At 40.5% G+C, this 52,500-nt stretch overlaps 2 protein-coding genes across 3 annotated transcripts; one reads left to right on the top strand and one right to left on the bottom strand.

The window, feature by feature from the left end:
• Window positions 1–5,095: 5,095 nt before the first annotated feature.
• On the bottom strand, window positions 5,096–31,983 carry OGFOD1 (2-oxoglutarate and iron dependent oxygenase domain containing 1). 2 transcript variants are annotated; one of them, XM_007993348.3, is made up of 13 exons: window positions 31,761–31,983; window positions 30,110–30,255; window positions 24,545–24,591; window positions 20,176–20,276; window positions 16,498–16,614; window positions 15,787–15,878; window positions 15,460–15,588; window positions 14,076–14,189; window positions 11,996–12,075; window positions 11,287–11,591; window positions 6,954–7,076; window positions 6,335–6,393; window positions 5,096–5,854 (listed from the first exon to the last, which is right to left on the bottom strand). In XM_007993348.3, the coding sequence occupies exons 1-13, from the start codon at window positions 31,912–31,914 to the stop codon at window positions 5,693–5,695; spliced, it is 1,629 nt and encodes a 542-aa protein (XP_007991539.1). In that variant the 5' UTR covers window positions 31,915–31,983; the 3' UTR covers window positions 5,096–5,692. The 2 variants fall into 2 exon arrangements, with proteins under 2 accessions (XP_007991539.1, XP_007991540.1); XM_007993349.3 differs by lacking the exon at window positions 31,761–31,983 and adding an exon at window positions 30,979–31,086.
• Window positions 31,984–32,125: 142 nt separating this feature from the next.
• Window positions 32,126–52,266, top strand: NUDT21 (nudix hydrolase 21). The gene is made up of 7 exons (XM_007993347.3): window positions 32,126–32,408; window positions 35,493–35,693; window positions 36,794–36,857; window positions 43,841–43,930; window positions 48,801–48,876; window positions 49,189–49,303; window positions 51,211–52,266. Exons 1-7 carry the CDS (start codon window positions 32,293–32,295, stop codon window positions 51,230–51,232), a joined length of 684 nt encoding a protein of 227 aa, XP_007991538.1. The 5' UTR covers window positions 32,126–32,292; the 3' UTR covers window positions 51,233–52,266.
• Window positions 52,267–52,500: the final 234 nt, after the last annotated feature.

Raw genomic sequence — 52,500 nt, 5'->3', positions numbered from 1 at the left:
CTGAATACTTCTAGAAGCTACGGCGAAGTGGTATTTCACTGCTGAATTATATTGAAGCTTTAAGTGAGCACTGAGCTGTCATTTAAAGCTGACTTTGAGGATTTTGATATCTGAGAGAAAGCTTTCAGTACCATAATTCAGGTTCTGAGGATTTTTAAGAGTATAATTTTTATTATTTCCCACCATGACTGCCTATCCAGTACCTCAAGGCCCCACTCAAATGCTCTCTCCTTAGGTGACCTTTCCTCTCCCATGTCTACTCCTTAACCCTTATTAAATTCTTTACCTAAATCTTAATCCCCTATTAAGCAAGAATGGTGTCTGCATCTTAACCAGCATCACCCTGGCCCCAGTGCTGAGCCAATGCCTTGAGCATAGAATAGCATCTGCCGCTCTGCTTGGGATTATCTGTCCTCAATACGCCTGTCAGCAGCTTCAGAAATCAAAGAACTAGGAACTTTAAAACTATTATGCAACCCTAGAAGTGTTTTACAGGAATGATTTTCAACATTGTTATTAATGTTTCAAATTTTATAATTAGCAGTTACAGATCTGCCAATGCACAGTCCTGTCATTATAGAACTAAATTACCTCCAATTTCATTTGGAAACTCAAGTACAGTAAGACACCCATTACAGCCTGGTGTTTCGCATTTTGCCTCTTTTCCATCTGGCCCCTGCCCACACTCTATGCTCTAGCTCTGGAGTCATCTTGTAATCTGTACAGTACAGAATCTGCTTTTCCTAAAAGTGATGTCACATGGACATTTCCCAAGTCGTTTTTAAATTGTCTTTGTGGACTGATTTTGCATCAGAGAGAGAATCATCAGGACACCCGGTTCCATGCAGGCTGGAGAGCTCTCCTCTGGCATCATTTCACTAGATCTCCTCGACCCAGGACCTTTTCAACAGGGTTTGCGCTTCCTCCTTGTTTAGTAGTGGTAAGTATGTCACGGTGTTGACGAGATAATGCACCCCAAAACTTCTTATTCAAGAAATAACTGCCAGAACTTTGGGAGGCTGAGGCGGGTGGGTCACTTGAGGTCAGGGGTTTGAGACCAGCCTGGCCAACATAGTGAAATCCCATCTCTACTAAAAATACAAAAATTAGTGTGGTGTTAGGCACCTGTAATCCGAGAATTGCTTGAACCTGGGAGGCAGAGGTTACAGTGAGTTCAGATCACACCACTGCACTCCAGCCTGGGTGACAGAGGGAGACTCGATCTCATAATAATAATCATAATAAAGAAAAAAAAAAATACTGGTCTAGGAGAGGTAACCCAAGCTGTGATTTTTTTTTTTTTTTTTTTTTTTTTTTTTGGGTGAGGGGTGTTCTGTGGGGAAGAAACCCACACTTTGGTGGAATTTTGAGAGGCAATCTTTAAACAGTAGACAAGCCTAGTTCAAAACTAACAGATTATTTCTCTTGGAACCTTCATTTTCCACATTCTTAAAATTAAGGACTAATGTTATTTGTAGGGTACTTCCTTAGACGTTTTATTTTTCTTCTTATTCAAAGATGCAAATATGTTCACAAGTTTTGTGAAAATGTTCCTCATTTCCAGTATGGTTAACATAAAAAGAAGAAGTAGTGAAGTAGTCTCTGTAAGGCTCTTCTCTTCCTGTCCAGTGCTGGAGCTTGAAGCCCAGAGGGCAGGTAGTCAGAAAAGATGTGGAGTTGGGGAGAACAAACTGCAACCCACAGGCATGGGCTAGAGCCCATGAGGATGCTAAAATCTGTCCATTTTTGTTGCTTCTGACCTTGATGGTGTGGGCATTCTGCTGAAACAGACCCTTTGCAGAGGAGCTGAAGATCCATCCAGGGGAAGGTGGAGTGGTTGCAGGCCCAGGCACAGGTGTGGTTCACACCAGCAAGGTGTGCCAGCTACTCAAGGGCTGCTGCTGCATTGGACCCTGCAGATCTGGCATAGGAATTTGTGGCTCATCCTAACCTGAGACATAGGGAAGAGAGTTGGGAAATGTAGTTCAGTCTAGCCAAGTTGAAAAATGACAAAGCTACCAGTGGCTGTCATAGGATGGTGGGATTTCAGGTGATCTTTAGATTATTACATGTTATTACCTCACAATGAGCATGTTTTATTTATATAGTCTGAAAAAACAGCTATTTTTTTTGAGATGGATTCTCGTATATAGTCTGAAAAAACAGCTATTTTTTTTGAGATGGATTCTCGTTCTGTTGCCCAGGCTGGAGGGCAGTGGTGCGATCTCGGCTCACTGCAACTTCTGCCTACTTGATTCAAGCGATTCTCCTGCCTCAGCCTCCCAAGTACCTAGGATTACAGGCATGCACCAGCATACCCAGCTAATTTTTGTATTTTTAGTAGAGATAGGGTTTCACCATGTTGGCCAGGCTGGCCTCCCAACTCCTGACTTCAGGTAATCTGCCAGCCTTGGGGCCCCCCAAAGTGCTGGGATTACAGGTGTGAGCCACTGTGCCGGGCCCATAGAGCTATTTTCTTTGGGGATAAAAATGGGAGTTATAAGAACTGGAGACTCACTATTAAGAATAAAGAGAGAAACCATATATTTTATAGGTGAATATCATAGCTTTTATCTGAAAGAGGTATAAACAAAGATGCCCATGTTCTAATTCTTCTTTTGCTACCTAACAGTTGTTGACATTGGCCCCAGGCCCTAAAAAGTAATCAAGATGCAAAATGAAGTACTATAAGGAAAACAAGCTTCACTATCACTGTGTGTCTTCAGTGCAGAAACACAATCTGTAAGTTACACCATCCTTCACAGTCTAAGAGGTGCTGCTGTAGATGATGTAACTGACAGCAACATCAGAGTTGGGCTCTTAGGGATTCTCTCCCCTCAGACACCCGAGTCCCTTTTTGTAGTGTATAAAAGATGGTGTGTTGACAGATTATAAACACACTGAGATAAAGGAGACACTAACAAGCACATTTTTAACATTTGTGAGGTATTCTAAGATTTAGATTTGGCTTTCCATAATTGGAAAATTGGCCTTGGATGGTACCTATAGCCATGAGTCTCAAACTATTTTCCAAGGTTGGCATACATGACAGTGCCACCTACCTAAGCACTTTTCCCTGGCTCTTCCTGGAGTTATGCCACTGACACCCTTTCTCCTCACTCATGAAAACACAACAGAAGGCAAGTGAGATGACCTTCAGTCAGCTGGAACATAGAAAAGGCAAGCTGTGACATAAACCATTAGTAACAAAGTATTCGTAGTCCCACTTGAGTGCTGCTACACTGTGGTTAAAAAATTGTGGTCTCCAGCCTGGCCAACAGGGTGAAACCCAGTCTCTACTAAAAATTTTAAAAAATTAGCTGGGTGTGGAGGCGGGTGCCTGTAATCCCAGCTACTCAGGAGGCTGAGGCAGAATTGCTTGAACCCAGGAGGCAGAGGTCACAGTGAGCCGAGATCATGCCACTGTACTCCACTCTGTCTCAAACACGCACACACAAAATTGTGGTCTCCAAAATGGTATGGTGTAAAATGGTTTGTTACCATATGCATAAGGGAAGACAATGTTAGAACTAGTTCTAGATATTTCTTTTTATCTCATCATTTAAAAATTAGTGTTTTATAACTACTAATATTAGTACTAATAGAACTAATATTGCATGCGTTAACTAATATTACTACATGCGTAAAATATATAAATATAAATATTTACATAAATATAAAAATAAAAAATATATATAAATAAATAAATATCCATATCAAGGGCATACCTGCTAAAACATTTCTTAACTGGCTGGGGTACAGAATTAAACCTTTTTGAAACTAAACCTAAAAGACAAAGCGAAACTCATTTTCATTTAAATGCAAACTTCAGGAAAGAATGAATATTCAAAGTTTTAGGAGATGAAAGAGAAGAGTGGTTAAGAAGTTTAAAGGCCCAGTGCTTTTTCTATTAATTAGTAAAACCCACACTAAATGCTACTGAAAAAGCTAAAAATAAATGTAAAAAAGAGAAAGGAAGAAGGAGACTGTTGGGATGGAATGAGAACAGCATCTTTCATCCACCCATGCATACCCACACATAGGTAATTATGATATAACTCCCTGGAACAGTTCAAGAAAAAAATTAACAAGATACACAGCCTCTTGGCATTCTGATGTGGCTTTTTAGCATTCCATCTCTTAAAATAAAAAGCAGGCCGGGCGCGGTGGTTCACGCCTGTAATCCCAGCACTTTGGGAGGCTGAGGCGGGTGGATCACGAGGTGAGGAGATGGAGACCATTCTGGCGAACACGGTGAAACCCCGTCTCTACTAAAAATACAAAAAAATTAGCCGGGCATGGTGGCGGGCGCCTGTAGTCCCAGCTTCTAGGGAGACTGCGGCAGGAGAATGGCGTGAACCCAGGAGGCGGCGGAGCTTGCAGTGAGCGGAGATCGCGCCACTGCACTCCAGCCTGGGCGACAGAGCAAAACTCCAGGATAGAAAGGCAGTGGGCACTTGGAAGTGACTACACATGGCAATAAGCAGCCTATCTTCTTTACCAACCAGAAGTTTCTTGGGGCATGTGATGGTAGGCCAGACCCTTTCCAAAGGAGTAATACTACACATTGTCTAAGCCTACACTGTCCTGCGAGAGTCATGGTGGAACAAGGCCACAGGCAGTGTGAGGAAATGTGATGACTCACTGTGTCAGAATTCTAAGGCCCAGCATGATCAGGATGTAAGGCTCTGTAATTTTCTAAACCAGCATGATTGAGAAGAACAAAATCTGCAATCATTTTTTTTTTTCCCCTTCTTTTTTTTGAGACAGAGTTTCACTCTTGTTGCCCAGGCTGGAGTGCAATGGCACAATCTTGGCTCACTGCAACCTCTGCCTCCTGGGTTCAAGCAATTCTCCTGCCCCAGTCTTCTGAGTCGCTGGGATTACAGGAATGTGCCACTAACCCCAGCTAATTTTGTATTTTTAGTAGAGACAGGATTTCTCCATGTTGGTCAGGCTGGTCTTGAACTCCCGACCTCAGGTGATCCGCCTGCCTTGGCCTCCCAAAGTGCTGGGATTACAGGCGTGAGCCACCATGCCCGGCTGCAATAACTTACAAGTTTTTCTGAAAAAACCGAAACGCTGGAAACATGGATGAATCATAAAGACTTTATGCTAAGTGAAACCAGTTACAAAAGGACAAATACTGAATGATTCTACTCATATGAGAAATATGAGTAGTGAAGTTGACGACAGAGACAAAAAGTATGGCTGTTGCTAGGGGAAGGGGGGTGGGGAGTTATTGTTCAATGGGCACAGAATTTGGGAAGATGGAAAAGTTCTGGTGATGGATGATGGTGATGGCTGGACAAGGGGAATGTACTTAATCCACTGAATTGCATATTTAAAAATGGGTAAGCTGGTCAATTTTATGTTATAAATATTTTACCTCAATAAAAAAAATGATTGAAGTTAAAAATTCACTGAAGAAGCCAATATGGAAAAAGAAGGACTCAATGTTTAAAAAAAGCCAACTTTTTTTTTTTTTTTTTTAATCAAGAGATAAGTATGTAGCTCCAAGCTCAAGGTCTTGGTTGAGGACAATCATTATGAGTCCTAGTAAAAGACAACCAGTTTTAAGAACACTGTCAGGCAAGCTACCATGTAGCTCTCCTTGACTCCATGCTTAGCTCTTCCAGACTTCCCAGTACTGACGAAGGGTCACGTTTTTGTTCAGCTTTGTCCAGTGCTGTCATTCATAATATATGAATGAAAAGTCCCAGAAACCTGTTCTGTTTGGGAAGGTTTTCTTTTGTTCCAGGCTTCGGTGGTTAATATGCTTGACAAATTTCAGAGTCTCTCTATCTCTATAGACCAATGCCAAAGAATTGTTTTCTGGATTCACTGTTAGCAGCTGAAAAAGAAAAATACAGTGACACATCAGAACACAGAACTTATTCTCAACTCTTGGATGATTAACCATGGAACAGATGGTTTCCATACCAAGCACTTAATCTGGGGATAGAGGGGTCCTCTGAATGAACCTTTACTAGGGGTGGCTGTCAAGCCATTTTCCAACAAGCCCTATTCCAGCATATACCTAGAAAGGTACTTACCTATTACATTTATTTCTTATACATTGTAAGATTTGTGGCAATGCACAAGGCTCTTAATTTGGAATTTCTCAGGAGGGTAAAATAAATGCTTACTGAGTATCCTTTAGCATCTTTATTCCATGTTGAGTATTTTCTACTAGAAATTAGAACCATTGCCTGGCAGACCAACAGATTTATTAGCTAAAGATATTGGTAAAAGCTCATAAAAATTGGGTCTTTGAAAAATGAGAGCATTCTCAATAACTAAAAAGGATAGTTTGCTATCAGAAGAAACTTACCTCTTCATCTTCACCTTTGGCAATGTAAGAAGTAAAACCACCATATTCTGGCTCCCAGCCTTACAAGAGAAAAACAAATAGCATTCAGAAAGCCCTCATTGCAAGAGTTGCATCATCTGTTTAAATCACTGATCCCATGCTGCTTAACAGTGGGCGATCTGGGAGTTCAGCAGTAACTGGTTCTATGACTTATGAGCTTGAACTTATTATCATCTAGTTTGTCATGGATTCCCTTCCCCTAAATGCCTAATTTCCTGAGACAGTTGAACTGAAATGCAGACTTATTTCAAAAAACTTTGAATAAGAAAATTAAGAGAGAATTAAATGCTAAATATTTTCCCAGAAAGGCAATTACATAAAATCTATAGATCTGGGAGCACACTTAGGGAAAATTATGGCATGGTCCATCTCCCCATTCCCTAGTCACAGATATAAATCCTATTTTGAACTGGGAGACTGGAACTCATGACCCCTAAAATCCCTTCGACTTTGAGATCCTGTGATCTGAGATTCTGAACTAGGCAAATTACTTATGAATTGGTTCAGCTGGAAAGGGTCCCTCAGAAGAGACTGACCCTCCTATGGGGAATAATTCACTGCTTGCTTTCCACTCTCTTACCTTCACAGCCACAGTAGAGAATTAAGTCTAGGGCAAATTCAGCCTTGCTATGGTCATGAATTAAAGTGTAGTGACCGGTCTTCCAACGCCTCAGTTCCCCTTGGCATGTGGGGACACTTGATTCTAAGAAGGAAAAAAAAAGAAGGATGAGCAACTTTAAAAAATAACCTTGATAGAACTGTTAGATTGTAAGGGAATGATAATTAGGAATGATACAGCAATACAGGGAAACCATTCCTTTCAAACCTTTGATTGAAGTGCTATTCTACCAATCCAGCCTTATAAAAGATTGTCAGAAATTACCAGCTCTATTTTGGGGTAAAAAAGTTGAATTTTGGGCTGGGCATGGTGGCTTATGCCTGTAATCCCAGCACTTTGGGAGGCCGAGGCAGGCGGATCACCTGAAGTCAGAAGTTCGAGACCAGCCTGACCAACATGGAGAAAACCCATCTCTACTACAAATATAAAATTAGCCAGGCGTGGTGGTGCATGCCTGTAATCCCAGCTAGCAGGGAGGCTAAGGCAGGAGGATTGCTTGAACCCAGGAGGCAGAGGTGGTGGTGAGCTGAAATTGTGCCATTGCACTCCAGCCTGGGCAACAAGAGCAAAACTCCATCTCACACACACACACACAAAATGTTAAATTTTGATTTCTCTCTATAATAATAAATTTCAGATGGAAAAGAAGTCTAGTTGCAAAAAATATATATTAAAAAAAAACCATGATTATTATTTTATCTAACCTTAGAGATTTCTCAGCATGTTATTACCTAAAGTAAAAACCAGGAAAGGCAAAGATAGACCTGATTACTAAAATATTTTATAAAATTTAAACCATGCTGAACAAAATTAAAAAATAAACTATTACAACCTGTTAAACAGAAGGTTAATACTCCTCTGAGGCAGGCAGATCACCTGAGGTCAGGAGTTCAAGACCAGCCTGGCCAATATGGCAAAACCCTGTTTCTACTAAAAAATATGAAAATAGTAGCTGGGCATGGTGGCGTGTGCCTGTAATCCCAGCTACTTAGGAGGCTGAGGCATAAGAATCGCTTGAACCTGGGAAGCAGAGGTTGCAGTGAGCTGGTATCACGCCACTGTACTCCAGCCTGGGTGACAGAGCAAGATTCTACCTCAGAAAAAAAAAAAAAGGTTAATACTCCTATATGTAACTTTTTTTTTTTTTTTTTTAATAACTGATAAAATGACAAAAATCCCAAAGGAAAATACACTGAGGTAATGACAGGCAACTCATGAAAAAAAATCAAGTAACCAGTAGGGAAAAATATACAACCATGCACCATTAGTCAATGATAGGCAAATGCCATTTTCACCTAAAGAATAAGCAAGTTGGAAAAGAAAATACAAATTTGCTAGGAAGAATGAAAATATCATCATGTACAATGCTGGTGAGAGTACAGACTGACACAAGTTTTGGGGAGGGCAATTTGGCAACTGCCTTAAAATTTTGAGCAGTCTTTGATGTATTACCATACTTCTGAGAAGCATTCTGAAGACACAATGGTTGCATCGTTTGTTATGACAGTAAAGAACTGGAAAAAATCTAAATGCTCAACACAGGACTGGTTAAGGTCATCTGATCCAAAAGATTGCAGGCATTAGAAATTATACTAGAGAACAGTGTTTTTCAAAACTTTTAGTTGTGGCATACATTCTTGAAATAAAATCTAGAAATGCTATGTTGGAAAGCAGATACATGTAAAACTGCTTTGGTGGGCAGGGCGTGGTGACTCACTCCTGTAATCCCAGCACTTTGGGAGGCCAGGGTGGGCGGATCATGAGGTCAGGAGATTGAGACCATTCTGGTTAACATGGTGAAACCCCACCTCTACTAAAAATACAAAAAATCAGCTGGGCATGGTGGCACACACCTGTAGTCCCAGCTACTCAGGAGGCTGAGGCAGAATCGCTTAAACCTGGAAGGCGGAGGTTGCAGTGAGCCGAGATCACACCACTGCACTCCAGCCTGGCAACAGAGCAAGACTCCATCTCAAACAAACAAACACACAAAAATCCAAAAAACTGCTTTGGTGGAAGGGTTTCCTAAGTGAGGAGGGTGTATAAACCTGTTCTATCGTTATAAAGGATGTAAAAGGATGAGAAAGAGGTTTATGAACTATTATGTGGAAAAAAGATTACAGAACTATATGTTCTGTTTATTATCATTAAAATCATATCATCATTAATCAATATCATTATATCAATAATCATTATTATCATTAAAAACACGTGTAAAAATATGCCCCCATATGTGCATACATGTATATGTCTACATAGCAAAAAAAAAAAAAAAAAAAAAAAAACAGTGGAAGGATACATTCCAAATGCTAATATAGTCACTTATAGATGATTATTTTCCTTTTGCTTGTTTTCTAAACATTCTGAAATTGACGTGTTAGTTTTTGAAAAACATCTTAAAGTTATCAGGTCTGTAATGTTATCTCACTAGATGTGCCCCATCTATGCCAGTGTTTAGCACTGCTATCATATGCCCAGCAATTTGATAGTTTTTGCCAAGATTTATAGCTTCATGGTAAACTTTGTAATCAGTGACGTTTCTCATTCACTTTTGTATTCCCTACTCTGCTTTGGCCCAGGGCCTCTTGTATACAGTAGATGCTCAACAATGGAATAAAGCATCTTTTGGCTGCCCATATAGATTTTATCCTAAGTTGCAGGTTCCCATAAAAATGAAACCAAAAAAGGAATAGAGCTGGACAAGTTTTGTCCAGGTGTGATGGCTCACGCTCGTAATCCCTGCACTTTGGCAGGACAAGATGGGAGGATTACTTGAGTCTAGGGGTTCGAGACCAGTCTGGGCAACATGGCAAGATCCCATCTTTACAAAAAAAAAAAAAAATCAAGAAAATTAGCTGGGTGTGGTGGCACATGCCTGTGATCCCAGCTACCTGGGATTACTGAGGCAGGAGGATCGCTTGAGCCCAGGTCAAGGCTGCAGTGAGCTGTGACTGTGCCACTGCACTCCAGCCTGGGTGACGGTGCAAGACCCTGTCTCAAAAAAACAAAACAAAATCAAACAGAAGTGGATAAGGTTTTTAAAAAATCCCTTTGAGACTGAGACTCCATGGATACAGAGTCTGGTTCCTCTTAGGGTCTGGGCATAAATGCCAGTATCAATTAACACGGAAAACTAATCTTTCGAAGAAAGGCTACCCTGTGTATTAAAATAGCACAGAAAAAGCCACCGGGTCTGGTTTTTCTAAATATCTGCAGTGGCCAAAGTGACTGGTCAGTCGGTTTTGGAAGGCCACAGAATGAGTTATGTTGCTTTCAGTTAGCATCTCAAACCACTGATTTTGTTTCCACAAGTATCCACCCCTTGTCTTTGCTCTCCTAACTGCACAGGGTTTTCAAGAAATCTGAGTGGAAGCAGGGAATGATAAACTGGGTGACAGATATTCTCATCTGACATAGTAATAAGTGCTGAAACATTTAAGCTGAATTTGTCGCTACTTGGTTAATGGTGCCAGTATTTTCACAGGAGTGTTACCTCTTAAATTTCTTGTATTTCTCTCTTCTCCATATTGGTTGCAGATGATTAAACTTCTACTTGTAATAATTTCCTTCTACTTGTTTGTCCAAATTCAAGCAAGTTTTCTTAGGCTGTTACATTCAGATCTGAGTTTAAATGGCACTCCTCAGAGAGGCTTTTCTAGATCACCTATTTAAGAGGCTACTCAGTCATTTCTTTTTCTTTTGTTCTTTTTTTTTTTTTTTTTTGAGTTGTCTCTCTCTGTTGCTCAGGCTGGAGTGCAATGGTGCAATCTCGACTCACTGCAATCTCCTCCTCCTCCCTGGTTCAAGTGATTCTTCCACCTCAGCCTCCTGAGTAGCATGGATTACAGGCGTTCACCACCATGCCTGGCTAATTTTTTTTTTTTTTTTGTATTTTTAGTAGAGACGGGGTTTCACCATGTTGGTCAGGCTGGTCTCGAACTCCTGGCCTCAGGTGATCCGCCTGCCTCGGCCTCCTAAAGTGCTGGGATTATAGGCGTGAGCCACGGTGCCCGGCCTACTCAGTCATTTCTTGTCATATAACCCTATTACAATGTTTTGCATAGCACTTATCATTACTTGACGTTTTCTTGTTGTTTGTATATATATTTAATCTCTGTCTTCTTCTACTAGAATGTAAGCTCCCAAAGACCACAGACGTTGTCTGTTTTGTTCTTCAGCTCCCGAAATAGGGCTTAGGGCACAGTAGATGCTCAGTAAATGTTTGTTGAATGAATACATGTTTGAATGGTGAATGGTTAATGGTAAGTAAGGACAAATCCTAACAACAGCTTACCTTTCTTTGTTTCATTTTCCTCTGGCTCTGGGTCTATCTGGTCATTGTTCTGTTGGCTGTTGTTGCTGATGGCTGTCTGATTATTCTCTGGCTCAGGAGGACTATGGCTAGTCCCTTCTTCAGTGCTATCAGCGGCTTCTTCCTCTTTTTTGTCATTCATCTCTTCTTCTTCCGAAGGGGCCAAGAAATGAAGCTTCAGGCCTGTGAAGTTGGAGAGCAGCAAGAATAGTGCCTCAGAGCGAAATAACTTCATGCACTCCTTCAATATCTCAGGAAGCTTACTCTCCTCAGCTTTCTCATAAAACCTGAAAAACAGCAATGTCAAGTTGTTCAGCAAAGCCACAGATGTAAAATGACTCATGGGATAAAAGCTGATCATTAGCTTTGTACCTCTCTTCCTAAATCTTGGCACAGCTTACTAAAGCACAAGTTATTACAATAGTGAGATTTTCTTAGGATTTGGTTAGGACATCCTGCTACTGGATGTCCCTGAGAACAAAACATCATTAGGGCAAGTGTCCTATTATTGGGTGTGAGCTTTGGTGCATGATTGTATATTTTTTCCTGTTGGTTATTTGACTTTCTTTCATGAATTGCCTGTCATCACCTCAGTGTATTTTTCCTTTAGGCTTTTTGTCATTTTACTAGTTATAAAAAAAAGTTATAGGTGCTGAATGTAGAAGCAAATATCTCTGATGACGGGTTCTACCTTTTGTTAGGGGGACCTCGGCTACTCCATTCCACATCTCCATGCTCCAAGGCCTCACAGACTTTTGCGAATTTCTCAGGCTAGAAAATGAGCAGATAAAGCAGTAGTCAGCAGATTTCCCTATTACCCCACACTGGTTTGGCAGGTACAGCAGCTCTGCCAAACATCAATCTGGCTAATTCCTAAAAGGTGCAGTTGATTGTCATTCCTTTCTTTGCTTTGCTTTTTTTTTTTGAGACAGAGTTTCGCTCTTGTTGCCCAGGCTGGAGTGCAATGGTGTGATCTCGGCCCACCACAACCTCTACCTCCTGGGTTCAAGCGATTCTCCTGCCTCAGCCTCCCAAGTAGCTGGATTTACAGGCATGCACCACCATGCCTGGCTAATTTTATATTTTTAGTAGAGATGGGGTTTCTCCATGTTGGTCAGGCTGGTCTCGAACTCCCGACCCTCAGGTGATCCATCCGCCTTTGGATTCCCAAAGTGTTGGGAGTCGGCCAGAGCCACCACGCCTGGCCGACTCTCACTCCTTTCATACAAGATCCCCTACTCCTGCTGTGGTAAAGCCAGGGTGAAGACCAGACTACATCATCGGCTTGCTTTAGTCAAGAGATCTGAGTGCCACTGTGGCTCATTCTCTTAAGTAGTTATATACCTTACGTCAATCTGCTCAACCTCTCAAACTGCTGCATTTATAAAATGAGGATCATAATACAGACCATAATACAATTCACAAGATGTTGTGAGGATAAAAAAATTAAACTGCATTACAATCAAGGTCATTACCATGACAATCTCTGTATAACAATTCAGATTCTCTAGGCCCCTAATTTAATAACCATTTTAAATTCAAAAAGTTAAGTACGACACAAGGAAGCTGGTTAATCTATTAAAATATTCTCCACAAGAGGCTTTCCATTTATTTGTTTAATGCAGTTTCCCAAGCAGTCCTATCAGTTATAAATGTGTGAAAAAGGAAAGATCCCATAGCATGGTTTAGGTAAACTCAATTGAATAGGGTATTCAGTTTATTTACTATAATACTTCTCAAAATCTTAATATGCTAATGTCAGCTATAAAATTCCTAGAGACAGACAGGATGTAGAGTCTCTCAACCTTTTTTCTTGGAGGAATAGCTCTTGGGACCATGGTTCCATGGGACCCACAGTCAACTGTAAAGTGCCATGCCAGCAAAAGTTATCTTATTGGCCCTCACAACAACTCTGTGAGAAAGACAAGGCAGGTATGAATCCTAGTTTAACTGAAGACAAAATAAATACCCAGAGTGATTTAGTGATCTGCCCTGGTTAGTAAAACCAGAGCCAGGGCATGAGAATAGGTCTTCTGATTTCTTTTTTTTTTTTTTCTTTTGAGACAGAGTCTTGCTCCATCACCCAGGCTGGAGTGCAATGGCACAATCTCAGCTCACTGCAACCTCTGCCTCCTAGGTTCAAGTGATTCTTCTGTCTCAGCGTTCTGAGTAGCCGGGATTACAGGTACATGCCACCATGCCTGGCTAATTTTTGTATTTTTTTTTTTTTTTTAGTAGAGATGGGGTATCACAATGTTGGCCAGGCTGGTCTTGAACTCCTGACCTCAGATGATCTGCCCACCTCGGGTTTACAGCGTGAGTCACTGCGCCCAGCCAGTCTTCTGATTTCTAATCTCTTTCTACTATAACAAGCTGCCTCATCACTGTCAAACGTTCATCAACAGATATTGTTCTATTAGTAATCTATTTTAAAAGTAATAAGAAGCACCATATTAGATGAATAGAAAGGTAACTACACACAACTCCTTCTCAGGGTGGAAGCTTGTGTGTGTGTGTGTGTGTGTGTGTGTGTGTGTGTTTAAGACTCTAGAGAACTGAGGAATACCCAAGGGATTCTTAACCCACTAAGCACACCGCTGATACTGTTAGTGTTATCATCATTTCTGTATTTCATTTGAAGAAGGGAATGACGTAAACATTCTAATCAGGAACAAAACAAAAACTCCCCAGTGATGCCTATGCACCCATTCAGGAAGCAAAACTGCATGCCAAACAAAATATTCAGAACAACATACGCTAAGCCTACCTACCTTAAGAAACTCCTTCAGGAGAATTTCAGAACTTTCTTCAAACTCTTCTTGAATTTGAACTTGGTAATCCATGTCCAGATAAGTAGGGTTGATCCAATCATATAAAATCTCATGCTTATGAAGAGGCAGCAGATGCAAAATGTGAGTTAATAATTCCTATTGCTTTTGCTCTTACATCATTTCACACTAATAAAATACATGCAAATCCTCACTTCATAAGTTTCTCCTATTAAAGTACTGGAAAACTCTGCTTGAGAAAGACACTATCAGGCCGGGCGCGGCGGCTCAAGCCTGGAATCCCAGCACTTTGGGAGGCCGAGACAGGGCGGATCACGAGGTCAGGAGATCGAGACCATCCCAGCTAACACGGTGAAATCCCGTCTCTACTAAAAAATACAAAAAACTAGCCGGGCGAAGTGGCGGGTGCCTGTAGTCCCAGCTGCTCGGGAGGCTGAGGCAGGAGAATGGCGTAAACCCGGGAGGCGGAGCTTGCAGTGAGATGAGATCCGGCCACTGCACTCCAGCCTGGGTGACAGAGCAAGACTCCGTCTCAAAAAAAAAAAAAAAAAAAAAAAAAAAAAAGACATGGCCAGGCGCGGTGGCTCAAGCCTGTAATCCCAGCACTTTGGGAGGCCGAGACGGGCAGATCACGAGGTCAGGAGATCGAGACCATCCCAACATGGGCTAACATGGTGAAATCCCGTCTCCACTAAAAAATACAAAAAACTAGCCAGGCGAGGTGGCGGGCGCCCATAGTCCCAGCTGCTCGGGAGGCTGAGGCAGGAGAATGGCATAAACCCGGGAGGCGGAGCTTGCAGTGAGCTGAGATCCGGCCACTGCACTCCAGCCTGGGCAACAGAGTGAGACTCCGTCTCAAAAAAAAAAAAAAAAAAAAAAAAAGAAAGACACTATCAAAAGTTTACTTAAGAAAAGTAGAGGCCCGGTGCGGTGGCTCACACCTGTAATCCCAGCACCTTGGGAGGCCAAGGTGGGTGGATCATTTGAGGTCAGGAGTTCGAGATCAGCCCGGCCAACATGGTGAAACCCTGTTTCTACTAAAAATACGAGAATTAGCCAGGCATGGTGGTGGGCACCTGTAATCCCAGCTACTCAGGAGGTTAAGGCAGGAGAATCGCTTGAACCTAGGAGGTGGAGGTTATAGTGAGCCAAGATTGCACCACTGTACTCCAGCCTGGCAATGAAGCAAGACTCTGTCTCAAAAAGAAAAAAAAAAAAAAAAAAAAAGGAAGAAAAAAAGAGAAGTGGAAAGGGGCGGGGCAAGCTCAAGGTACAGTTTCATTAAAAGGAACAGCTAATTCTAAAATCGGAGAAACAAATGATATGCTATAACTCCTAAGATAAGGATATCAGCAATTCTTCTTACATCTTGTGGGATATGAGGGCTCCGAGGTATGGGGGGTTCAAAGTAGTTGGGAGGCCTAGTCAACGATGGACCATGAAACCAGCCACTTATAGACAAACGTGACTTTTCTTCAGACAGAACTTCAGACACCTGAAAGGACAAGCCCAGGAGCACATCAACACGAAGAATAAAGGGGATTACTGCCAATGCACATTAATTTCAGGGTCCTCCATGTTAAGCATTAAAACAACATCGGATAACAAGTCTAACAAGAAGCTGTCATGTTTGGATAATGGGTGATTAAAAAGCATAATCCTTGGTACTCTATTTGTGGCTTACAATCTTTACCTGGTGAAAGGACACAGGAGATACTTCAAAGAAAACCAGTTTGTTCCATGAAGGGATAAGAGACTTGACAATCTGCTTCGGCTGAAAGTGTTCTGCACCAGGAGAGAACACATCCATAAATGTGGTTCATTACCATTAACCACCTCCAGGCTGCCTCATTTTACTCTTGACAATTTCCAAACTTCTGAGGGCATCTCGATGTGCCCTTCAGACCCTGAAATATTGCCCTTTCCATCTGTTTCACTCATACTTGCAAGTCTGACTACGTGGCATCTGTTCTTACTACACCATCCATCTATTATTGAGAAGGGCTGGAATAAGGTCTCAAAGTTTCCTGGAGTCAACTTCTGGTGCTAGACATTCAAAAAAACCTTGACTTTCTGTCAAATGGACTGGTCCTGGCAGATTCATAGCCACAGGCAGCTTTATATGTACTCTACCCTTCCACAATCAGTATTCAGAAGCTCAGTCTGACTGTTTCTCATCTTAAATGGATTCTAATTGATCTCTGGAGTCATTTTCAAGTCTAACTTAAAGAGGTGGTTGTCAGGGCTGGCATTTATTCCCCTTGAGGTAGTCACTATAATAAATAGCTTCCACTTCCTTTGAGGAGTACAGACATTGTAGATAAGAACATGATACTGAATCAACTCAGCTTTAACTCAGAAGTGGCCACTGGTGGTGAAGTGCATGCACTTATACTTATCTTACCATCAATGCTGTACAGGTCCAGGGTACCACCCAGGCTCCTGTCCCAGGGAGGAACCAGGTATAGGATGAAGGCGATCCGGCGCCCTTCCAGCTCATCATCATGGCACAGCAGGGCATCTGCAATAGTTTAATGCACACCTTAGATCCCTGCAGACAGTGACCAGCTGACACCTGACTCTGCATTTAATATCAGTCCATCTGACACTCAACTGTAATGTCCACTCCAGCTTTAAAGGTCTTCCAGCTTTAAAATGACACTTAATTCTCCTCTTTTATAAGTAAACAAATAAGTCAATACAGAAAATTCTAAAAACTCTAAAGAGCACATAATTAGATAGATCCAGATATAACCATGAACAATATTTTTACATATAATCTTCCAGTATTTTTCCTGCATATATGTATTTACTTTTTAAAAAGAGTAACATCCAGCAGTGGCTATTTGTAGCCTGCTTTTTAAATTACATGGCAAGTATCTTTCCCTGTCAATATATACACTTGGCATCACTTTTAATGGCTATAGTTATTCCACTATATGGATTATGAACTTACCTCCTTCCCCCCTTTAATAGATTTCCTATTTGTTAATTAAGTTGTTTCTGTTTCTTAGCTATTATAAAGACTAATTTAATGAACATTATTGTACATGGATCTTTTGCACTTGTTCCCATTAATTTCATGAGGGAAACTTCTAAAAGCCATGTTGTGGGGCTAGCAAGATAGGCATCTGTGCAGGCTGAGAGGGAGGGAAGGCTATGGTGAACTGCAACCAATTACACGTGGAGGAATTGTTGCAATAAATGAATAAATACATTGAAGATAATGGGAGCCAGGTTTTTCACTGTTCAAGAAGGGAGTCACAAATATGGAAATGCAGAAATCTAGAATGAACCCTGTGGTGTTCAATTGGAACTTGAGGAATCAATGTGAATTCAGTTTCCTATATCTATAGTTTTATATATCTGTATATAGAAATATAGGCCGGGCATGCCAGTGGCTCACGCCTGTGATCCCAGCACTTTGGGAGGCCAAGGCAGGTGGATCATCTGAGGTCAGGGGTTGGAGACCAGCCTGGCCAACATGGCAAAACCCCATCTCTACTAAAAATACAAAAATTAGCAAGGCATGGTGGTACACGCCTGCAATCCCAGCTACTCAGGAGGCTGAGGTAGGAGAATCGCTTGAACCCGGGAGGCAGAGGTTGCAGTGAGCCAAGATCACACCACTGTATTCCAGCCTGGGCAACAGAGCGAGACCCAGTGAAAAAAAAAAAAAAAAAAAAAGAAATACACTCCAAATGTAAATGGATGTATGTGCATCCATGTGTGTATGTACATGCATACAGATATTCACCACCTCTTCACACTGAAAGGGTCTGGGAGCAGTGACACCCTAATAGCAAAGACAGTTAAGAGTCCAGATCTTGATTGTTAAATATCATTCTTCACTAAAAAGAACCAGGATTCTTTGGAAGAATGGCCAACTCCAGGTCATTCTAGGACCTTGGCATGGAAAATCTTGTTTTGCAGAAAGTAAGAAAAAAAAAAAGAATGATGGGGATATAGCAAAAGGACACAGAAGTCAGTTTGAAGGGGTTCTCCTTGATAAATCAGGGACAGTATGAGCATCAATATAATGACAGTAACTGATAACATGCTAATTACACAAATAGCAATCCATAAATCCATACCAATATAATGACAGTAACTGATAACATGCTCATTACACAAATAGCAATCCATAAATCCATACCAATATAAACAAATGAATGAATAAATATATCAGGAGACATGTCTTCTCTAGAGTGGAATGACAATACATGTAGAGAAATTATTGTTATAAAATCACCATCTGGCAACCTTCATGGTAATAATTTAGCAAGAAACATCAGAGAATGCTAAAATAAGCAAATCAAAATTTGATGAGAAATGGGATATTTACATAATCTTAAAGTATCTCCCCACAAAATACATACCGACAGAAAAAGAACAGTGGAAAAACCTGATGTCAGCCACCACGTTAATCAAGTGATCACAGTTAATATCACTAATAATGTGACACACTGAAACCATGCACCACCTGATACAGTGAGAAGAACACAGTATCAATTCTGTAATCCTGCCAAAAACATATGGCCTGAATCTAATCATGAGAAAACACTAGACAATCCCAAACCAAGGAAAGTTTTCCAAAATAACTCATCTGTAAGTCTTCTAAAGTATAAAGATCATGAAAGTCCAGGAAAGATGGAAGGGCTGTTCTAGATTGAGGGACGCTGAGGAGACAATATTATAACTAAATGCAACATGCAATCCTGGACTGGGTCTTTTTGCTATAAAGGACCAAATAATGAAGCCTGCATGGAGCCTGGGGATTAGATAATCCATTGATGTCGAATAAGGCATCAACATTAATTTCCTGATTCTGATGGTTTATGATTATCATGTAGGAGAATGTCCTTGTAGAAATTACTGAAGTATTCAGGGGTCATAGAACATCATGCCAACAACTTACTCTCAAGTAAAACAGGAAAAAATAAATTATTTGTACTATGCTTGCCACTTTTCTGCAAGTCTGAAATTACTTCAAAGTAAAAAAAAAAAAAAAAAAAAAAAGATACTGGCTGGGTATGGTGGCTCACACATGTAATCCCAGTACTTTGGGAGGGCAAGGCAGGTGGATCACTTGAGGTCAGGAGTTCAAGACCAGCCTAGTCAACTGGTAGAACTCCATCTCTACTAAAAATACAAAAATTAGCCAGGCGTTGTGGCATATGCCTGTAATCCCAGCTACGTAGGAGGCTGAGGCAGGAGAATCACTTGAACCCGGGAGGTGGAGGATGCAGTGGGCTGAGATCGTGCCACTGCACTTCAGCCTGGGTGACAGAGGGAGACTCCGTCTCAAAACAAACCAACAAATGAAAAAAACAAAAAACAAACAAAAAAAAGAAAACATGGCAGTAAATGAAGATATCTTATGATCCTATGTATCACCTCTAAAAGTTGTGAGCCATCTATACTTCCAGGACAGTGTATGAGAGCACACTCAAATGATTATTTTATTTAGTAAAATTTAAAAAAGAAAAAAACCTTTTCCTTCTGGGTGAAAAACCAAGCTTGTATCCAAAAAAAAAAAAAAAAAAAAAATTTATATGCTCAGAAAGGGAAATGGAAGGATGCACCCCAAACTGGTGACAATGGGTACCTCTGAAGAGGGAGCAGGGAGAAGGTGAAGAAGGCTATCATGGTTTTACACTATATACCTACAATATTGATTTTTTTTTCCCTTTAAGAATGCTTTCACTTATTGCCTTCAAAATAAAAAAGAGAAGGGAAAATAGCATTGAAGGAGATGGTTGTTCCTTAGGAAGTCTAAGAATAGAGTTTATATATCACTCTGAATTTCTTGATATTTTATGTACAGTTGGTGTGTATGTATGTCATGGGGATTTTGCTGAAAATATGGTCAGTAGCTTTCACCATATTCTGAAAGACAACCACTGCTTATGCCTTCCAATAAGGTAGGTATTTCTGTCTATGAACTGGGTCTTTATCAGGAAGATCCAGATGCTTTGCAGGGACATTCAGTTGAATGTTTTGGTGCACAGATACCATCTCTCCATTCATGTTGAATTAAAGCCTTTAAATCTTATAGACACCAGGTCTTTATCTTCCTTACCGGTGAATTCATATTTAGCACAGGACATGTCAATGGTTGATTCCAGGTCAATTTTAGAAATATCAGAAAGCCAGGACCGGAAATCTTCAAACAGAATTTTCCTAGAAATGTAAACAAAAGATAATTTGTTATGCCACAGTGTGGGATCTAGGCCACAACGATTTGGATCTAGGCCACAACTTTTCTTTCCTGGAGATCACATTGTATTCAAGAGATCCATTCTCAGATCTCATCTGAGACATTCTGAGAAATGTTTCTCAGTTCAAATTTGCAGAGTTTAAGTCTCATGTTCCCAGAAAAATAAATGTAAATCTCTATCTACATTGTTTTTGTTAGTTTTTGTTCTAACGGTTCACGTCTTCTCAGTATTTTCTTTCTCCTAAATTTAAAGTATGCCCTATCAAGGCAGCAGTTTGGCCTTTTGTCATAACAACCCATCACACCAATGTTCTAGTCCAAGTTACTGGTTTTCAGACAAGTTTTTCAGCACTAAAATGGAAAGCTCAACTGTTTATATTTTCTTTTCTTTCTTCTTCTTCTTTTTTTTTTGAGATAGAGTCTTGCTCTGTTGCCCAGGTTGGGGTACAGTGGTATGATCTCGGCTCATTGCAACCTCTGCCTCCTGGGTTCAAGCGATTTTCCTGCCTCAGTCTCCCGAGTAGCTGGGACTACAGGCGTGCACCACCACGCCTGGCTAATTTTTATATTTTTAGTAGAGATGGGGTTTTGCCCATGTTGGCCAGGCTGGTCTCCAACTCCTGACCTCAAGTGATCTGCACGGCTCTGTCTCCGAAAGTGCTGGGATTACAGGCGTGAACCACTGCACCTGGCCTCAACTGTTTTTCTTTACACACTTTACTTCACTTCCAATGCCAAATGTGTGGGCTTATCCCCCTACACTGTCCAATTCTCTGACACCAGCTGAGTGTCTTAAAAGTCAATTCAATTCTGACACTTTCTACCAGGGGTTAATAAAGGTTAAGGGCTTAGTCCCATGAGACTGCCCCCAGTGTGCCCCCTCCCCCAACCCCACTTCAGATACTGATTACAAGTTCACGTTGTGACCCATATGCTTCTAACCAAATAGTTATAAACTGGAGGTTCACATTACTGCCTCCTTAGGTTTGATAATTTGCTAGAATAGCTCACAGAACTCAGAATAAGTTTGTTTACTAGATTACCAGTTTATTATAAAAGGATACAACTGAGAAACAGTCAGACAGAAGGGACGTATAGGGTGAGGTATGCGTAAGGGGTGTGGAGTTTCCACACCATGTCCTCCCCAGGTACACCACCCTCCCAGCACTTCCATGGGTTCAGCAATCCTGAACTCCTTTGGTTAGGGTTTTTGATGGAGGCTTCATTACGAAGGAATCATTGATTAGGTGACTGGCTATTGGTGATTGACTCAACCTCTAACCCCTCTTCCCTTGCAGGAGGTCAGAGAAGTCTGTGCCAGGAATAGAGACCAAGACCAAATATACATTTATTATAAATCACAAGCACTAATACTGGTACCACCATTTAATGAACACTTGGGTGGCACTGTTTTAGAAGATTAAAACAACTTTAAATGGCAATAATGATGAGTGTTGAATTAAATGCATAATAATGAGTATAATTTTTCATAGAAGTTCTGATGCTAACAGGATACCAACAGAAAATGGTGAATGCTTCCATTTACCAGCTAAACTGGCTCTCCATGTAGAAATCTCTTAACACAATTTATAACTCACTCAGCCAATCAACTTTGAAAATCAACTTTGAAATTATGAATTATTACTAACCTTGAGGAATTAAAAACATTTTTAAAAGATTTACATTAGTTCAAATTACACTTACAAAGATACTTAATATTTTTTTGGATCATCCTACTCCAAATGCACATAACTGAAATTCCCATAAAATAGAACTGTCCTATTTATAACTAAATATCACATCTCCAGGTTGATCTCTAAGATTTCATTACGAAATACCTTTTTGTATTATATACTACTCAAACCAAAAAATTCCATTATCAGCTGTGAACAAGCTTAAAGAACATTCCATAAAATAATTGTGCTCAGTCAGTCCATATAACTTTTAAAGGCAGAGTTGCAAATCATATAAAATGGGTCAGGATAGCAAACTGCTGAACCAGGCTTCAGATAATGTGAGTGAGAAGTATTTCTTCAAGTCGTGATACTTTAAGCAACTAATAGTCTTAAATCCTTTACTGGTAACATCAGCTTTCACAAATTCCAGAAAAAGCTCTTCTACTCATTCTATGAAAGTGTCACAAGGTCGGGCTTATTTTCTGTCATTGTTAGCATTTGTTAATTGTATTCATGAAGGAACTCACAGAACCCAAGTGGGAAATAAAAAGATCAGCTCTCTGTAATGATTAAGGAGTTGCAGCTTGCTCACCATCTGGCTGTAAGCCTTCGGTGTGGAATGTAACTCAGTCCCACATGAAATGCTTAGCAGAGGGGTGTTGTGAACTAAGGAGATAACACCTTAATGCATGATAATCTTTCTTTAGGGGGAAAAAAATCTAAGTAAATATGAAACATAATGTGTTACAGTTAACACACAAGCAATACTTCAGGATTTAGAATAAACTGTGCAAGCTGCCTATAATACATGGAAGTATTGCAAAGAAAAAATATATAATGAGAATAATTTGTATCATATAGATGAAAAACAGTTATTACAAAGCAACATATACTTATTATAGAAACTAGGAAAAAATTCCATGTAAGCAAAAAACTGTTAAAAAAATCTGTATTCCTACTAGCAAGAGTTAAATACTCTATTTTTCCAAATCTTTTACTTTGTACACACAGACACCCAAATGTAGGTGTGTGTATCTCTTTTTAAAATAAGATCGTGTGATGTGAATCCACTGGTCAGAAAAAACAACAAAGCATCAAATTGTGTGTATTATTTTTTTTCTCTTGACAAAAATGTGTTAAGTATCATTATTTTATATATTACTAAGAAAAAAAATGCTGTCAATTAAAGTAGGACACAAAAGTGATTGTGTGAGACACTAGATCCCAGAGGTGTTAAAATGTTAAAAGTTTCTTAGAATTGAGAAAATAGATAACTACCACATTCATGTGTCAAAACTTGTACGTATCATATTTAATGGTTGTATAGTTTCCACTTTATGTTTTGTACTAGTATGTTTAAATCTCCATGGGCCATAAAATTTGTATATAATTTTTCAATATTATAAACAATATTACAATAAATAATCTTGTATGGAATCTTTGAGCATATCCTTATTTTCTCAGGATAACTCCTTTTTTTTTTTTTTTTTGAGATGGAGTCTCGCTGTTGTTGCCCAGGCTGGAGTGCAATGGCTTGATCTCGGCTCACCCCAACCTCCGCCTCCTGGGTTCAAGCAATTCTCCTGCCTCAGCCTCCCGAGTAGCTGGGATTACAGGCGTGTGCCACAACACCCAGCTAATTTTGTATTTTTAGTAGAGATGGGGTTTCTCCATGTTGGTCAGGCTGGTCTCGAACTCCCGACCTCAGGTGATCTACCCGCCTCGGCCTCCCAGAGTGCTGGGATTACAGGCAGGAGACACCGCACCTGGCCCTCAGGATAAATTCTTGTAAGTGAAATTATTCTACAAAAAGATATGCATACTTGTAAGGGTTCTGATACATCTTTTAAAACCATCTTCTGGCTGGGCGCGGTGGCTCAAGCCTGTAATCCCAGCACTTTGGGAGGCCGAGACGGGCGGATCACGAGGTCAGGAGATCGAGACCATCCTGGCTAACACAGTGAAACCCCGTCGCTACTAAAAAATACAAAAAACTAGCTGGGTGAGGTGGCGGGCGCCTGAAGTCCCAGCTGCTCGGGAGACTGAGGCAGGAGAATGGCATAAACCCGGGAGGCAGAGCTTGCAGTGAGCTGAGATCCGGCCACTGCACTCCAGCCTGGGTGACACAGCGAGACTCCGTCTCAAAAAAAAAAAAAAAAATAAAATAAAATAAAACCATCTTCTAAGAAAGACTGCAGCAGTGTATAAAGGTATCTATCTATATCTGTCAACACTAGAGTTTTTATTTTTAATATTACCAACCTAACGTGTGAAAAATGGTATCTCCAGTGTTAACTTCTGTTTCCTTGATTACTAACAAGATTGAGCATTTTATCACTCAGAACTTGGGTCTTGGAATCAGACGGACTTAGGTTTGTATGCTAGCTCCCTTAATTTTAAGCTATGTAAATTCAATTTCTTGGTCTCCTTCCTCCTCTACAAAGTGGGTTAACAATGTCAACAAGAATTATATGACATACACAATATTGTAACATTTAAAGCACTTACTACACTGCCTGGCACATATTTAGTACCCAACAAATATGATTGTTTACCTTAAAGCAGAGATGTGAGGCTCTCTTCTCTTCTTCAAATCATCAGACTTGATCATGAAAAGAGAGAAAAAAAGGGATTTCCTTCACATAAGAGACACACAAAGGAGAGCTGTTTAGTGAATGTTCTGGTCCTAGCATTGTCATTAAGAGCCCAGACTCTGAAGCCAGGCTGCTTAGGTTTAACACAGGGCCCCTCCAATGGATGGGTCTGTGACTTGCCAAGTTATTACCCTCTGGGTTTATTCATTAAACAAATACGTAAGTTTTTATAGTCTAGTTTCTACACCTGTTGAGGGAGATAGACAACAGACACAAAAAACAGATTAGTATAAAGATGGTGAGAAGTGCATAAGGGAAAAAAAGAAACCCAGGGAAAGAAGAATGGGGAGTGCTCAGCCTGGAGAGTGGTTTGCAATTATAAATAGGTTGGCCAAGATAGACTTCAGGAAGGTGAAACAAAGACTTGAAGGAGGCTGGAAAGTGTGGCAAGGGAATATCAAGGCACAAAGCATTCAAGGCCTTGAGCATGAAGCATGCCTGGCCTATTCAAGCTATTGCAAGAGCACAGAGGGAGAGGGAGGGCAGTAGTAGATGAGGCCAAAAAGGCAATAGTGGGGCTGGGTGCTGTGGCTCACGCCTGTAATCCCAGAACTTTGGGAGGCCAAGGTGGGTGGGTCAGGACTTTAAGACCAGCCCGACCAACAGGGTGAAACCCCGTCTCTACTAAAAATACAAAAATTATCTGGGCGTAGTGGCGCATGCCTGTAATCCCAGCTACTCGGGAGGCTGAGGCAGGAGAATCATTTTAACCTGGAGGCGGAAGTTGCAGTGAGCCGAGATCTCGCCATTGCACTCCAGCCTGGGCAACAAGAGCAAAACTCCGTCCAAAAAAAAAAAAAAAAAAAAAAAAGAGTAATAAGGGACTTAAAGCCATTTTAAGTACTTTGGCTTTGACTTAAAGAAATGAGAGGCAGCCGGGCACGGTGGCTCAAGCCTGTAATCTCAGCACTTTGGGAGGCCGAGACGGGCGGATCACGAGGTCAGGAGATCGAGACCATCCTGGCTAACACGGTGAAACCCCATCTCTACTAAAAAATACAAAAAGCTAGCCGGGCGAGGTGGCGGGCGCCTGAAGTCCCAGCTACTCGGGAGGCTGAGACAGAAGAATGGTGTAAACCCGGGAGGCGGAGCTGGCAGTGAGCTGATATCGGCCACCGCACTGCAGCCTGGGCGACAAAGCAAGACTCCGCCTCAAAAACAAAAAAAAGAAAAGAAATGAGAGGCTTCACCTGATGATTCCTGAAGCAAAAACAAAAAACAAACAAAAAAAAACCCAGAGTCATTGGAGTTTTTGAGAAATAACATTTTTAAAGATAATATCTGCCTAACACATAATTATCCACATAATTTCAATTTCTTGAAAGTGTATAATTCACTGGATTTTAGTATATTCACAATGTTGGGCAATCATCAGCACTTCCTAATTTCAGAACTTTTTAGCACTCCAAAAAGAAACCCTTGTGCCCATTTAGGTAGTCATTCCCTCTTCTCTCCTCCCCCCAGCTCCTGGCAACCACTTGCCTATTCTGGACATTACACATAAATGGAATCATATAATACATAGCCTTCCCCATCTGACTTCTTTCACTTAACCTAATGTTTTCAAGGTTCATCCATGTTGTGGTAGTATCAGTACGTCATTCTTTTTAATGGCTGAGTTGTATTCCATTCTATGGGTATGCCACATTTTGTTTATTCATTACTTAAACTGTTTCCACTTTTTGGCAATTATAAAGCTGCTATGAACATTTGTGTACAAGTTTTTATGTGAACACATTTTTAATTATCTTGGGCCCATTTACATTTTAAAAAAATACAATGACTTCAGCGACTGTCTAAGCAGGCGACAGTAGAAGGGAAAATGGTTGATACACTAATAGAATAATCCCTGGGAGACACAGAGAGCTTGAGCCTGGTGTTGGCCTTTGGCAGTGAAAGTAGTAAGAAGTGGGCTTCTCTGGATATACAGTGGCATGTCATTTATACTCTAAGAAATTTGTTGTGAGGTGATTTCACCGTTGTTCCAACATCATAGAGTGCATTTACATAAATCTAGATGGTAGAACTTACTATACACCTAGGCTATATGGTATAGCCTATTGTTTCCAGGCTACAAACAACCTGGCATGTTACTCTACTGAATACCACAGGCAATACAATAGGAAGTATTTGTGTATCTAAACATATCTAAATATAGAAAAGGTACAGTAAAAATAGGTGTTACTTTATGGGAGCACTATTGTATCTGTTGTTGACAGAAAATGTCATGTGGCCATTGCCTGTATTTTGAAGGTGGAGATAGCAGTTTCATGATGGACTGGATATAAGGTGAGAGAGGAATCAAGCATGACCTCCCTTTTGGCCTGAGCCCCCAGAAAGATCAAGCTGCTATTAACTGTGATGGGGAAAACTGCAGGTGGAGCAGATTTAGAGGGAGAAGACCAGAAGTTTAGTTTTGAACTTAAGTGTCAGAAACTCATTAGATATTCAAGAGGAGGCAAAGCCATGAGACCCACAGAAATCTGTGTACCTAGGGAAGGAGGCCAAGCATTAGGATGCAGAGTACTCTATCATTAAGAAGTCAGGTGGAAGAGGAAAACCTAGCAAAGGAAGCTAACAAGAAATGGCCACTGAGGAAGAAGAGAAACCAAGAGAGCATGGTAACTTGAAAGTAAAGTGAAAAAAATGTCTCCAGGAAGAACAGTGATATAGTAGGTCAAATGCTGCTGATGAGCCAAGAAAGAACTGAAAACTGATTACCGGATTTAGTAACGTGGAGGTTATGGGTGACCTTGACAAGTGTAGTTTCAGTGCAGTAGTACAAGCAAAAGCCTGATTAAAATGGGCTTACCAGAGACTGACAGGAGAGGAATTGGACACAGTGCAGACAACTCTTATAAGAAATTCTGCTGTCAAGAGAAGCACAGCAATTGGGTGGTAGCTGAAGGGAAAATTAGGTCAAGAACTTTGTTTTTTTCTTATGATAAGAACTAACAGCTTTTTTTCTTTTTGTTATGTTGAAGGGAATGATCCAGAGAAAAAGAAAAACTAATGTAGTTTCCTCAACTGTGAAACAGGTATAGTAATGGGATTGTTTTGAGGATTTAATGAATAAATATAAAGCACTTAGCATGGCATAAATTATGCACTCAATAATGCTTGCTTTAAAAAATATAGAATATTGGGCAACTCCTAACGACAGAGTTGGTTATGGGAGTTGGAAGATGTTAGAGACCCAATTATCAAGTCAATTCATACCACAAGCAAAGAAAAGGGCATGGATGAGGATTAAAGGGGCAGGAGAATGAAACCAGGTTTTACATCTATTGTCAGGGTGAAGAGTTCTTGTCTAACAGAGATTAACAGTAAAAATTATTCACAGTAGTTTCACCAAACTTCCATGTGGATCCAAAGTAATGGCAGCTCCTTTTTTTTTTTTTTTTTTCAATCACCCAAGGCTCTTTTTATTATTTTGCCTTTTATCTTCCAGTTTTTCTTTTTTTTTTTTTTTGGAGGTGGAGTCTCACTTTGTCACCCAGGCTGGAGTGCAGTGGCGCGATCTCAGCTCACTGCAACCTCCACCGCCCGGGTTCAAGCGATTCTCCTGCCTCAGCCTCCTGAGTAGCTGGGATTACAGGTGCGTGCCACCACGCCCTGTATTTTTTGTATTTTTAGTAGAGATGGGGTTTCTCCATGTTGGTCAGGCTGGTCTCGAACTCCCAAGCTCAGGTGATCCACCTGCCTCGGCCTCCCAAAGTGCTGGGATTACAGGCGCGAGTCACTGCGCTGGGCCCTCTTCCAGTATTTTTAATCTTCCAAATTGCATTAAGTAAAAACTATTTTGATGTTTCAATTTTAGTAATCAGATGCATATGGCCCTAAATCAACAAGAGGCCAAGTGTGTGATAATCACAATAGCAGGCAACTGTGGTTTTGGGCAACCTTACCATGGAAAGCAGTGTAGTTTTCAGCTTTCTGAATTATTAAGAGTCATATCTTTCATGTATTTATCCTGGTTAATTCAGTCATGTGTATAAGGCCCAAAGACAGAAAGATCTGGGGAAGGTCAGGATATATCCATCTGACCAATCAGCTCTAGCGTAGAAGAGTAAGAGAGAGAAATTCGTTACTTACTCTCTTATCCCAGATAAAATAAAATGGGAAAATGCAAAAAAAAAAAAAAAAAAAAAAAATTCTTCACCTTTTCATTTGTCTTTTTTTTTTCTTTTTTTTCCCCAACTTGAAGCACAGATGTCCCTGAGGTTTACAAAGGATTTCTAAGAGTGACATCCTCCATGCACTGAAAGATATACCCCCAAACTGGGGAAATCAATGACCTGTATTTCTATACCTAGACTAGGCTGTGTCTTCCAGAGTAGAAAAACCAACCTTAAAAAAAAAAAACAAAAAAGAGATCGTCTTTTCTGCCCAATTAAACTGTCCACCAAAAAAAAAAAAAAAAAAAAAAAGAATATTAACTCTTTGCCCTACTGCAATGTAGAGCATACTGTAATATAGCAAACCACCTGAATCAAAAACATGAACTCAAAACTTTATTTTATTTCAAGATGGAATTTTGCTCTTGTTGCCTAGGCTGGAGTGCAATGATGTGATCTCGGCTCACTACAACCTCCACCTCCCGGGTTCAAGCAATTCTCCTGCCTCAGCCTCCCAAGTAGCTGGGATTAAAGGTGTGTGCCACCACACCCAGAAAATTTTTGTATTTTTAGTAGAGACAGGGTTTCACCATGTTGGCCAGCCTGGTCTCGAACTCCTGACCTCAGGTGATCTACCCGCCTTGGCCTCCCAAAAGTTCTGGGATTACAGGCATGCACCACTGCACCCAGCCCGAACTCAAAATCTTAAATGGTAATTGTCTCCCAACGTACAACTCTCTTCATCATCATACCACCTACCCACATGTACTTAATCCCTTTGTTTATACATATTCACTCATCGGCTTAATTTGTTTCTTCACTATCTCTATCACCATCACTTTTACCCCTATTATCACTTCTGGTCTGAGCAACTGGAAAGATCAAGTTGCTATTAACTGTGATGGGGAAACTGTAGGTGGAGCAAATTTAGAGAAGACGAGGAGTTTAGTTTTGGACTTAAGAGTCAGACGCTTACTAGACATCCAAGAGGAGGCAAGGCCATGAGACCCATAGAAATCTGTGTACCTAGGGAAGACATTATCACTTTCCCCATGCTGCAGATGAAGAAACTGAGAAGTCTTTGAGAGTAGAGCCTGCACTTAAAACACTAGATTTTGAAGTCTTACAGGACAGGCACTGTCTAAGGCTTCCATATAATAATTATAGCACTTAACACATAGTTAACATTCAGTAAGCTTGGTTAAATGAAGGCATGCTCTTAACAATGTCAATGCAAGGACCCTTCAAGGCAAACCCATCCTAAAACCTCAAGGCTAAAGGTATTGAATGATTTCAGAGACAGTGAATTTCTGAGCTGGAAGAGTTAATGTGGCAGGGGAATAAATACCTGCTGGAACTTATATAAATCATTATACTTCTCATGGAAGTCCAAGTTCATCAGTTCCTTCTGAAGCCCTTCCAAGAAGTCTTGGCTTTGGATGAAGTTTGGGATCACGCAGTGAAGAAAAGGGTCCATGTCCATGACAATGACTTCTGTTGGAAGGAAAATATTATCTATGGCTTTTTTCCTTTTGTATTTTTGACCGCCAAGTAACACAGCACCGCTAATACAAAAGGGGATGGTCATGAATTTTGGGGAACCTAATACTTAAAGTCTTAGATTTGGGGAAAATATCATAAGCTCTGACCTTTCTTCTTTACCCATGAAATACTACTTTTTAAATATACTATGGTTACAACACAGTCCTTGAGATGAGTGATGGGTGATGTCACTAAATCAAGGTTCCTACTCTTTTTTAAAAATGTGTTTCAATGATTACATATTGAATTGAATGTATTTTAGATTCTTAATTCATTTCCCTCCAACTTTGGGTAGCACGTTAAATGAGAGTAGCAATACTGGCCGGCAGTTTCCCTGCTTTTTCTTTTCCTAAGTTATTGTCAGAGGCATTTACTACCTACTGTACTTAAAAAAAAAAAAAAAAAATCAGGTCAGTTCAGGCATAACCGCCTCTATTTCCTTGATTTCTACCCCAACATTTACCCACTGCTTCCGGCTGGCTAGATCCCCATCCTGTAATCATCAGCACCACCTACCATGTCCCAGGCCCATTATCTCATTTAATCTTTTCAACAGCTCTGAGGGAGACATTATCACTCTCTCCATCCTACAGATGAAGAAACTGAGAGAACAGAGCCTGCACTTTAACACTACGCCATCGTTTTCTATAGGCATCCAGCCTACCCAGGACTCACCTCTTCAAAGCACTTGACAACGAAAGAAAAATTACGGCAAACTCTAGAAGGGGATGCCTGGCGCATGAAGCAGAGCTCTGAACACATAAGGTGATATTTAAAACTGAGGCTGGAATCGTTCAACGTAGGCTCCTTTCCTCGGTCAACGCGCGTTTATTTTCATACAACATGGAGTCAAACTACAGGCGCGTAGAGACGAGTAGACTAGGGAGCCGAGCTGGCAGCTCGCGACAAATGCCCTGGCTAGACTCTCCTGGGACAGCCGAGCAACGCCCTTGCAGGAGAAATGACATCAGCTACTCCCGTATTTGTCCAGATGTGTATTGGGCCTTACTCAGGGAAACATTTACTGAAGCTTGCAAGCATTAGTGTATTGCTCCCATTCACCGACTTTCTGAGGTAAATACTATGAACTATCCCATTTTACTTAGGAAGCAACTGAAGTTTAATAAGGTTAATTCCATTGCCCGGCGACGCGCAATCAGGGGAGAGGATTCTAACTCAGTAATCTGTGACTCCAGACTGCAACTATCACTTGCATACCGTCTGCTTCCCAAAACTCTCCGGCCTCCATTTCTCCCCTTTCTCACATTTCTAAATTCAAACCGAATTTGGAGTGAATGGGAGCAGCAGCCGAGGCAGGAGGATACAAGGTGGTCAAAGTCCTCCAAGAGCGTCTTCCCTGCCGGCCCCGCTGCCTAGGGCTGCGCGCGAGTCCCAGGGCTTTTTCAGAGGTCCCCAGACCCCTGCGTGGCGGCCCCTCCCTGAGAGCACCCGGTTACCGTGACTGAACGGCGTCCTGCGGCTCCAGGCCTCAGCCACCTGCTTTTTCAAGGTTTCTTCCATAACAGCGTCCGAAAACTCCGCCATCACCTCCTTCTTTCCCTTTTTTCCCACCCGGGCTGGGCCAGGCTCCGCTGGCCGCTTCCCATTCATCTCCTCCCAAGGTACAGCACCACGCCACAGACGCTACTTTCCTGAGGGGACTACAATTCCCGGCATGCCTCCTTTACTGTGTTTCCAATGGGACTCACCAAAGTAAGAGGAGGCGGAACCTAAACCCGGTTTACCAATGGGAGCTCCATCCCACCAGCTATTGGCCCAATGGCGCTCGGTCTGGCAGGCCACCTCCTCTCTACTTCCTGCCGCCAGAGGCTCCGGGTTCACTTCCGGCGTGCCTACGCCTCCTCTTGCGCTCTCCTGTTAATGGCGGGCGGTAGCCGCTGAGGGGGTTGCAGATAACCGCTTCCCACACCGGGAAAGTCTCCCCTGCCTCCCACTTTCTGCTCGCCGCCAGCGCCGGAGCTCGCCAGCATGTCTGTGGTACCGCCCAATCGCTCGCAGACCGGCTGGCCCCGGGGGGTCACTCAGTTCGGCAACAAGTACATCCAGCAGACCAAGCCCCTCACCCTGGAGCGCACCATCAATCTGTAAGTGCGGGGCGGCCTTGGCGGGCATTTCTCTCGTGAGCGCTCCTACAGACTCTCCCGCGCGTCCCCGGCTTTTCGGCGTGCTTCACGCCTCCGCACCTCCCAACCTCCAACTCCCGCTGGCGGATGCGCGCCTTCCTCGCTCCCTCAGGCCCCTTTCTCATCCTCCTGCCTTCGGGAGTTAGAGTCCTTTTCTGAAAGGAAGGCTTGTTCCCATCCTATGTATTCGGTCATAATGGGGAAAAACGGAGTTTGCTTTTAACTCATCCTTTCCCCACCTCTCCAGAGGTAACCAACTTCAAAATGTGTGTGTGTGTTTTATCCTTCCAGTGAAATGTTTATGCTTTGGCATCACGTATATGGTATTGCTTTGTGATTGTTGATGTGATACGAATGGTATAACCTAGTATCATTTTTGCACATTTCACTCTGACAGTAAGCTTTCGAGATCCAGCTTAATGCCTAGGTCTAGTTTTTTTCCTTTTAATTGCTACTTAAATATTTCAGTTTATGAATACAACACATGTTATTCATGTGCTCAGGGCTGTCTGCCCTGCCCCATACCTTATGCCTTCGTGTCGTCTGATGATGTCTTAACGCCAGCATCCCAGGCACCCCAAGTAGGCCCCTCCTTGGGAGTAAGGATGCTGCTATGGTTGGGCTTTCAGACTGGAGGGAACCAGAATGTTTGTACCAGAAAACCCATTGTGGGCTGTGTTTTATTTTCAACACCTTTCCGTTTCAACACTTGAAACCGTTGCATTTCAAGGTCACTCTTAGCAGCAGACTCGCTGTAGCAGGTAATTGACGTTTGAGGTGTCTGAAGAAATTGTCAGTAATGCTTTTTAAAATCGTGTCTGAGGATTTGTTTTCGAGGCAACGTGGTGCCTCTATTTTCCTGATGGAGGAAAGTGGCCAGTGTATGCCAGTCTGTGTACAAGTGCAAGGATTTGGTGGTATTGATGTTTTCGTAAGGCAGTTTAGGTGTTTCTCTTGTTTTATATTAAAATAAATGGACGTTCTCTCTCCGTCCCCCAACCAAAAGTGATTTGAAGTTGAAAAGATGGTTAACATTGTTTTATTTTGTAAAATGTGTTGGCTTGGAAATTTAGATGATGGAAATGCTGGGTTTATAAAATCTGGAATTAGTCGATAGTTGTGTGTATAAGAGTCCTCAGGAGTGGCGGCTCAAGACTGTAATCCCAGCACCTTGGGAGGCCGAGGTGGGAGGATCACTTGAGGCCGGGAGTTGTAGACAAGTCTGGGCAACATAGGCTGTCTCTACAAAAATGCTTTTAAAAATTAAGAAAAAAATCCATCAAATGGTAAAGGCAAATGTTATCCTTTTTAAAAGTATGAAAGCATAGCTTCTGGGTTACTTTCAGTGGTGATTAGAGCTAAAACCCACAGTCTTTTCTTGTTTTGTCTTGATTACTGAATTAATTTGCATCAAGCCATTATGTAGAATTAACTTGGCAAAATAGTTAGCTTTCAGCAAGATTTTAATCTTCGCTCTATTAAAATTATGGTTGATTTACAGTACATTTCTTCTCCTGTATAAATATAAATATTCAGAAATAATCATTGTGTTGTGAACTTAAGTTCACTTGAGTTAATATTAAGTTGAAAACAAATGCACTCTCCCCAGTATATTTTCTTTCAGGAAATATTGCATGAATGCCTACTTTGTGCCAGGCACCGTGCACAATACTGGATATACAGTGGTGAGGAAGTAAGGTGTAGCCCCTGCTTTATGAAGCTTACAGTATGATGAGAACAATATGTATGTCTGGGCTGGCACTCTGATTTCACAGGTGAAAATTCTAACATTTCATCTTGACATCTCTTTACTGATCTATTGGAGCTGGCTCTTGCAACAGAGATGTGTAATGGCTATCCTTAATTCTTTCTAACTCAGGTTGTGAGAATTAAATGTTAATATATGTAAAGCGTTTAAAAAAATTGCCTGGCACATCGTGCTGTGTAGCATATCTGCTGCTGCTATGGATGATGGTGTTAGATTTAGCATTGGGTCTACTGGGGACGTTCTTTAAATCTTTAAAGCATCCTTGAAATGGTATATTTTAATTGTTTTATAGCTTTTTCATATGCCTAGAACTTGGCTTCTGGAATTAAAGTAATTTTTAAAGTTTTGGCAGCCTTGATTTGTTCCCCTTTCAAGAATGGCTGAGTGTAGTAGATGCCATAATGTTGACTATTAATGTCAAGGGCTTTTGGTAGAATAGATACTATAGGTGGGCAAATGTGGCCTAAATTCTTACTCAAAGGCTTCTTGCTGTAAGGCTTTAATTAAGGGCGTACGACATATAAGTATGGAATTTTTAAGTATCTTTAAAGAAAAATTTGATCCTTATTAGGCAAGATGAAAACTGTCTTTAACAGTTTGAGCCATATTTTAAATTCTTGGTAAAGAGGTGGGTAGAAGATTCAGATGAGGAGAAGGAAACAATAAGGAGACTGAATAGAATAAATGCCCAAGGCTAGTAAATAGGTTTAGAGGACGAAAAGAGAAAGTAGAAGAGTTGCTGTGAAAAGGAAAGGCTGTGGTGCAAGAAAAATCTGAGGATAGTTGACTGAGAGAAATAGAAAATAACTGGAGGGATGTTGATGAAAAGTGGTGGCTTAGTTTTAGAAAAAAGAGATTGGCCATTAGCACCCATAATTAAAACTTTCTGATTAGATTAGTAGTCAGAGGAATGCAGGGGGACATTAATTATTAGCCAAATTGGTCTTGTTGGAATAGCAGCCATGGTCTAAAACCAGAAGATTATTAATGTTCAGATAACCATTTCTCTAAGCATTTAAGGATAGTGTTATCTACACTTGAAAGTTAAAGTATGGAGGAGCAGCTTGATCTCATGGAAGCTCTGGCTTTAAGAGTCCAGAGACCAAGATTCCAATCTCTACTGTCTCATTAACTTTAGTTATGTAACTGTACAAATCCTGTGTCTCTGAGTACAACATATGCACTTTTTTTTGTACTGTGGTTTCTTTATGCTAATGTCTGTCATGGTAAATTATATTCTTCAGTTCTCATGTTAGATGTTTGTCTTTGGATCACAGGTACCCTCTTACCAATTATACTTTTGGTACAAAAGAGCCCCTCTATGAGAAGGACAGCTCTGTGGCAGCCAGATTTCAGCGCATGAGGGAAGAATTTGATAAAATTGGAATGAGGAGGACTGTAGAAGGGGTTCTGATTGTACATGAGCACCGGCTACCCCATGTGTTACTGCTACAGCTGGGAACAACTTTCTTCAAACTGTAAGTAGTGTTGGAAATTAACAGCAAGACAGGTTTTAGTAGGATTGCTGTTTATGCAGCTGTGGACTACAATTTTAGCCCTCGGTCATTTATTTCAACAAACACTGCTGTTAATGATGTCTTTAGAAAGAGAAAATCACGAGTAATTTTTCTCCATTGCGGTGCTCATTTATTTTCCTAACTAGTAATCTGCGTGTTTCTATATGTTGTCGATGTTAGTGATTGAGCTTGGTAGAAACCCTGTGGAATAGTTGAGTTCAAGATCAATGTCTAGATGTCATTGTAGCATCACCAAGAACAATTGATATTTCTTTCTTGGTATGATTTGCGTTTCCTATTCTTAAGATGACTTAGGTTTTTGTGAATAACAGTTTATTTTTTTGTCATTTAAGCTCCTGCATCTCTCAAACATTTGATCCACAACTATTTGACTAGATTATACCAAAAAGAAAGGTCTCCAATACTTAGATGGCGCTCTTGAAAAAGTGTCCCATTGTTTAGGCCTAAAGAATATGATCCATTCCTCTCTGGGCATTTCTAGACTCCATTATCATCAGATAGCTGCCAGAGACGAGATTGGGATGGACTGGTGGTTAGCAATTTTGTTTATGTTTGTGCTATGTTATATATTCTGTTGGTTTAAAACTAGGGTTTATGTGATGGGTACATATGGACATAAAGTTGGAAAAAATGAACACTGTATACTCCAAAGGTGGGGAGGGGGAGGGAGAGGTGAGGGTTGAAATACTTCCTGTTAGATGTTATGTTCACTGTTTTGGTGATGGGTTCACTAGAAGCCTAAACCTTACCATTACACAATATACCTATGTAATAAACTTGTACATGTACCCCTTAAATCGACAATAAAATAAAAATAAATATATATAAAGAGGAAAAAAACCTAGGGTTTGTATACTGTTAGTCTGGGGAATTGACATGAATTCAAACATATTCTCCCCCTTCACTTTGATACTTGTTTTGATTGCCTTATTACACTGAAATATGTTACTTAGTGACTTGATAGACATAACATTTATTGTGTTCTTTGTTATCTCGAAATTGCATTAAGTTGAAAGCTGAAATTCTTAACTTTTATACAGACCTGGTGGTGAACTTAACCCAGGAGAAGATGAAGTTGAAGGACTAAAACGCTTAATGACAGAGGTATTTTTCTGTTTAACCTAACTTTGCATACCATCAACTTAATAGTTAATTTGGCTTTTAATGTCTTGTAAAAAGGATGTTTATTTTGGAATACTGAGTTTTCAATAAATACAACTTAAACCCCAGAATGTTAGTATAATGTTGATTTTTTTTTACAAGTTGAACTTACACTTACTTCAATTTTTAAAATGTTAAACTGTGTCACAGCAATGATAAAAACTGACATTTAAGTATTACTGTGCTAGACACTGTTCTAAGTGCTTTACATGTGCTAATTCCTTTAATCACCACAACTCTAGGAAGCAGATATTATTAAGTTTAAATTACTTCTTGTTATATAGCTAGTGTGTTATAGGGCTAGAGGTTTGAATGCAGGTAGTTTTGTTCAAGAGTAGGCCTCTATGGAATTTTGAAAAGAGAAAGATGCCTGTGTTTTCACTTTTTTCACATATTTTTTAGACTTTGCCCAAATTATTCTACTTTTAAAAAATCATTGTAATGCCTGCATGTAAAGACTTGGGGCCAAATGCATAGATACTGAGGATTTTGAGACTGTAAGTTGTTTTCAATGCTAGTTTTCTTCTTTAACATGCAGTTGCCGCCTGCCCCCTTTATAAAACTCATACATTCTCTGTGCAAAAAGCTTGGCAAACACAGAAAAGCAAAGGAGAAACAAAACTAAAGTCACCTGTAATTCTCCTACTTTTGACCTATTGGTTTGTCTTTCTAGTATTTCTAAAAATGTATTATAACTCTTAAACATTTACTGTGCTTGGACTTCCATTTATGTAATGTCTGGTACAAAGATATAAGTGCAGTAGGATTGAGGGAGTGCAAAATGAGAGACTCACAAAAGCAAAATTTTTGGAAACTGGAAAACAGATGGGCAAATTATAACTAACTTGGCAGAAACCTTAGTCCAACAGACAGGCAGGCAGAATCCAACATTGCAGAGTACCAGAATGACTGAGGAACTGAAGGTGCTAGGTACTTATGAAAGTGGGGGCATGCATGGGTTGAAAACTGGACTGGTTCAATGTATATATGAAGTATATTTATACAGGTTGAGTATTCCCTGAGAGCTTGGGACCAGAAGTGTTTAGCTACTATTTGATAGCACAATAGGGTGACTATAGTCAGTAATCACTTAATTGTAAATTTTAAAATAACTAAAAGAGTATAATTGGATTGTTTGTAACACAAAGGATAAATGCTTGAGGGGGTGGATACCCTGTTCTCCATGATGTGAATATTACGCATTGCATGTGTATATCAAAACATCTTGTGTACCCCATACATATATACATCTGCTATATATGCAAAAAAATTTTAAAAACAGTGATTAGGATTTGGGATTTTTTTTCAGGTTTTGGAATATTTGCATTATGCTTACCAGTTAAGCATCCCATATACAAAACTTGAAATGCTCCAGTGACCATTTCCTTTTTTTTTTTTTTTTTTCTTCTTGAGACGAAGTCTCTCTCTTGTCACCCAGGCTGGAGTGCAATGGTGTAATCTCGGCTCACTGTAACCTCCACCTCCCGGGTTTAAGCGATTCTCCTGCCTTACCCTCCCCAGTAGATGGAATTATAGGCACCTGCCACCATGCCTGGTTAATTTTTGTAGTTTTAGTGGAGACGGGGTTTCACCATGTTGGCTAGGCTGGTCTGGAACTCCTGACCTCAGGTGATCCGCCTTCCTTGGCCTTCCAAAGTGCTGGGATTACAGGCGTGCGCCACCACACCCGGCCTGAGCATTTCCTTTGAACATCATTTCAGTGCTCAAAAAGTTTGAGATTTTGGAGTTTCAGACTGGGATGTTCAATCTGTGTATCTAGATTGTCTTCCCCACTCTGTAATTAGGCAAAGACTGGCTGATGATTGATTCTCTGTAGTAATTGAATCAGAGAACAGCTAGCAATGAAAAAAGTTTAGGGGATGGGGAAGAATAAGCAAGAGTTCCCATTCTGAATAGTCAGACTCTTGGACTTCTATTAGGCTGACAGGATGTTAACAACTGGGCTTATTTAAAAAAAAATTTTCTTGAGTCAGAGTTTTGCTCTTGTTGCCCAGGCTGGGGTGCAGTGGTGTGATATCCAATGTGAGCAATGGTCGCTCACAGCAACCTCTGCCTCCTGGGTTCAAGCGATTCTCCTGCCTCAGCCTCCAGAGTAGCTGGGATTACAGGTGCCCACTGCCATACCCAGCTAATTTTTGTATTTTTAGTAGAGATGGGGTTTCACCATGTTGGCCAGGCTGGTCTCAAACTCCTGACTTCAGGTGATTTGCCTGCTTTGGCCTCCCAGAGTGCTGGGATTATAGATGTGAGTCACCGTGCGCGGTCTAAGCTTATTTATTTTTTTTAGAGACAGGGTCTCTGTTCCTCAGGCTGGAGGACGGTGGTGTGATCATAGCTCACTGTAACCACAAACTCCTGGGCTCAAGCAATCTTCCTGCCTCAGCTTCCTGAGTAGCTAGGACTGCAGGTATGTGCCATGATGCCTGGCTAATTAAAAAAAATTTTTTTATAGAGATGAGATCTTGCTATGTTGCCCAGGCTGGTCACAAACTCCTGGCCTGAAGCAGTCCTCCCATCTCAGCCTCCCAAAGCATTGGGATTACATGCATGAGCCACCAGGCCCAGCCAACAATTAGATTTATATATCCCAGGCTGAGGGTTGGAAATCTTGTTTCTGGGAAAAGTGACCAGTCCAAGAAAAACTTCAGATACTGCCATTTTGGAGCTGTCTTAGTCTGTTTAATATTGCTATAACAGAATACCTGAGGCTGGGTAATTTATAAAGAAAAAGATTTATTTGGCTCACCAGTTGCGGTGGCAAGATTGGGTAGCTGGCGAGGGCTTCGTGCTGCTTCCACTCATGGTAGAAAGCAAAATGGGAGTGGGCATGTGCAAAGAGATGACATGGCAAGGGAGGAAGCAAGAGTGAATCCGGGAAGCTACACTCTTGAACAACCCAGTCTCCAGGGAACTAATCCATTCCTGATGGCAGAAGGGTATTAAAACTATTAATGAAGGGTCCACCTCCATGACTTAAACACCTTCCACTAGGCCCTGCCTGCCAACACTGTCACATTGGGGATCAGATTTCAGCATGAGTTTGGGGGCAGGGAGACAAACCATATCCAAAACAAAGCAAGAATTTTCTATAGAAATAATGTAGTCCTGGACCGGGCACAGTGGCTTACATCTGTAATCCCAGCACTTTGAGAGGCCGAGGTGGGTGGATCACGAGGTCAGGAGTTAGAGACAGCCTGACCAACATGGTGAAACCCCGTCTCTACTAAAATAAAAAAAAATTAGCCGGGCGTGGTGGCGGGCGCCTGTAATCCCAGCTACTCAGGAGGCTGAGGCAGAAGAATCAGTTGAACCCAGGAGGTGGAGGTTGCGGTGAGCCGAGATTGCGCCACTGCACAGCACCCTGGGCAACAGAGCAAGACTTCGTCTACAAAAAAAAAAAGAAAAAAATATTGTAGTCCTGTCACTCATGCACACAGAGGTGACAATTAAGCCTCTTGTTGCTTCTACCTTGTGAGTACACAACCAAATATCACCAGGCTTTTGGAGAAAACTTCTTAACAATAAAGAGATCAAAAGAAGCAAAAGGACCTTAACAGAAGCAGTAAATTCAACCACTGACAAAACTGTGATTAATATTCTTGGTTAAATAAGAGGAGATTTTGCACCTGTGAAACAGTGCTGTTAAAAAGGCATTTTAGCCAACAAAAACCTCATGGATATTTTAAAAAATGTTGGAAGAAATAAAAAATTCAGTAAAAAGTTAAGAGTTTTATTCTACCAGAAAATAGAATGAAAAGATGATAGAATGTAGGTAAGAAAAGATAAAATTAGTGGGTCATTCTAGAAGGACCAATATAAACTACAGATAAATAGAACAGAGTAAAGGAAGAATTAGTAAAGCATAATTGGAGAAAATTTCTCAAACCTCAAAGAGCATGAGTTTTTAGATTGAAAAGGCCTACTGGCCTTGCTTCTATAGTGAATGTTTAAAGATCCATGCAAAGGCATGTCATCATGAAATTTTAGATCCTACAAACAAATAAAAACAAAAAGATCCTAAAAGCTTCCAAAGTGGCAGGTGGAGGATTGGTAAGTAGAGAGGTTAAATGCAAAACATCAAAATCAGAAATTGCATTAAACTCCCCAGAAATAATTCTGGAAGCTAAAGGATGGTGGAGTGTTGTCTTTGTGATTTTGAGAGACTATGATCTCTGTCCAAGAATTTTCTAATCAAACTATAAATCAAATGTGTGGGTAAAAGTTATTTCTGGACATGCAGAGTTTCAAAAAGTTTTATCTCTTGTACCTTTTCTCAGGAAGCTACTAGAGGGTGTTCACCCCCAAACTGGAATAAAATAAGAAGATAGAGAATTTAGAAATATTAAGATCTAACAACATAGGAGAGAGACCAAGAGAAACCCTAGGACTCCAGCTGGGAAGCAGGGTTGAGACTATCAAGTACAGATTACAGCAGGATGATAGAAAAAACGTGTCTTAGGCTGGGTGTGGTGGCTCATGCCTGCAATTTCAGCACTTAGGGAGGCCAAGATGGGCAGATCACTTGAGCCTAGGAGTTTGAGACCAGCCTTGGCAACATGGCAAAAAATTAGCCTGGTGTGGTGGCTTGCACCTGTAGTCCCAGCTACTCGGGAGGCTGGGGGACAGGGGAGGCTGAGGTGAGGGAAGCACTTCAGCCCATGAGGTGGAGGTTGCAGTGAGTGGAGATCACACCACTGCACTCCAGCGTGGGTGACAGAGTGAGATCTTGTCTTGAAAAAAACAAAAACATGTCTTAGAAAAGATGAAATTAATAGAATAACTGACAATTGATATTTGAATTGAGAAGAAATTTAAATTCTCGTGGAGAATGTGGGAAATGAATTTAGTGATAGCAAAGGAAATGAAAGTTATTAACTAAAGAACAGGAAGATTGAACAAGTGAGGAGATATGGTTACTCTGTTGTGACTAATCTACCTGATCATACTAACTTAAATACTGAATGTTGACTTAACCAAATATTGATAATGGGAAGATGCTGGAAGAAAAAGTATAACTAGGTCATGTGATTTTAATATCTAAATTCTCATTCATAGTAGAGGGTTATAGGCTTTTAAAAAAGTTTTTAAAATGAAAATCTGGTCGCGGTGGCTCACGCCTGTAATCCCAGCACTTTGGGAGGCCGAGGTGGGTGGATCATGAGGTCAAGAGATTGAGACCATCCTGGCCAACATGGTGAAACCCCATTTCTACTAAAAATACAAAAAAGCCGGGTGTGGTGGCAGGCACCTGTGGTCCCAGCTACTCCGGAGGCTGAGGCAGGAGAGTCCCTTGGACCCGGGAGGTGGAGGTTGCAGTGAGCCGAGATTGCACCACTGCACTCCAGCCTGGGCAACAGAGCGAGACTCTGTCTCAGAAAAATAAAATGAAAATGAAAAATCAAGAAACCGTCATAAAAGAATAATTTGGCTGGGCATGGTGGCTCACACCTGTAATCCCAGTGCTTTGTGGGGCTGAGGCCAGAAGATTGCTTGAGGCCAGGAGTTATAGTGAGCCATGATTGCGTCACTGCGCTCCAGCCTGAGTGACAGAGCAAGACCCTATCTCTTAGAAAAATGTGGTTTTGAGGCCCTGCACAGTGGCTCATGCCTGTAAGCCCAGCACTCTGGGAGACTGAGGCGGGCGGATCATCTGAGGTCAGGTGTTTGAGACCAGCCTGAACAACAGGGTGAAACCCCGTCTCTACTAAAAAGACAAAAAATTAGCTGGGCATGGTAGTGTGTGCCTGTAATCCCAGCTACTCACGAGGCTGAGGCAGGAGAATCACTTTAACCTGGGCGGCAGAGGTTGCAGTGAGCCAGGATTGTGCCATTGCACTCCAGCCTGGGCAACGAGCAAAAACTCTGTCTCAAAAAGAAAAAAAAAAAGTTTTGAAAAATATGACTTTACATTGAAGAAACCTGATAAACAGTACCTCAGCCAGGTGATTGATGTTGGCATTAGTGATAAGCCACATTGATGCAGCGTGTACCCTTGATATGATGGTGATGAGAATGGCCCTTTTACCTCTGTATTTTTCTTCCCAAAAGCTCATAACCTCAGTTAATTGAGGGATGTTTTACAAAATACTTGACCAGTGTTCCTCAAAACTATATCAAGATCATCAAAAACAAGGAAAGTATGAAAAGCTGTCACAATGTAGAGGAACCTCGGAAGAAATGAAGATTAAGTGTAATATGGCATCTTAGATGGGATCCTGGGACTGAAAAATGAAAAAGGACATTAGGTTAAAGATTACGGATATCTGAATAATACATGGACTTCAGTTAATAACCTTGTCTTGGTATTGGTTGATTAGTTTGACAAATGTGCCTTACTAATGTGAGATGTTAACAATAGGGGAAACTGGGTGTGGGGTATATGGGAAGTCTCTGCTCAAGTTTTGCAAGTTTTCTGTAAATCTAAAACTACCCTAAAATAAACCGTTTATTTAAGACCAAGAAGAATGCTTTAAAAATAGAAGCAAACGGGAAAAACAACCAAGAGTTGAAAGTTATAGCCAGTGGGAATGGGTGAAGCAGGACAGAGAACTGCAGTTTCTCACCATGAACATTGTGGAACTGTTTTTGGCAACTTAAAATATATAGAGTATGACTTTGATTAAAATAAGTTTAATGTTCTGCTATACAAATTAATAAAAATGAAAGTTGAATTTTGAACACAGTTTTTATGTTAATACTAGCTTGCCAATTTTGAACTAATATTGTATGTCTTGGGCAGAGCGACATCTATAACAACAGATTATAGAGATGAAGTCTATATGGAAGGCATATTATCCCTTTGTCTCTATTAGGAGCACTGCTAAGAATTTTCTTTTCACTGAAGAAGGGGATTCGTGAGTACATATATTTAGTTGTTCACTGGCTGTCTTATTTCTTTTTGACAGATACTGGGTCGTCAGGATGGAGTTTTGCAAGACTGGGTCATTGACGACTGCATTGGTAACTGGTGGAGACCAAATTTTGAACCTCCTCAGGTTAGTGTTCAGTTATATTTGCTAGGCATTTTGGAAGCAGAAAGCTCATTTAATTCTAGCCACTTTAAAAAAGATTAAAGTAGAATTTGACTTGAAATTTTCTTTTCTTCCCTCCTTAATTTAAATTACAAAATTAAGCCAAGCACTTCTTATTTTAAAGGAAAATGTAAAACAAATACAAGGCTGGGCGAGGTGGCTCATGCCTGTAATCCCAGCACTTTGGGAGGCCAAGGTGGGTGGATCACCTGTTGAGGTCAGGAGTTTGAGACCAGCCTGGCCAACATGGCGAAACCCCATCTCTACTAAAAAATATAAAAATGAGCCGGGTTTGGTGGTACAAACCTGTAATCCCAGCTACTCAGGAGGCTGAGGCAGGAGAATTGCTTGAACCTGGGAGGCAGAAGTTGCAGCGAACCGAGATCGTGTCGCTGCACTCCAGCCTGGACAACAGAGCGAGACTCCTTCTCAAAATAAATAAATAAATAGAACAAATACGAAAGAAGAGAGAATGGTAAAAGTGAATGACTTGCGTTACGGTAAAAGTGAATGACTTGCGTTACCCGTTATCTGCCTTTAACAGTTAGCACATCACAGCCCCTTGTTCCACCGCACCATTCTCCTGCCCTTATCTTGGATTATTTTGAAGCGTATCCTAGCTATTCATTTCAATTGTAAATATTTCATTGTGAATCATAAAAGATAAGGATCTCTTTAAAAACAACCGTAGTTCTGTCATTATCATACTAAAACAATTCCATATTATTGTCAAATATATAGTCACTGTTCACATATCCTGATTATTTCAATTTTCTTTTTATAATTTGTTTGGATTAGGATAGTCTCTCAAGTCTCTTTTACACAGTTGGCACCTTTTTTCCCCTTGTATTTTATTTGTTAATGAAAATAGGCTAATGTTTCCATTCCGATTGCATTCCCCTGTTGTTGTTGAATATGTAGTTATTTCCCCTGTGTGTCATGCAAATTGATAGTTAGATTGAGAAATTGTATTCAGGCTCAGTTAATTTGGGGAGGGGTAACAAGGCTTGTGTAGGTGGTATGTTATCTATTGCTGCATAACAAATTACCTCAAAATTTAGCAGCCTTTCGGCCTCTGGGAGTTGCTTAGGGTGGTTCTGGCTTAGGCTCTCTCATGAAGTTACAGTCAAGTTGTCAGTTGGGACTGCATCATAAGGCAGAACTGGGGTTAAAGTATCTGATCTCGAGCTTACACTTGTGTGTTAGCAGACTTCTCGGTTTCATCTGGGCTGTTAGACTAAAGCTTTGCTTCAGGTGTTGCTGGCTGTTGTCTCAAGGTCTCCCTCAGTTCCTTGCCATGAGAACATCTCTAAAAGGACAACTCTCAGGCAGCTGGCTTCCCCCAGGCTGTGTGATCCAAGAGATAGTGAGAGACAGAGTGCTAGAGGAGTGCCCAAGTAGGAACACTTAGTCTGCGATAACCTAATCTTGGCAGTGGCATACCATCACTTCTGCAGTATGTTGTTGGTCACACAAGCCAACCCTGGTACACTGTAGGAGGGACTATACAAAGCAGTGAATACCAGGAGACAGGAGTCATTGGGGGTCATCTTACAGCAGTCTACCACAAGTGGTATAGTGTACTTCCATCAGGAATTTAAAAATATTTGGTTGTCTCTTTTTATAATGTTAGCAGCTCATTGATGATCATTTCCTGGTCTATGAATTCATAAGGGTTGTGATCCTCATGTAAAAAGAAACTTATGTACTACTGAAGTATGTGGTTTGTGTAGAAAAAAATATATATGCTGCTTTTCCTTTACTTAACATTTTTCAGAAGAATGATTTAATTCCTTACCATCATCTAAAGACTTGACTTTATTCAAAAGAGAGGATAAGACCAAGACTTGGGTACAGGCAATTTGAGAGGTGATTCCAGGAAGCAGCAGAATACAGGGAGAGTGAGACCAGAAGCAGCAGAAGTAAGACAGGGCATGTTACTGATCTTTTTACACCTGTGGGCAACTGGGTTTGTTCTGTTAAGGACTGGGAACCATGTGGAATGTACTTCATAATTGTCTGTCAGAAAGATAGATGGCTAGGGACTCCTATCCCCCATGGGATAATGAACTCCCTTGCACTTCCATGTTGAGTCTGATTGCTTGTTGAGACAGTGGCAGCAAACAGGGAACTCTCTGATACCTTTCAAACATAGCTGCCCTGAAATCGGAGGTAGTGTAATGGGGGCACACATACACAAAAAAACATGTTTCATTGACCTTCAAAGGGTCAGTATGATCTTTTGGATTTAAATAATTTGAAATATTTTAATCCACGATAATGAGTGATAATGTTACTGATGCTCAAATATTCCTATTTTTGCTAATGGTGGAACTTCTTAAAGTTGAATCCTGAATTCTTTAGGCAAATTAAAAAGCCCTATGACTTTATAGCTACTTTACATGACAAGATGTTTCAGGTCAAGCGCTGCACAAAATACCAACCAAGCAAAAGACTGTTCTTTTTCTCTTGCTTCTGACTCCCTTGTATGGCAGAGGGACAGGAAGATAGGAGCTGTGGAAGCTGATGCTGGTGTTCACTAAGAATTGCCAGGAACACATCTTGGCTTTAAGGAAGAACAATTTCATATGGAAACAGTGAAGTTACTTGTTCAAAGATACATAGTACAATTATTCTAAACTTTTTTCGGCTTTCTGAACATTCCTTGATCTAATTGAAAAATCCTTAATAGTGACCCCAGTCATTTTCCAGATAACTTTTCTGAATATCCTCACTCATCTCCCCTACCATTGTCCTAGGACAGTTCCCTTCATTCACTAAAGCCTAGAGTTTGCCCTGGTGGTATTCGATATAAGGTAAGTGTATTGATTTATTTAGGAAGCCTAGAGTGTTAGTTAGGTGTCAGTGGAAAAGGAGCCTATCATCTCCCTATCTCAGTCTTTTTGTATAAACTACAGTCGACTTAAACATTAAGACCAGAGAAGAAAGGCTTAAAAAAATAGGAACACGTAGCCTTGACAGCAGAGGAAATTTGGGGAAATGCTACTCATTTTGTTTGGTCATGGTTTGGGAACTTTTGTTGTATGCGATCCACAGATCTCTTAGCTTGTGCTGTTCAAGCCACTTCTCACTTCTCTGCGACTGTTATTGTTATTTCATGACAGTTTAAGGAACCTCCAAAGCCTGGGACAATTGCCTCAATTCATTGTACCCTAGGGATGGCTCTGGTATATAATTATTCTAACTGGAATACTGGTTAGGTGCCAATGAGTAACATAGTGGAAAATAACATAGGCTTTTATAATTAGATAAGAGTTGAATAGATACAGTTAAATCTTGGCTTCACAACTTGGCTGAGTAATCTTGGGAAAGATACTTAGCCTCTCTTAGCCTGCGTTTCTATGTAAATTGAGGATGATGCTAATACCTCCTTTTGGCAGCTTCTGCTTTTATCTCACTTTCCCCTTTTATCTGTTTTCAGCAATTTTAAATTCCCCCGCTCAAATACAACTCCAACAGCAAAAGTAGATTTCTCAGTGTATTGTGGAGAGATTTATACAAGAATTGTATAACCCTTAGACTTTTTTTTTTTGTTCTCTGTGTCAGAATTTTTCCTTCCCGGGTAGCAACTTCCCTCTCTGATTCTCTTCATCCCTTTAAATTCTCTAAATTTCATCGAGTAAAATGGCTTTGGCTTTGCCCATCTGGCAAAACTTCATTTAGACTGCTCTTCTGGTATTCCTGAAGCATGCACCCTGGGATACGGACGGGGAGGTTTGAGGTTGGGCTGGGAGGAGGAGCAAGAAGCATCTTGTCAAATGCCTCACAGGCTATATTTGAATTTTTAATGTAGTAAACAGGTCTACATCAGGATTCTAGACTGTTTAACGTACTGATACATACATATATATGTATATATGATGATGATGATTTTTTTTTTTTTTGACACAGAGTCTCGCTCTGTTGCCCAGGCTGGAGTGCAGTGGCACAGTCTCAGCTCACTGCAAGCTCTGCCTTCTGGGTTCATGCCATTCTGCTGCCTTAACCTCACGAATAGCTGGGACTACAGGTACCTGCCACCATGCCTGGCTAATTTTTTGTATTTTTAGTAGAGACGGGGTTTCACCGTGTTAGCCAGGATGGTCTCAATCTCCTGACCTCATGATCTGCCTGCCTCGGCCTCTCAAAGTGCTAGGATTACAGGCGTGAGCCACAGTGCCCAGCCTATATATATTTTTAAAAAAAAAAAAAACAAAATAGCTTTTAGGCTAGGCATGATGTCTCACACCTGTAATCCCAGCACTTGGGGAGGCCGAGGCAGGCGGATCACCTGAGGTCGGGAGTTCAAGACCAGCCTGGAGAAACCCTGCCTCTACTAATAATACAAAATTAGCCGGGCATGGTGGCGCATGCATGTAATCTCAGCTACTCAGGAGGCTGAGGCAGGAGAATCACTTGAACCCGGCAGGCGGAGGTTACAGTGAGCCGAGATTGCACCATTACACTCCAGCCTGGGCAACGAGAGCGAAACTCTGTCTCAAAAAAAAAAAAGAAAGAAAGAAAAACCAAAAAACAAACAAACAGAAGCCTTTATTAAAGATACTAATTAAATCAGACTTCATTATGTTGTAAGTATCTGAAGCTATAAATCCTGTGACTACATATTTTATCTTGAATGGTTGACTGGTTTACTGCTTGTTATTTTATATGCATTAAAGCATTTATTTACTAGTGTATCTGTTAGATAAGTTCGGTAAAGAGAACAGAAAGTAGTATGCTTCCCCCAACAGTTTATAACTATACTGGGGAGTAAGCATGTAAAGAAATGAAGCCATGGAATACATGTTAAAGTTGTATTCATTTGTAATTTCAGTATCCATATATTCCTGCACATATTACAAAGCCTAAGGAACATAAGAAGTTGTTTCTGGTTCAGCTTCAAGAAAAAGGTAAGTTATTTTGTTTTCGAAGGTAACCATCTAAAAACTTCTGTACAGTAATTTCAAGGATACCTCTATTTGTGTTTTCGCAAAGTTCCTTGAATTTTGGGGTTTATTGTAAAACTAAAAATACATACCATGCTTTTAGTTTAAAATCTGTGACTAGGAAATGTACCTTAAAAGACATAACCAAAATGTGTTAATGAGATTATCTTTTTTCTTAAACTTTTTGTTAAATGTAAAATTGGTAATTAATTTAAAAATGAAATGGAAGCAGTGATTATATAAGAACTTATAATAATGAATTCTGTTTTATTTTAGCCTTGTTTGCAGTCCCTAAAAATTACAAACTGGTAGCTGCACCATTGTTTGAATTGTATGACAATGCACCAGGATATGGACCCATCATTTCTAGTCTCCCTCAGCTGTTGAGCAGGTACAGAAAGTTGAACATTTTTTGGTTCATCCATATTAACTGTAAAATTTAAAATATTCTGAGCCACTTGAGAAGGTATGGTTCATGAATTTTGGTCTTTAAGGAAACTAAGAAAGTAGTCTCCTAGGTCATGTGCAAGCCATAGATGAATTGTGACTAATACCATTCCCAGACTATTAAGTTTCGGCATGACATTCTGGTATTTGTGCAAATGCTCTTCCCTAATTCTGATATTCTCAAGAGTTAAGGTTGATGTCTTTATTCAAAGAAGAGATGGTTAAATAGCAGTCAACAGTGTGTAAATATGAGTGGAGTTGTCTGTATAAAAATGTGGCAAATTGGTTGGATGCAGTGGCTCATGTCTGTAATCCCAGCACTTTGGGAGGCTGAGGTGGGTGTGTCACCAGGTTGGGAGTTCAAGACCAGCTTGGCCAAGATGGTGAAACCTCATCTCTCCTAAAAATACAAAAATTAGCCAGGCATGGTGGCCGGCGCCTGTAATCCCGGCTACTCAGGCTGAGGCAGAGAATTGCTTGAACCCAGGAGGCAGAGGTTGCAGTGAACTGAGATCGTGCAACTACACTCCAGCCTGAGTGACAGAGCGAGACTCCATCTAAAAAAAAAAAAAGGTGGCAAATTGAGTATCTTGGTGTAATATATTCTCTTTCCTTTTTTGAAACTTACTATATTTTGGCCTACATTGAGGCTTGTGGGATTAGGTCCTGAACTTTTACATGGGGTTTGAATCTTTAGGCAGTTAGAGTGATAAGAAATGCAGTTTTTAATTTTTTTAATTTTTTTATTTTTTGAGACGGAGTCTCACTCTGTTGCCCAGGCTGGAGTGCAGTAGCATGATCTCAGCTCACTGCAAGCTCCGCCTCCCGGGTTCACGCCATTCTCCTGCCTCAGCCTCCCGAGTAGCTGAGACTACAGGCGCCGCCACCACACCAGGCTAATTTTTTTTTTGTATTTTAGTAGAGACAGGGTTTCACCGTGTTAGCCAGGATGGTCTTGATCTCCTGACCTCGTGATCTGCCCGTCTCAGCCTCCCAAAGTGCTGTGATTACAGGCGTGAGCCACCGCGCCCGACCGAAATGCAGTTTTTTAAAAACTGACTTGTACTGGTTGAGGTCTCTATTAGAGCCAGCCATCGATAGGAATTGCAGAATAACATGGTGATTATGAATGTAGATTCTGCAGTCAGTGTTTGGATTTGAATCACAATCTCAATACTTGCTGGCAGTGTGACCTTGGAACAAACTATTTTACCTATTTGACTGTTTCTTCATCTGTAAATGGGGATAGTAGTCTCTACTTCAGAGGATTGTGAGGACCAAGTGAAATAATGCATATAAAATGCTTACAACAGTGCCAGTAATCTGGTACGTACTTAATAAATGTTAGTGAAATTGGCCTTTTGTGAAAGCTTATTGAGTACGAAATTGCTCTTTCTACTTCGTCACTAATCAAACTTTATCTTTTGTCACTCCACTTGGGCCTCCTGATAGATTACAAGTTGAAATGCATATGGGGGAAAAAGAGTCGTATTATTTATTCAAACAGCCACTTGCCAAGTGCAGGATCTGTGCTGAGTAGTCAGAGTATAAGGACATGTAGAAACTTTTCCAGCATTAAGGAACTTATTAGTGAATAATTAATCAAATTTATAGTCTTAATTTTTTAATTATAAGTATTCAGCAATGGTGTTTTTAATGCATAAGATGTGACCAGTGAGAGAAAATTGGTGTAGAAAATGCCAAACGTGGTAAAAAGGCATTTGAAGGGGAAAAAAAGAAAATGCCAGACATGTTAAGAGAGGGTAGAAACATCCAGATAAATTTCTTTATCTTACGTGGAAAGTAGTATGTACTGTCTTTAATAAAGGTATTGTTCTTTTTAAAATTCAGGTTCAATTTTATATACAACTGAATTCCTGCGCAGTGGAGAAGTAAAAGAAGCCGCTTGTCTCTGTGAGCACAGCTATATACAGTGTAGAATAAATGTGGTAGAAAAGTTTTTTTGGTTTTATCTCTTTTGCGATCCCTAAATTGCCACCTACTTTCTTTTGTTTGAATAGTAAAATTAATATGAAGAACTAGATAGTGGTGTAAACAAATGTGATAATGTTGATTTACTTTTGGTTCTACTCATACTTTTTGTACAACGTTAAAGAAAATTGACTTTTTATTTTAATTTCTCAGTAAACTTCTAAAATTCTTGTAGGTAAGGATCATTTTTCCCTCCACCTTAGGATGGTGAATGTTACAACACAATGACAGGTTTAGGTCAGTCAAGTTTATTGAACCCTTGCTTTGATACCATTCTTGGGCACATACTCCAAGACTGTATTAGATTTTTATGATGAAGAGCTTCCATTACTTTTGAAAACTGTGTTTGTCTGATTGAGTCCAAGGTGCAACTCCTAAATGAATTGTGTTGCAGAGAACTCCCAATGTAATTCACTGGCCAGTACATTTTATAACCATCCAGGCCTTGGTTTGCAAGCAACAGACCTTAAACGTATAGGAAACTATTAAAAGTGGCTTGATTAGCAATCATAGGAATTGGTGTAAGAAGAGACTCATTTAGAGCTCAGAATTTTCTTCACATAATGGGGGTATTAATTATTTGTGCTGTTGCAAAATTATGTGTCTTAAAGCCATGGTAAAAATAGTGATCTGTGAAGAAAATTTCTAAAATTGGACATATTAGGTTTTGAACTCTGAGATTGCACAAATATTCAATTAACTTGAAGTTATGTACATAGAGAAGAAAATTTGGTTTTAGCAAATGACGGAGCCTTCGAAAATATTTTTGGAATAATGTGAATCAACCAAAAACTGGGGTAAGGCAGAGGACAGATTTTGTCAGGTTAAGAGAAAAATACGAAATTTTAAAAACTTTAAAAAGTACTGATAAATTCAGATCAAATTTGAGGGAATAAAAAATATTAGAGCAAAGGAGTTTGCTGGTTGTGTCGTTATTTAATGATCAAAGTGTAGTGTGTATGCCTTATTATAGACTTGACTGTAGGCTTAATGTAAAAAGGAATCTTGCCAGATGTAGCTACTTAAGGAAAAAAGGGTTTTTAATAGGAATGAACTTTTGATTAGTATGGTACCAGTCACAGGGCTATTTTCCTGAATATTGGGTGATGACAAAGGTATATGATACTTGAGAAAATCAGGCCAAGTGTA

This window comes from Chlorocebus sabaeus, chromosome 5 (genome assembly GCF_047675955.1).
Source record: "Chlorocebus sabaeus isolate Y175 chromosome 5, mChlSab1.0.hap1, whole genome shotgun sequence".
NCBI classification, from domain to species: Eukaryota; Metazoa; Chordata; class Mammalia; order Primates; family Cercopithecidae; genus Chlorocebus; species Chlorocebus sabaeus.
Note: the sequence above shows the minus strand (reverse complement) of the source record. Positions and strands in the feature narration are given on the sequence as shown.

Excerpts from the sequence above, each read along its gene's own strand:
- OGFOD1 (XM_007993348.3), bottom strand. The coding sequence starts at position 31,914 with ATGAATGGGAAGCGGCCAGCGGAGCCTGGCCCAGCCCGGGTGGGAAAA. Across the intron at positions 15,879-16,497 it reads GGACCTGTACAGCATTGATG|AACACTTTCAGCCGAAGCAG; the intron begins GTAAGATAAGTA and ends CTCCTGGTGCAG. Across the intron at positions 14,190-15,459 it reads GCCCTCATATCCCACAAGAT|CATGAGATTTTATATGATTG; the intron begins GTAAGAAGAATT and ends CCTCTTCATAAG.
- NUDT21 (XM_007993347.3), top strand. The coding sequence starts at position 32,293 with ATGTCTGTGGTACCGCCCAATCGCTCGCAGACCGGCTGGCCCCGGGGG. Across the intron at positions 32,409-35,492 it reads CTGGAGCGCACCATCAATCT|GTACCCTCTTACCAATTATA; the intron begins GTAAGTGCGGGG and ends TTTGGATCACAG. Across the intron at positions 43,931-48,800 it reads CAAATTTTGAACCTCCTCAG|TATCCATATATTCCTGCACA; the intron begins GTTAGTGTTCAG and ends TTGTAATTTCAG.